Source organism: Dryas octopetala, chromosome 6, assembly GCF_963921425.1.
Source record: "Dryas octopetala chromosome 6, drDryOcto1.1, whole genome shotgun sequence".
Lineage (NCBI taxonomy): Eukaryota > Viridiplantae > Streptophyta > Magnoliopsida > Rosales > Rosaceae > Dryas > Dryas octopetala.
Window position 1 is genome coordinate 11,060,475 of NC_141371.1, and position 61,362 is coordinate 11,121,836.

Sequence of the window (61,362 nt, forward strand, 5' to 3'; positions counted from 1 at the left end):
CATGAATCTAGTCATTTAAAATAAAGGGTTTATTTCATATTTAGTACCTAAACTTTGACTCTTGTCTTAATGTGGTACCTAAACTTTTATTTGTCCCAATTGAGTACATAAACTTTTATTTTGTGTCTAATAGGTACCAAAATGAATTACTATTAAAATTGTCGATAAAAATTAGGGGCAATATAGTCAAAGTATATTTTAATTATTTTCTTTATATGTTTAAAATTATTAAAAAAAAAACACACAACAAACAAAAAAAATTAAAAAATAAATTTTTTGAAATGACTATATTGCCCCTAACTTTTGTTGACAATTTTAACAGAAATTCATTTTAGTACCTATTAGACACAAAATAAAAATTTAGGTACCACATTAAAATAATGATCAAAATTTAGGTACTAAATATAAAAAAAAATCCTAAAATAAATGTCACAAGAATAATGTACATGTTCTGTGTTCACTTGGTGAAGCTCCATGTAGTGGAGGGCTACGTGAGATTTAGAGAGGTGGAAAAGGAATTGAGTTACTTTTTAAAGTGCTCAGTCATCAGTCATCACCATTTGCCGCCAGGATCCAGCACACAAAAGATACCAGATAAAGAGAGAGCCCTCAGTTTTGACTTGTTCAAAATTGAGTCCTTGTGACAAAATGTTATGCGGCGATCTGAGGCCTATTCACTTCGATTTCCCAAATCCCAATCATGTTTTTTGTCGCCTTCCCATTATTACATGATTACAACCTAAAATTTTGGTATAGTCTCTTCATTCAGGCATAAAGTGAAGGCCTTAAACTAACAAATGTCTTACATGTTTGACTGGATTACGGAGTGCAAAGCATTAAAGCATGTTACTCTTTTTTGATATCCATTATCCATAATAAGGCATTTCTCAGCTGTCCAAAGCTTCGGTCATTATATACACCATTGACTTTGACTAATCAGCACATGCAATACCTATAAATCTGATACTTCCTTGAATGATATTTCAAATCCAAAACCCAAAACAACATGGACCTCAAGCTTTCCACCATCCTCTGCTTCACACTATTCTTCTCCACCATCCTAAACCCAAGTCTCTCTGAGCTCTGCAACCCCAATGACAAGAAAGTCCTCCTACAAATCAAGCAAGCCCTCAACAACCCCTACATCTTGGCCTCGTGGAACCCAGACAATGACTGCTGTGACTGGTACTGTGTCACCTGTGACTCCACCACAAACCGCATCAACTCCCTCACCATCTTTGCCGGCAAGCTCTCAGGCCAAATCCCCGCCCAGGTCGGCGACTTACCTTATCTTCAAACCCTGGAGTTCCACAAGCTCTCCAACCTCTCTGGCCCAATCCAACCCTCCATTGCAAAGCTCAAAAGCTTCAAGTTCCTCCGCCTCAGCAATACCAACATCTCTGGCTCTGTCCCTGACTTCATCAGCCAGCTCAAGAACCTCACTTTCATCGACCTCTCCTTCAACAACCTCACAGGCTCCATCCCAAGCTCGCTTTCTCAGCTACCAAATCTGAACTCACTTCGTCTAGACCGCAACAAGCTCACAGGTCACATCCCATACTCGTTCGGACAATTCATTGGTATTGTTCCAGACATCAACCTCTCCCACAACCAGCTCTCAGGAAAAATACCAACCTCATTAGCCAAAATGGACTTCAGCCGCCTATACTTGTCAAGGAACAAGCTCGAAGGCGACGCATCTGTGCTATTCGGGTTGAACAAGACGACCGAGATTGTGGACCTTTCGAGGAACTTGCTGGAATTTGATCTGTCAAAGGTGGAGTTTCCGAAAAGCTTGCTTACCTTGGACATCAACCATAACAGCATCAAAGGGAGTATTCCAATGGAAATCACTCACCTACAGCATTTGCAGTTCCTGAATGTGAGTTACAACAGGTTGTGCGGTCAGATTCCAGTGGGTGGGAAGCTGCAGAGCTTCGACTACACAACGTATTTCCATAACCGGTGCTTGTGTGGTGCTCCACTCGACAGCTGCAAGTAATGCCCGCTGGTATAGGAGATTTAGCCAGCAGTTTAAATAGTTGGCATTTGTTATAGAGATGTTTGAAAAAATAGGGGCAGCATCCAAACAAACATCCAGTGCTGAAGGCTACAGTTTTGTGTATCGCAGAAAGAAATTAATAAGACCTGTTTAAGCATTTTGGCACTATTTATTGAACAAAAATAGCAAGTCAATACACTTCGGCTAGCCTTGAGTACGTTCCCTCTGGCGCAACACGGAAATTGCACCTATCAAAGCAACTAAAATAATTATTTTTGAAAAGTGAACAGAATAAACTTGCCACTAATTGTTTAGGTACATCCCAAATTAGAGTACAAAGGGAGATAGATGATATGAGAGTAGATCAGGAAACAGATATTTCACAAAACATCCCCCCGTTTCCCATCTTTTGTGGGGGTGTTCCATATTGTCATCTATATCCAGTTCTTTACATGTTCAGTGAGAATTAAAGGTGAAGACTACCAAATGAGAATAAGTGCAAGTTCTTCAGATGTGTTGCCATGTCATAATGGAGACTCCTTCCATTGTAATCTGTCAAGTCCATCAACAATGGCCCTGCGGAATTCACCATTGTGTAGAAGGAAAGATGAGACGTGCCCGCCAGTGACCCATCTTACTTCTGAACCTGGCCAAGCTTTTTGAAGCTCCAGCACAGAGTGTTTTGGGATGTACCCATCATCCTGAAAAATGGGTGCAGTAAAAAACCAAGAAACAAAAATATCTGTGAAACTGTTGCACACAATGTAAAAACCTTAATAATGCAGATGATATGGGGACATTTTACTACAGTTTTTTTATTATGTTAATTTGTGATTTCCTATTTTACTTTAATGTCGGGATTTTGATATTACATAGAGTTTGAGGGTTTATTTTCTTATTACCATCAGAGTTTTCTTATTGGGTTTAGATTCTATATATAAATAGGCCTTAATGTAATGCAGGAATTAGATTCATTTTGAAATAATTTGAGAATATTGAAATCCTAAACCCTCCCTCTTCTCTTCTATATTGAAACCCTAAACTACGAAACAAAGTGAACTAGAAGCCTATTAAGTGAGCAATACAGAACCCTTACATTTTCACAAATGACTTACATGGAGGACAAAAGAGAAAGAGGAGAAAAATATTTGCTTATAAATGGTATTTTTCTTTAATTAGGAGTAGCGTGTATTAGTCAACTTATCATCAAAAGGGGAATCCTTCCTAACAAGAAATGGGAAATGCCATCAGAACCATAAAACTGGGTTAATAAAAAATGGACAAAAAATCAACCGCCAACTCCTTTATTTTAATTCCTATAACACACATTCATAAGGTAATACTGAGATCTGATGAAAGCTTACAGTTGCAGAAACAAATATTACAGCATTAGGATTTTTCGGAATTGGAAAGCGTGTGACATCTGTGAGAGAGAGAACATTGCGCATCCGTTCCCTCACCTCCTCAAGAGTCATTGCAGCCTTCTGCACTGCAAGATCCTCTCTCAGTGCCTCCCATGCAGTGGCATGCTTTAATATTCCCTCACAGAATGCCACAACAGCAGAGTGTGGAGAGAGAAAAGGAAGGGTTGCAACAGGTGTAGGGTGCAGCGATCCAACCATTGCAGCATGTACTCCTCCTAGATTCCGCAGAAGCATTATATTGTGGGCAAAAGACGATTAATTAACTGAAGGGAGTATTCCACTTCCATGGACAATTTCATTTGATTTTTTCAAAACTCTGAACTATTATGTCAGTTTATAGCAAGTAGCAACTTCAAATTTTGAAAGAAACAAATATTTAGCCCAGAGATACTTACAACCTTAGCTAATAGGAACCAGTTGTTCAAACACTTACAAGGGATCCAGTTGAGTCTTACCCATACTAAGTCCACAAACACCCATCTTGCCAAACCCTGCCTCAAAGTCTAACCAATGCAAGAGACTGCGAGCTTCTTCAATGGTTGCCTTTCCTAATAAAAGCAAGTCACTGACACACAAGAGTTTTGCACCACGCTGCATTATAGGACGTCTTTGTCCATAGAAAGGGCTGCAATAACATATATACCTTAATCAAAAGGCTGGAAATTACACATAGTAGTTATGGAGAACTCTGACAATGCAGAATTATTCATACCTCTCAAGCACCATAGTTGCAATGTTTTCCTTCAGCAATGGTCCACCAAGACGCAATCTTCGTTCAAATGTATGATCCCCTGTTCCTGCAAGAAAAAGATTACAAATTGTAATCCAAAAAGAAATGTCAGTAATTCCATTAAGTGTTAATGGAAAGAAAATCCATTAGAAGTTGGAATATATAATCATCCAATATTTAACATTAAGAGGTTTGAAATAGTTTGTTTTTCCAAAGCTTCTCTATTAGGTGGATCACAGAAGGACTAGCCCCATCCAGAAAGTAATATGTCATTAGTCATCACAAATTAATCTGGAGATATTTGAATGATGCAACTAGCCAACCCTGTACAAAGGGAAGGTTTATGATGATATGATGGTGATTATTGTGATGATTATTATGGTGATTTGAGATGATGCAACAGTTTGTAATTTTTTTCCTAAAAACAAATCAGAACCTATTCGCAATAGAAAAACCCATGAACGTACTTTTTTGGTGGTAGCAGTTGCATACTCTTAAGAGAAAGAAACCAAGTATAACACAGTTATAGTGATCAATCTTTCAATCAAAAGAAGAAAAGTTTCAAATATGGTTTCCTAAAACCAGCAATCACTATATACTTGATATTAGACTCTTCAAGAAAAATACACAAGTAGAACCCAAAGTCCCATTTGAATTGTACCCCCAAAAATATTGGAGATGGAAATTTGAAAATAAATAAATGGTATCAGAAGCTCAATTCTCTAGAAATTAATTTCCAATGCTCAACACATAAAACAGCGTGCCAAGTTACCTTCTCGAGTCAAATCTTTTGCTACAATAATCAAAAGGCACAAGCCAGATTCAAATTCTCTTTTGGAATAACTCATCAATAAGCAAGGCTCAGAGTTCATATTTCTAAAGATAAGAAGATAAACCAATTAATGTAAAGCCCAGCTCTCCATAGTTAAAGCAAATGATTTGCTATGCTAACTGGGGACAATGACCAAAACAGAAACAATGAAATGACACAATGAATTCTGTATTGAAAAATGAAATAAGCAAACATAAATTACAAAATACCAATCTTAACTATAGCACATCTGAAAAGATATAACATGATAATACCTGCAAGATGAATCACACAGGCCATCTTCTGAGGGGGCACAGATTTTGGGACAAGAAAGGCAACTCTTGCATTGTGACTCTCAGGAGGCAATGCACTAAGAAGCTGCTCATCACAAGGTGTCCTGAAAACCCCTTCTCTAAGACAAGCTGTCCTGCTCTCCCAAACTGTTTTCCAAACGGGCTGGACCACAGCGGGAGGCCAATTCTGGCCTGCGGCTTCTGGGAACACCTGCTTGATCATTAACTCAAGCATTTCAAGCTTTGTACCACCCCACCCTCTTGAAAAAAATTGTGGGCTTATCTTTGTTCTGTGCATGAATGCACCATACACATGGTCCAATACATAGTGGAGCATTCCAAGATTCACTGTCACCATATTTGAGAGAACCCCACAAATCCAAAACACCAGAAGTGCAAATTTTACCCAGAAATTATGAAATATTAATCAATTTGAAAGAAACCCAGATGGTAATATTTGCAAATTCACTCTCTAAACCTCAAAATCTTATAAACGGACAAGAATCCTCAAAATATTAATCCAAAGTGTCAAGAAAAACTAAAAATTGGGATTTTTCTCATCTAAAAATCATGATGTGGGGAGTGGGGAGGAAGAGACCCAAAAAATGGATTTGAATTTTATAAAAAGCACAAAACCAATGTCGAATAGTCCAAAATCAAGCGGCATCGATGACCAAGAAATAAAGGAGTGATTGTGAAGATAAAATTTGGTGAAAGCAAAGAGAGTCGAGGACGAGGAGATCCAAAATACGAAAGCGAAAGGGAAAGGCTGAGAGGATCCACCTAAAATAAACTTTACGGCCAAAAACTGTTGGCTGAGAATAACGTCGATGGCCCATTGACACGGTGGATTAGGCCCCACGTGCCAACTCAGGCTATATCCACTCTTGTTATTTTATTGTTATTTTGTTCTGCCTTCCTGTCATTTGTAAAAGCCAGAAAGAAACAATGGGGATAGGGTGTGCAATTATATTGACAATAAAAAAAAAAAGGTCTGCAATTATTGTTTTAAAGGTTGCACCAACCACAAAAACTAAGTAAAAATTATTGAAACAAATTACAATCACTTTTTTGTTTTATTAAATAATTCTGAATGTTAGCTCAAATGGTAAAGCTGAGTAAGATAATGAGTTAGAATTAAAATAAGTTTAGGAATCAATTCTCTCAAATGTAACAACAAATAAAAAACGAATTGAGAATTTAAGACCCTTCTTTTTCTTTTTATGCAGTTATCGCTAAGTAGAGGTTAGTGTTCGATAAGTACAATTTATTAGAAAATAATCCCTAACTATCCTTCAAAAGAAAGAAAGCCCTAGTTACTAGTATAGGGTCATATATGACTACCTCTCTTTCCATCTAAACAACTTTCTCATTGTAACTCAAAACAAATTTGGCCAAATTTGGAACAGATTTCTACTCATCCCCTCCATTGCCTGCTCTGAGTGCAAAAAGTAGTGGCATATGAGAATTGGTCTTGCAGTATTAGGGAATTCAACTTTGCTGTTGACAAATGACAATCTTGCTCACTTGGGCCACTCGTCTGTTTTGGGCTACCATAGACTTGTGCAGCGGGCCTGACTTCTTAATGGGCTTCTTAGATGAAGACAGGAAAGGCCTTTCTAGGCCGAAGTTAGCCCCATAGAAAAAGAACAAGCTGTAAATTTTGGCTAGACATTTAGAATAAAAAAATCCAATCAACCTTAGTGCTACCACCAGTATCCCTTTTGTAGGAAGGGGTAACGAGTTCAAATTTTATGGATGAGAGTTGCTGATAATTAAAAAAAAATTGTGCCTTGTTAATGGTGCATGAGAAAGTTTCAATAAAATGGCTCACTCTTAGCATACATATGATTGAAATAGACAGATGACAAAAAAAATTAAAAAAAATTAAAATTTAGTTTTTTCCATTGAAAATGAGATTCAACTCGAAACATCTTCTATCATAAAAAAATAAAAAACTTGAAACATCTTAGCAAAGTAGAGAAAAATATTTTCATTAAGAAAAAAAGTATCGCTAAACTAATAGCTAATCGGTAAAATAGACTTATACAATGTCATACAAGACTCAATAGTTAGTCGGCACAGATGCCTTAACTTTGTGATGTATATATCTAAGGGTTTATGTAATTTCACTCCCACTCAAAAAGTGCTACAAATTCATTTTATCTTTTGCTTCATACTTTTCAATGATAAAAACATGACTAATATTAAAAGTCAAGAGAAAAAACAAGCAGATGATTCGAATCATAGCTTGATACATTGTTCTTTATGTTTATCAAAAAGATGGAAAGGGATTGAGCCTAACCACTGGAACACACACCAATGGATGAGCCCTTGGAAGTGTCAATCCAAGTCCCTCTTCCATGTCAACAACAGTAGTACCATTCTTAAATATCCCTCCCTCAACTTTCAAGTCAAAGCACTGAATCATAGCTGCTAGGGTTGTCTGCACAACCTGCATTGCAAGTGAGGTTCCAGGACACCCTCTTCTTCCACTCCCAAATGGCAACAGATGAAAATGCTGACCCCTCACATCCAATTGGCTCTTCCCACTTTCCTCTTCACGCACGAACCTCTCCGGCTCAAACTCCAGTGGCTTCTCCCAGTGATTGGGGTCCCTGTTGACAGCCCAAACATTAACAAACAACCTGGTTTTTGCTGGAATCTCGTAGCCGCCAATTGTGCAGGATTCGGATGACTCTCTCACGATTAATGGGCCAGTTGGGTGAAGCCTTAGAGTTTCTTTCACTATTGCTTGTAGGTAGGGAAGGTTGGCAATGTCTGATTCTTGTACAAGTCTGTTCTTGCCAACTATGGAGTCAATTTCTTGTCTTGCTTTCTTCACCACTTCTGGATGGTTGATCAGCTCTGCTAGTGCCCATTCTGTTGTGATTGCAGATGTGTCTGTCCCAGCAGCAAATATATCCTGTGAATATATATGCCAATGCTTATAATTAAACAAGAATTGCTTGATTTTTCCTCATAGAATTAAAATTACTCTCATTTTAGCAATATGGAAAAGTTTTAAAAATTACTCTCATTTTAGCTTATAGAACATTCTTTCTCACAACATGCATGTGACATCCATTGCATAACAGCGAGACCCATCGTCATATTATGAGAGAGAGCTTATATATAACCCGCTCATTGAGGCTACCAAAACAACCCTCCCAGTCAAATTAAGAATATTAATTAGGGAATTAGTTATGCTACCTGTAGCGTTATTTTCAGGAGCAAGGGTTCTTTTAGGGTTTCAGGCAAAAAATAAAAGGGTTTCTTTTAATATTTGACGGTTTCATCTAAAGAAAATTGAATTATTCAACTCAAAATCAATTAGCAATAAATGGAGATCGACGTGCAATACCTTATAAACTACTATGCAAAGATTTACTTATCCAATGTAGGATATATACTCTCAACATCATCTATAGATTGGTATTACATTAATTTGATGACTAACAATTTTGTCAATCGCTAGCTAGGATATAATTATTGCAATGACCTCAGAGTTTTAGTACTAAATTAAGTTGTCATTTTACAAATGCTAGATATATAATGAATGAATTAATTAATGCTTCATTGTTAGAGGCATTACTTATCAATGAATCATGAGCAACAAATATTTTAGGCAATGAAATTAAGTTTTGTGCTAAGGTTCAAGAATAAGAGTTTTGTACCAGGATGAAGGCCTTTATGTTCTCTCTAGTCAATCTGATCTCTGCGGTCTCATCTTCAGATATGTCCAGTAAAATGTCAAGTAAATCCTTCATTGCATCATCACTTTCACTCCCTTCCTCCCTCTTCTTCTTCCTTGCTTCTTGGTGGTCCTTTATAGTCCTCTCCATCATAGTGTCAAACTGATCACGCACTTCCTTAAGTCTTTTCCCAAATCCCTGCAAGTCCAAATTCTTACAAAACCAAATGAAATCTGACAGATTAAACTTCCCTGTAAGCTCTGCAACAGCCTTCACCAACTTCCGAATCTCATCAGCCTCTCTTTCATTTGCAGAGCAGCTCTGCCCCATTGTCATTCTCGATATGATATTGTTCGTTATCGTCATGAGCTCTGCCCCGACGTCTACTGCCTCATTTGCTTTTGCCTTCTTTAGCATCAATTGAATAAAACTTGTCAGCTCTTCACGCCTGACGGGAAGGAGCTGGTCGAGTGTTCGTCCACCAAGAAGCTCAGACATGCAGAGTTTCTTCATGAATTTCCAGTAGGGTCCATAAGGAGCAAATGAAAAATCAGCTGAGCCGTATGTGAGATAGTCAACAGCAGCCATATGGGGTCTGTTGGAGAAAGAAACTTCATGAGTTTTGAGGAATTCTTTCGCCATTTCTGGGGAAGAAGCAACTACACAAGGGACGGAACCAAAAAAGAGGTGAATCAAGGGACCATGGCGGTTCGATAGCTTGTGAAGAGCTTGGTGAGGTATTGGGGCAAGGAGGTGGAGGTGTCCAATGATTGGTAAGGCCACTGGACTTGGCGGAAGGCGGGCTTTGGCCCCGATTTTGCCGAATAGGGTTCGGACTATGACTGTGGAGACTAGCCATACAAGGAGAAGTGTGATGTAGCCTTGGAAATCTGCTTCCATGGTTGATTAATCTTTGTGTTAATCTTGGAAAAAGATGAAGATTTGCAGGGTGGTTATATAAGGATCAGAGACAGTACGTACTGTTTTTGTTTTGTTTGCAGAAGTTTAGTTCTTATTTCTTAAGGAATTAAACTGCCAATGATTTGGGAATGAATTTGCTCATTCTGTTGAAGACATGTACTATAAAAATAATAACACTAAAGTTTAATTCTGAATTAAGATGATGTCCATTAGATTAAGACAATCTATTTATTTATTACATTTTAAAATGGTTTCTGTTTGTAAATGGACTAATAATTAATTATAAATTGCTTGATGTACGTAATGTAATCAGGCTGAAGAGCAGAGACTGGGTCAGCAGCCGTTGTTGGCGAGTTTAAATAACTACGGGTGTGTGTTTATTGTATAGTTTATGTATTGACCACATCTTATATATAATTCTCAACGTTACTTCTTGTCCTAACTTCTTTGTACGTTCCAATATATTAATCAGAATAAACTTCTTTGTTTCAATTGGTTAGAGCTAGCCGGCAATCTTTTTTAATTTTCGGATTCCATTCATACATCATATTCCAGATTTTAAAAGGAGGCATTTCATGGTCGATCATTCGATCTTGTTAATTATCATCTGCAGCTGATAGGGTCAATTGGTCAAAGACCTGCACCAATTGTTTTTTGTTGTTGTTTTCTTGTCCTTATATTTTTTTGGTTGGTTATATGTTGTAAAGTTTGACAAATTATAATCCATAATTGATTTATGATTTTATGGCATTATGATTTGATTATGATATTCTGAATTAATTAGCCTTGAATTATGTAATTAGGCACAAATTATAGAATTAGATTATTTTCCTAGTTAACTAACTAACCATTGTATCTCTATTATATATAAGTTCCACCAAGATGGAGAAAAATAAAATAACTCAGAATAAGGTATTTGCACAGATTGAAAACCCTATTAATTGAATAGATGCCCAAGTTGATCTGAACTGGATCTGTAGATGAACATTAAAGATTTCTCTCTGACATTGCTAATTCATATCTGATCGAGGTACTTACTAGTGTCTGATCTTTCTAAAGTTTGTTTAAATCTCATTGGTGATGTCTTGTAGATCTATATGATTAAGGTAATTAAGGGTGAGAGGGGGCATGTGTCCCCCGGGGGTTTGTTGTGGCTCCACCAGTGCTGCATGCCATGGCTACCAGCAACAGCTTTTATTTTTTCTCCTATTTTTTTTATTTTATTTTTTTAAGTTGATGTTGTCATGAAATGTAATATTGCATGGAGAAAGATTTGTAAAAAATAATTATGAAAAAAGGGGTGGGTAACTAGGAATGGCAATGACAATCACGTCACTCCGATTTTTTTTATTTTATTTTTCAATAGCTTGAGGCCAAGTGATATTTAAATGAGAGTTTTCCATTACAACTTTAGGATATATATATGGTATATGTATATGCAGGCTCCTTCTGTTGAGGTATACCTTAACTTATTTATGTTGAGGTATGACCTTGTTTGGGCTCACACGAGTCGTTTTGTGTCGATCCGAATCGTTCGCAAGAATCATCTTCATTGATAGATCATCCTTGCAAAAAATTAGCCAAATCGGAAATCATTTGCCTATCTAACTTTGATAAAACAAATGGACGGTTTCATCGAAAATATTTGGTTCGTCCATTTATTTGATCAAAGTTAGATAGGCAAATGATTTCCGATTTGGCTAATTTTTTGCAAGGATGATCTATCTATGGAGATGTAAAAATTGAACGGTTCGGATCGACACAAAACTACTCGTGTGGGCCCCAACAAGGTATACCTCAACAAAATAAATTGAGGTATACTTTAACAGAAGGAGCCTGTATATATATATATATATATATAAGAAGGGATCAAGCAATCTCATACGTCTTTTCTTGTTTCAATTTTAATCGTATAATACAAGTCAGTGTAAAAATAGATTTATCTTTATTCACATAAAGTGTTACGAGTCTATTTCATTTAAATTCTCTCATAAATGCATATGTGTGCTTGAGATTACCACTATCTAACGAGGGCATGCAATTCTCTCATTCACACCTGGTCCGGATCAGATCCTATTAGAAAATTTTTATACCAGTCTTATACAAGAAGCTTTTCCTGCTTAAAGAATTCCCGTATATGATCTTGGATTCTATATAGGATCCTCGTCTAGACAAGCTTTTCGTATAGAATTTTCATTAAGAATTCATGTATATATAAATACTGGTCTGGATCAGGTGTAGAAGACCCGGGTGGAGATGCAAGAATTCCTCATCTGACCAGCCAATGGTAATTTTATCTACCCATGTGGTGAGACAATATATGAGCATATACATAAATATCTAACAAGTGAACAAATAATAAATATCAGTGTGTAGGACTATTGTTGTAATTTTCATAATGACCGACTAACGACCAACGACCAACGACCAACGACCAACGACCAACGGTTTTGTGAACAAGTAATACTTTTTTCTTCTTAAGTTGAGTTTAACATAATATTATAATATATATAAAGAGAATATCGACGAAGATAAGCGTTACTATATATTACTTTTTCTTTTTGAAAAATATCATAATCCTAAACCATTCTTCCTTAAATGAAAATAATAGTTATAGAAATAAAATAATTACTTTGCCATGTTTATTTCGATATGAAGTTTTCATGCATTGTATATTATAATTTGCCACTTTATATAGAAATTGTTAGGTGAAATTTTTCGTTCAATGGATATGGACACTGCCAGTGTGGTATGCCAACATAGCGCGGTACTCATTACAACATTATAAATAGGGACATAAGACTACCGTCCTTGTCGTCCTTCATAGAAACCTTACATAGATCCTATTAATGTCTTTGTGTTATTCTCTTTTCTCCTTACTTTTGTAATAGGGTTGTCTTGACCATTATCATTTTTTATTTCAATCTCTCTTTTTTCTGCTTGATTGAATTCAATATTATAAGGGTAGAAAGTGTGTCAAAATATAATGGAGGAAAACACATCAATCCTTCAATTTTCGAATAGAAAAAGAGTCAAAAAACAACTGTTGACACAAAGTTTTTTGAAGTTTCATCGGATCAATGATTTACCAGAACAAATCATTGTGTCCCACCCCACAAAGTATTTTTTCTTTCTCTGCTCTCTATTGTTTGTATGATTTTTGGCTGATTTCATCTGAACAATGAGATTGATTTGTCATTCTTTAATTTTAGTTTGATATGTATACATATTGATATGAATTTTTCCCACTAGTGTGATATGTATGATCGTCTGACTGAGTGAATCTCTATATGCAGATCATATAATTTTGGGACACAATTTGGGCCAAGAATGGGACCGAACTGGATTGGCATGGGAAATCAGATGTGGTACTTTTTCGAATAAAATTCATCATTAATTATATATAGCTCTCTGAATTTCACATATGTTTATCTATGACCAGCAAGCTAATGTATTTTATTTATTTATTTATTTATTTTTCTTATAGATGATTTGAAGCCAATCTGGTTGCGTTTCCAGAAGGATGGGTGTAACCAGCAGGATGGATGTGGGGTTTATTTCGAGACTTCACACCGTCTTTTTTACTTGCTTCACTGTGTTGTGTGAGTTTCAAGATGGTGACGTGGTAGAAGCTTGTTTGGACTCTGGAGGGCTGCAAACTCATTCATTCGGGAATCACTTTCAGTTTTTTCCTTATTTATTTATTGTTTTTTCTTGTCGAAGGTTATGTGTAATAGTTTTGAAACTTTAAGAGTGTATGTGTAATTTTTGAAACTCCAGAGACTATATATAAAAATAACACAATAAACTTCAGAGAGTATAAATGTAAATAACTCTATTAATATATATATGTATATATATATATGCATATTCACGACAAGAATTATATATATACATCTAATTTCCATTGTATTAATAATTATTATTTTTTCTTTATTAATTTATCCTCTCAAGTATTTTGTTACTCATTGATGTTTAGCACTTAGATGCCACAAGTGCCAAGTGCATGCGAATTTCTTATAGTTGAAGTCATTTTCCACTAAAATTTCATATTTTGTCAATTTATGAACGGTCTAGCTAGTAAATTAACAGACTAATAGTACAATTATTAACAAAATAAATAAATTAAAATATAGTTGCAATCAAGGCCAAATAGAGATTTTCGTCAAATTACCTCAAGGAGTGCGAGACTTCGAGTGTAGGGCTATTTCAGTCTTACACATGCATATATAGTGCTTTATGCCAACACAAAACATTAAAATACCCTTGCATAAATAACGGTCGACTAACGATCCATCAATGGTTTTGTGAACTAATAATACTTGTTCAAAATATCGTTGGTCTACCAACGGTATTCAACCAACGGTATTTGAACAAGTATTACTTTTCGCCTTTATAACTTGAGTTGTTCAACATGATATAAAAAGAGAATATTGATGAAGCTAGCTACACGATATAATATATATTGCTTTACGTTTCTTTCGAAAAAGTCAAAATCTTGAAATATTTTTCCTTAAAATAAAATCATAGTTATAGCAATTACGTACTTAATTATTTTTCTAAATGAGTTTCATGGATTATATACCTACTCACCATATAAACTTCAACTTTATATGGAAATTATAAGGTAAAATTCGTTGGTCAATAGGATATATATGGACAATGGAAATATGGTATGCCAACTCAGGGTTGCTCATCACAACGTTATAAATAGGGACGCAAGACTACAATCCTTGTAGGTCCTCCATAGAAACCCTATAATAGAGTGATCTTGCAAATTATGGAGCAAAACATGCACCTCTATATCCTTAGGTTTTGAAATAGAAAGAGAACCAAAGACCAATTGGTTCGAAAACCAATTAGATCTCATCGGATCAATGATGTATCAGAACAAAACATTGTGCCCCTCACTCAATGAATATGCTCTTTCTTTATTGTTGTGTGTTTTTTTCGAACTCTTTTCTTAATTCCGATTTGAGTGCGCGCTTTCAAAAATTAGGATATATTCTGTATGGTTGGTTTTATTTTTACAACGTTAATTGTTCTTCTGCTCGATCATGTACCCTTCAGCAGAAGATGGGGAAGGACTGCAAGGAGCACAAATGGAGTAAAGAAAAGATCGTGCTTGCATTGATGCTTTGGTTTCACTTCTACTCGGACTCCTATTACATACAACATACACTACAAGAAAAGTGGACATAGACCATAGGTGATTTTCCCACTGCATAAACTCTGTGGTAATTAATAGGTCATAACCCACAGCTCTGTGGTAATTAGTAGGTCATAACCCACAGCAAAGATGATTCATAGGTTATTATTTTATAACCCACAGTTTATCTATGGGGTTTAAAGTATTAACCACAGATCCCATGGTTAATTACTCAGCCTGTGGAGCATTGGGAATATGGCCAACACTTTTGCCACAGTGCTTGTAACATATGAAACTTAAATAATCGTTTGACTTGACAATACACTTGAGTATTCTTATTTTTTATTATTTTATTTAGCCATTGTTATAATGCCAGTGTATTAAGGCCCACTATTGTATTATTTTTTTATTTTGCTCATTAGGAGCTTCAATGTTCGCAAGTTGCTGAATATTGAGAATAGCTTACATGGTACGCGACCCACCACATATAAGCCCCATCGTTCCCACCAAGCCAATACGACATAGCGTCTCTCAAAAATCATCAAATAAATCGCTGATCCATCATCGTTGGCTCACTGGCTCTCCTATTGTACGGCTAAGATGAGATATCACAGGAGCATACTGTGCACCCTGGTCCACCCAATCTATTCCATCCTCGGCAATCCCGCGCGATTTGAAACACATTATGCTTTTGAGCTTTTGAATTCTGCCTCATATATCTCAAAAAATTCAAGAACGCAGAGAGAGAGAGAGAGAGAGAGAGAGAGTGGATTTGGGGAAAAGCTGAAGCAACAAGAAGAAGAAGACGAAGACGAAGTATAGGAGGGAAATGAAGGGAGCGCTAGCGAGGCTTCAGCTAGGGGAAACCCACCAATCATCCTTTGCCACCTCATCGTCCAACCCCTCTCGCTTCCAGAAACTTCTAGACTTCGGAGCCGCCGACGCCGACCTTCCCTCGTCATCGTCTCTATGTACCGACCTCGACCCCAATTTCGATGACAGAGATTTCATTCTCAGTCAAGAATTCTTCTGGTAAAATCTTCCGGATACTTAATTTAGATTATAAGTTCTGTTAATTTTTTAGTATTTAAATTCTAAAGATCGGTGAAAAATTGGATTTTTTTTTTTTTGATGTGGTTATTGCAGCACTCCTGATTATATCACTCCGGATAATCAACATTTATTGAACGGTCTGGATTGCACCAAGGTACTATGGGTTGGATTTTACACTTGTTGTAATTTGAGCTATGTTTTTTAATCAGTATTATTTTAATCTCTTTGTTTCTACATTGAACAGGAGAATATCCCTTGCCCCAAATCGCCGCAGAAGTTAAATACGGTCAAAATCAAGAGACGTCGACAGAGTCAGTGTAAGAATACAAGCAATTTCTAGTTTGATTTTCATTTTTCTTTTATTATTGATGGTAGCTTTACTAGCTTACAGTAATGATTGGGTTTAAGCAATTGGGTTTTGCAATTGAAACTCTGTACGTAGTTTCTGCAGATGACATCTCATCAGATCCCCTCAGTCCCACATTGTTTGGAAACCAGCAGATAGTGGAACTTGGAAAAGATAATTTTGGTGTAGATGAAGTGAAGATGGACAGAGATAGAAATTGGATTAGTCCCTGGAATTTGCATGACCACAGCCATGGGTGTGTTGCCTATCAGCAATTTTGGGTATTATGTGAAATTTGGAAATTTGTAATTATAATTAAAAAACAATAAAGAGAAATATACCACAGGGCAAGGGTGTGGCATTTTAAGTTGCTGACAAGACAAACATGCATAAACAAAAACCACAGAAGCCTATCCAGTGGCAGTAGACTTTTCGATACACCCGCAACGGCCACTGATACCCTTCCTGTGACAATAGCTGTGGTGTATACTCAAATACCACAGAGGGACAGTGGTATTTGTAAGCATATGCCACTGCTGGTGAGGTGTGGTGTATGTCCAGTTTTCTTGTAGTGATAGTACTACTCAACCCAGAAATGAAGATTAGAGAACGGTACAAGCCAGAAATGAAGATTAGAGCAATTATAATTTCACTTACATGGGTTGATCTTGTTTACAAAGTTACAGTAGTTTAAATTCTGTTCATCTTAAGAATGTCGATGTTTTATGTACAAAAACTTGAGTTGCTTTATGGAGAGAATGTTCAATCTCTTGATCTATGGTTAATTTAGGCATTCATCTAAAAGCCGATTGACAATAGAAGGAATAGCCTAAAAACCTTATAATTTTTCAATATAGAACAACACTTCACATTCTCACATATACATTGTCAAAGCTATGTGTTGGCTTAGCTTGCTGGTGCTGTCGATCAAACCAAAAGAAATTACTGTCTACCCCACGAGTTTGGGCCATACTAGTCATTTTAATTCATCAATAGGGCTATCTAGGCCACATCCTATATATATCGAATCTGGTAATTACCCCTCGTCGAATCGGGCTACATCTTTTCTTGTTCACAATGTCTCTTCCTTCGAGATCTTGATCTTCTTCTCCTTTTCATTCTGATACCAAGGGGAGAAATCACAAGCATCTTTACCCCATGAGGTTTGTACGGAGGTGGAAAAATGACACCATTGTGAATTAGAGTAGTCCACCTCACCTGCCCATCAGTAGAGCTGGGTAGTACTGTTGTCGACTTTGAACCCCTTCCCCGCCAAGGGCTTCAGCGCTGCACCAGCTGGATGCTTCCTGATGCATGGAGATGAGAGAGAGTAAGTGGCTGAGAAGGTGAAAGGTTTTGTAATTAAGAAACTTAAATTCAAAGAATATTAAGGGGTACTGGTGGTTCAAGCCAAGGTGAAAAATGGAATGATGGCTCGCCAATTTCAGAGGCCTCCACCTCCTTCCTTTCCCAAAGATTGAACAAAATGGCATCCCATGTTTTGTTTATCTTTATATGGAAATGGCAATGTTTATCTATGGAACCCAATTTGTTTTATAACAGGCCACAGTTAAAAGTAAAGCCAGAAAGCAAACAGTCAAGAAAAAACATGAAATTCCCTCTGCTTTCTCAGGGACCAAACAAAAGGATTAAATAATTATATCACAAGTAATGAGTTTTTCTTTTCTTCAGCAACTCTGAATACGTTAAAATTAAATCAACAAAAACAATCATAATTTGTGAAGCATAAATATGTCAATATTAAGAAAAAGAAAACAAAACAAAACTAGAAACCACATAGCAGTATGTTAAAGAGAGTTGAGTAAGAACATACATTATTCTGGTAAATCATTGATCCGATAAAATTTCGATAAGTTTTGAGCCAACAATTGTTCTTTCACTCTCTTTCTATTTGAAAAACTGATGATTGAGGTGTTTTCCTCCATTATTTTCTAACACAGTACGTATTCTTTAATTACACCCTTGTAATATAAAATTGGGGAGAAGAGAGAGCCCTAGAAATAAAAAAAGATAATTAATTTGCACAATGATCCCTATCACAGGAGAAAGGAGAAAAAACCATAGTAAAAGAATGATCTACTTTAAGATCATGAAAGGATTTCTATGAAGGATGACAAGGGTTGTCGCCCTAGGTCCCTATTTATAACATTTGTGATGAATGCCATTGTGTAATTGGCACAGCATACTAGCATTATTGCCCGTACCATAGCAGCAGACAGATTTTACCTACTAGTTTCCATGTAGAGTTGAATTTAAATGGTAAGAAATCCAAAATGTATGAAATCGATCATATGAATATTTATTTAGAAAAATAGTTAAGTTATTGCCTTAGCTATACATATGTATTATTATTTTTTTAAATCAAGCAATATAATAACGTCTAGATTTATCAATATTTTGTTAAATTTTCAAAAAACTGTAGATTGTTACCGAACACTGTTGTTGGCGCGCGCACACTATTAGGTTACAAAACTGTTGATAATATTATTTCAACAAACCAGTTTGTCGTTATACCGTTAATTATTATTAATCAATCTCACTACGCGTGTATAGTTCATTTACAATATTGTTGGTTATATATATTTGTATTATTATTTTAGCATTCTCTAACTAGATGTCTATTTCTACAACAATTGTCAGAGCCAAAGGGGATGGTAGTGAGATCTTAATTCGGACCTTCGATCATTTTACTTCAATGACTGCTACAAAGAGAGTGAGTGAGAGAGATCGAGGACACAAAATTAAGGCACTCTAACATTGTCCTATGGACGTGAACATGCATGAAAACAAGTAGTAACTTTTTTTAATATTTAAATAAATATTGGATGAAAAGTGATAATTGGATGAGAGTTTTTCATTTATTACAACTATACAAATGGGAGCACCCTCATACATTCACTTGCAAGCATTCATTGAAAATGATGAATTACAAGTTAGTTTTCCTTTGGTCAAAATGTCAAATTACAATTTTGATTTTTCTAGTTTCGATCATTTTTTACTTTTATTTTGTAGCGTCAATTTTCTCAATTATAACCATGCTACAATTAATTAAGGCCAAATAAGGATTTCTGCCAAATTATTTCACGTAATGTCAACGTGCATGCATGGCGTCCACGTACGTCTTTAGCTATTTTGGTCCTGCATTGAGCAGAACGGATGGCGGAGAAGTTTATGCAACAGCTTGATCGTCGCAAACCCAAGAAATTGGGGAAATTATTTCTACTAGTCAGAGGGTTTGGCTCTGAAAGTGGTACCAATGCATATCGTTTCGAAGGGAATCGCGAGACGAATCAAACTCATAGCTATGCCATGATGTATGGGCTTTTTCGGCCATCCGAGATCGTTTAGGGCCTCAAAACTGCATTCTAAACTTTTAGACATTTTATTTATTTTCGTTTATATTTTATTTGGGTTTGTAATTGTCCGTGGGCCTTAATTATATGGTTGTTTGCGCCCTAGGGTTTCGTTAAGCGTACTTAAGCAATTTTTACAATTACTAGCGGATTATTCTATTATTATTTTTATCAAACTAATTGTTGAGGTTTTCTCTCAATTTCCTGGTGGATTCCAGGCTTCTTGTTCTTCTAGGTTCACGTTTGTAAACCTTTGGCTGATTGTACTGCATCATGCATGTAAATATGTAGTTGGCTTATATGTTTTACGTATCTATCTTTGATATCATGTTTATTATTTGTCACGTAATATGAGGTAGTTTAATTTTTAGAGTACTACCGCGACATACTGAAATGTATATCCTCCCACCTACGTCATGTGCTCGATCATTTCATCAAGTAATTATTTGTGTTTTTTTTTTTTTTGAAAAGAATCAAGTAATTATTTGTTTAAGATTTAGGAATGCTTAATATGTACCTTCTATGTCAATCAACCATTTTAATATAATACTGAGTTAGCACCCTTGTTATTATCAAAAAAGTTAATCAGCACTACACCAAACGTAAATTTAAAATTATTTAATAGTCAGTACGTCCAGCGGTGCACCAAACGTCATAAGACTATCCAACCTCTTAGTCAACACAATATCAAATATAGGACATCACTAGATTTATGGGGTGTCCCCAACTCAGATTTTAGTGGATTTTAAAATTCATAGAATCCATCAAAATCCAAGGAAAATAGCTGGAATTCTCATGAAATCTGTTATGTGTAAAAAATCTATCCAAATCCATTAAAATCCACCACTTAATGAAATCCAATAGTTTTTTAGAATACATGAATTTCTAAAGAATCCATTAAAATCCGAGCTTGAGATACCTAGATTTCTATAGAATCCATTAAGATTCTAATTGAGAACATCTAGATTTCGTTGGACTTTTAAAATCCATTAAACTCTAAGTTGGAAACACCCCTTCCTAGTCCTTTTAAATCCAGCATAGTCTAAAAAATATATTCTTTTCCAATCCAATCCGGTGTAACAAATAGACCTTATTCCTTTATAAGTTGAGTTGACACTAAATTAACGAGGCATTGAGAAACTAGACATTATTATACTTATTAACAATCTAAAATCTTATATATAACCAACAATTTTCTGATTAAAATTATAACAACAGTTTTATAAACGAAGAGTGCATGTGGGCAAGAGTACTATAATAAATCATAATGGAGGAGTAACGACCAACGATTATTGATGAAACTACAATTACTTTTGTAGTTGTTGGAATAGCTCAGTTGGGAGAGTGCCCTTCACCCATATTCAATTCCATGCCTTGAAATAAAAAAAAATTAAGAAAAAATATTATATCCTAAATGATTTTTTTCTTAAAAGAAAATCATAATTATAGTAAAAAATTAATTGTTTTTCTCTATAAGTTTCGATATAAAATTTTCATATATACATTGTGTGGTTGTAACTTTTCATTTAAACTCAATTATATATGGAAATAGTTAGGTAACATTTGTTCTCGGTGAATATGGACAATGCCAATCTGGCATGCCTACACAAGGGCCCTCATTAAAATGTTATAAATAAGGATCCAAGACTATAGTCCTAGTCGTCCTTCATCGAAACACTAGTAAAATTCTATAGCAGCTAGGTCTTCTTTTTTTAGGGTTTTTTGATCTCCTTTCTCCCGTAATAAGGTCACCCTTCTTTTCTAGGTCCCTACTTTTTCTTGGGGATAATAAAAGTTAATAATGGAGGAAAACACCTCCATCCTTAGATTTTCGAATAGAAAGAGAATTAAACTAGGTGGTTGTTTCAAAAAAATTTCATATCTTATTGGATCAATGATTTACCAGAACATCAACACATTCCATGAGTTGCTTACACATATGGATCTGCAATGTACGTATATTCTCTTTCACTTCTCTTTTTCCCTACTGTCGTATGCTTTCTAATAATTTTGTCGTATGCTTTCTAATAATTTTCTAATTTTTTTTATTATTCGTTGCAGTCGGAATCAGTCTCCAGCATGTCGCTGATATAGTAGAGGGTGCCCTTAATGTCTTGGTGTTAGAGGACTACAAGGAGCACGCATGGAGTAGAAAAGGTCGTGACCGTTCCATCCGTTGAAATTTTTGAAGGACGACCCACTTTTGAAGGATCAAATTACTCTTGTACTTCTTTGTTGACTCTGATGAACTCCAGTTGCTTAAGCGAGCGGAAATCTTTTGTATGATATGAAAAGGGAGACGATTAAGTATGTCAAATGTGTATAGCTCGAGAAGGAACTTATTGGTTAATTTCCATAAGCCAAGCCTGTTGAGTCTCAGACGAATGAGAACAGAGAAGGGTACAACCCAAAAATTAAGATTAAATTAAAATTCACTTATATGGGTTAATCTTGTTTACAAAGTTACAGTTTAATTTATGTTCGTCATAATTAAGAACGTTGTTGTACTACTCTGTAAAGAGAAGTTTAAACCTTGTATTTGAATGTTGTTGTACCACATTGCATCTTTATGTGCAGAAACTTGAGTTGCTTTATTACATATGACATAGCTATTGGCTTGCTGTACGTACCACATAATTTCAATTTTTTTCCTTGCTTTTTCCATCTGGGCAGTTAATTAGCTCTAATACTGCCTGTTCTCTTGTTACCAAGGATTTAAATTTCGAAAATTTCGGCGATATTTTTCGATTTTTTGAGGTATGGAAATTTTAACCCTAAACCAACAAAATTTCGTTTCAATTTCGATGATTTCGCCGAAATTTCGAGAATTTCGCCGAAATTATCGAAATTTTGCTGAAATTTTCGACTGGGTGGATTTCTGGGTTTTGGGAAGCTGGGTTTTGGGGAGGTTGGGTTTTGGGAGGAGCTGAAGCTGTGGAGGAAGAGAGGAGGGGCTGGGTTTTGGTGGGTTTCGGTGGCGGGGGGCGGCGACAGAGGGCGAGAGCAGGGAGAAAGAGAGGAGGGAGAAAGAGATGAGAGTGGGCTAGTGGCCGGCGCCGGTGAGGGGATGGAGATGCCGAGAGAGAGAGAGAGAGAGAGAGAGAGAGAGAGAGAGAGAGAGAGAGAGAGAGAGAGAGAAAGGGATGGGGATGGAGCACGAACTGCACTTACTGATGGAGGATATCAGATATGAAAGAAAGAAGAAGAACAGAAAAAAGAAAGAGAAAAGAGAAGAAAAGAAAGAGAAAATAGGGAGGAGAGAGAAGAGATATAATTATAGTAGTGGGTTGCGTGAATGATGAAATGAGGAAAGAGAATGAGAGTAGACTAGTAGAGTGGATTGCGTGAATGATGTAATGAGGAGAGAGAAATTAACATAAAAAATTTAATTTTGAGTTTTTAAAACTCATGTTTATAAATTTACAAAAATATCCCTCGTTTCAAATGCTCATATCTCTTAAATTATAGCTTCAATTGATGCACAATTTGCACTTATGTGTTTGTCTGTTCGAGACCTTTCCAACTAGCCACAAATCGAAGTCAAAAGTCCAATAGTTCGAAAAGTCAAAAAACGAGTCAAACTAATTTAAAACAAAAATTATAAAATTAACTCAAAATATTTTATTTCTCAAATAAATTTTTAAAATAAAACTTGAAAAAATACGGGGTCTCACAATCTATCCCTCTTATAAGAATTTCGTCCTTAAAATTCCCAAAGAAAGTAATAATTGAACAACTTCAAACAAGCACAACAACAATAATCCAAAGCTCTGAAAAGTTCTTTTCATTTATAAAAAACTGGAAAAAAATTACACAACCTCTGAGGTGTTTGTTCAATCAAATTTATATAATTATTAATTAGTGAATTATTTTTTTAACAGTATTTGCCTGCAGCGCACATTATATTTATCTTATATTACATGAAACCTACTATATAATTTGGTTTCTTCAATGTTTTTTATCAATGTAGTAGATAATATGTTAAATAAACATATGGTAAAGCTTCATTCAAAATTTCCGTATTTTAATAGCAATTTCCGTCGTTTCCGTCTAATTTCTGTCGAAATATAAAAATCTTCGAAATTTCCGTCGAAATTTCCATCGAAATTTCCTCGAAACTCGAAATTTTATTCGTTGCTTGTTACTGATGATGTGTCAGTGGCAACACCAAACGAATTCTACAAATTTAGTTACAAGTTTTCTATTTTGTAAAGAAAGCCCTGACTCTACATTTTATTCAAATTATAACAATAGTCCTCAAATTTTACCTTTAGTATGACTTTGGTCTACGAACTTGTAATTTGAATTCTATAGTCTGCGAACTTTCACCCGTGTATTACTTAAGTCCATTTTGTCAATTTGATCCATCCATTTTTTTCATCATTTTTAGTCATGTGACTCCCTTTTGAAAAGTAAAAATAGTAACACACCTCCTCTTAATTTCTTCCCCCAACGTGATATACGTAATTAACATTGATGAAAAAATATTGATAGAATAGACTAAAGTGATACACAAGTGAAAGTTTGTGTACACTATATATATATATAATTCAAAAAATGACCAAAGTGATACTCGAGTTAAAGTTTGAAGACCATTACTATAATATGGAATTGACCAAAGTGATACTATATATATGGAATTGACCAAAATGATACTCGAGTTAAAGTTCGAAGACCATTACTATAATTCTCTCTGTTATTAAAACGAAAAGAAAATACAATGATGAAAAAATCTTAGCAGTTTCACAAATGAGAAGCAAACAACAAAATTACCCTTAATGAACATAGACAGATTGACAAAAGCTCTTGATCCAAGTAAAATTAACCACCTCTTACTACAATCACAGTAATGAAAGATTATGTGTTGAGAGAAAGATCCCACATTGAAAATGTAAGACCTTGCATAGTAGTTCATAAGGCTCTTAGGCTACTCCTCCTATTATCAATTAGTTTTGGGATAGATGCTTAGATTCCTTTATAGTATCAGAGCAAACTATCTACGTGTTGGACTCAACAGCCACACGTACTATCACGTCACCAAAATATGAATCGTCCACATGTTAGGCTTGAGTGATGGCACACGTGTCACGTATAGTAGCGTGTTGAGAGAAAGATTGATCCCACATTGAAAAGCTAGGGTTTTGAGCTACTCCCTATTACCAATGGATATCTAGATTCCTTACGTACCTTCCCAAGATTTCATTAAAAATGCTAAATTACAAGTTAGTTTTCCTTTGGTCAAATTATAATTTTGGTTTTTCTAGTTTCAGTCATTTTCACTTTAATTTCATAATTTCAATTTTTTCAATTATAACGCCTTTGAAATATTAATTAAGGCCAAATAAGGATTCTGCCAAATTAATTATTTCACATAATGTCAACGTGCATGGCGTCCACGTCTAGAGCTATTTTGGTCTTGCATGTAGATATGCAGTTGGCCTCTATATTTTACGTATTGTCACGTAATATGAGAGAGATAAATACTTTAGACAAGACCCATTCCATAAAAAAAAAATTTCGTAGTTTTAACTTTTAGACTACTGCAGAAATAGTTAGTATTGCAAATAAATTTTAATTTTAAAACATTTAATAGTCTAGTCCAGTACTGCACCAAACATAGGATAGTGTTATATAAGACTATTCGACCTTTTAGTCGGCACTATTTCAAACATATATAGGACGTTACTATATTTAGTCCATTTAAATCCAGCACACTCCATAGAAAATATTCTTTTCCAATCCAATTCGGTGCAGTGTAACAAATATTATTCCCTTATAAGTTAAGTTGGCACGACATTAACGAAGCATGGAGAAACTAGACATTTTTATACATATTAACAATCTAATAACTAACAATTTTAATTGGGATCAAAATAATAACGAGCAAGTTTTTTAAACGAGGAGTACATGTGGCCGGACAAGAGTACTATAATAAATTATGATGGAGGAGTTAACGACTAACGACCAACAATTATCGATGAAACTACAATTACTGATTTTGCCCCTGCACCCATATATGTTTGATCCCATGCCTTCAAATAAAGAAGAATTAAGAAAAAAAATAGGTCCATTGACTTTAGGTACCAAATTATAATGTTTTTTCATTTCAACTACTAAAACATTTATGTTATTTCACTTTAGGTACTAAATTTCAGTTTAGGTACCAACTTTAAAAAACATGGTTATATCGAACTGTGATTGTCTAACAGTCATAACTTTTTTTATTGATTTATTGTTTTTTCAATATTTGAAAGGCTTAAACTTTAATATTTAGTCTTTGGGTTATAGGACTTCATCCCCCAAACCTAAATCAAAAGTATGAAACCCTTAAAAATTTTGATTTTTTATAAATTTTAGTCTTCGACAATTACAATTGTAACTGTTCGACAGTCATAACTGTATAACAAACTGATTTGTGACCTAATCCAAAATGTTTTACTCTATGTTAGTACCTAAACTAAAAAAAATTAGTGTCTTGCTGCTTTATTAAAAAACTATTGATATTTGGTATTTAATCCTAATTTTCTAAAAAAAAATCTTATATCCTAAATGATTTTTTTCTTAAAAGAAAATCATAATTATGGTAAAAAATTAATTGTTTTTCTCTATAAGTTTCAATATAAAATTTTCATATATACATTGTGTAGTTGTAACTTTCCATTTAAACTCAATTATATATGGAAATAGTTAGGTAACATTTGTCCGCGGTGAATATGGACAATACCAATCTGGCATGCCTACACAAGGGCCCTCATTAAAATGTTATAAATAGGTACCCATGACTATAGATCTAGTCGTCCTTCATAGAAACACTAGTAAAATTCTATAGTAGATCTTCTTTTTCTAGGGTTTTTTGATCTCCTTTCTGTTGTAATAGGGTTACCCTTCTTTAGATTCTCGAATAATGGAGGAAAACATCTCCATCATTATATTTTCGATTAGTTTGAGTATTAAATTAGGTGGTTGTCTCAAAAAAATTTCATATCTTATCGGATCAATGATTTACCAGAACATCAACACATGTCATGGCTTGCATACACACTTAGATCTGCAATGTACGTATATTCTATTTCTCTTCTCTTTTTCCCTACTGTTGTATGCTTTCCAATAATTTTTTTTGTCTAGATTAACAAGCTTAATTATATATTCACAAATTATATGATTCTATTGGCTCGTTTAATATATATTAACGTGTACTGAGTCTGTTTGTTTAATTTCTGGCTTTATTTTCTGTTGCAGCCTTTACTGCTTGTATCAATAAAAATGTCAGGAGAGGAGTGGCCAGATCCATGTGTACGTTTTGCACACACACTTGGATCTCGGCAAAGATTCTACTGGTAACCAGCTGAGAATCTAGCTCAATGATACACAATATCATAGGTAAGCTTTGGTAGTATAGATCCAAAAGTATCGATCTTGAATGTTTATGAATATATATTTATCTAATATTGGAAATATCAAATTTTGCTTCTAGGCACCGTGTTTGAAGAATGTATGCCGTTCTATCCACCAAGCATCACAAAATTGTGGAGTTTGTACACACTCACTCATTCGCTTTGGTTACAGAGACATCAAACTGAAAGTCGCAATACATTACAAGTCCGCGATCGATATACACAGAATGGAAGACAATTTTTTGTTTTGTTTTTGTTTTTTACTTTGTAGATTAGGGAAATTAATATACATACCAGCTGACTTATTGTTATAAGCCTTTCAAAGTTCATTAAATCTTTGTGTATAGATATCTACATGGTTGTAAACACTGGTGTACTTGTTGATTACCAAGAGACTTTTCAATCTAATATTTTTAGAAGAATGCTTATATTCACACCCCATGTTTTATTTTCTCATGACCCTCTTTTTAATGAAAATGATATTGATAAATTTATGCTTTGGAAAATGACTTTTAAGTATTAAGTAAAAAAAAAAAAAAGGAATAATCCTACTCAACCCACCGACCTTTATACTAACCCACCCTCCTACGACAAAAACTCCATAAACTTTATAATCATCTTCTCTCCATTTCTCATATATTATTAATCTTTTTTATTATATTATTTTTGAGTGATGGACAATTAATCAAATGAATGTTGAGTGTAAGGCAAAAAAATTTCGGTCTCACGTAGCCAGATGTAAATCTTGAAGCGTTGGATCTTTGCTGGCCCAAACATTCACAAAGAGCCTGGTCTTTGCTGGAATATCATAGCCATTGATGGTGTGACAATCTTCAGTACTCTCCCTCACAATCAATGGGCCGGGCCAGTGGGGTGAAGCCTCAGTGTTTTCTTTAGTTACGTTGGAGACATCGAATTGAAAGTTGCAATACCCGTCACATACGCAAAATGGAAAGACAATTTTTTGTTTTTAACTTTATAAATTAGTTAGGGAAATTAATTACATACCATGTTAATTATAAGTCTTTTAAAGTTCAATTATAGAAGTACATTAAATCTTTGTTTATAGATACAGGGTTGTAAACAATGATTTACTGCTTGATTACTGAGAGACATTTCAATCTAAAATTATTAGAATTTTTTCACTTTGGGCACTAGATTAATATTAATGCTTGGATTTTGATGAGACCATGGGTGTAATTAACAACTCCATTTTAATTTATTTATACGTACACTTGTTACTACGATCATATGTAGTAATTATTGAAAGTAATACATAGAAATCAAGTAGGATTGTCGATCGATTCTATCTTACACATTTCAGAGTGCTTAATTTGCCCAAATTATGTGATACTCAGAGTGATGGAAATGGGCTAAGCCTGGCCACAGGGACACAAACCAAGGGATGAGCCCTTGGAAGTGATACCCCAGGTGCCTCTTCCATGTCCACAGTACCATTAATCTCTCCACCCCCAACCTTCCAATCAAAGCACTGAATTATAGCAGCCAGTGTTGTCTGCACAACCCTAAGAGCCAAACTAGTTCCAGGGCAACTTCTTCTTCCACTCCCAAATGGCAGAAACTCATAATGCTGCCCCCTCACATCCATTGAGCTCTTACCACTACCCTCCTCAGCAACAAACCTCTCTGGCTGGAACTCAAGGGGGTTGTCCCAGTGCTTTGGGTCCCTATTAATGGCCCATACATTCACAAAGAGCCTTGTCTTTGCTGGAATATCATAGCCATTGATGGTGCAATCTTCAGTACTCTCCCTTACAATTAATGGGCCACCGGGGTGAAGCCTCAGTATTTCCTTTACTATGGCCTGGAGGTAGGGAAGGCTGGCAATATCAGATTCTCCTACCAATCTGCTCTTTCCCACTACAGAATCAATTTCTTTCTTTGCTTTTTCCATCACATATGGATGGTTGATTAGCTCGGATAGTCCCCATTCTATTGTTGTTGATGATGTGTCTGTACCAGCACCAAACATATTCTGCAAAATTCATAAGTTACATTTTAGTTTTCCTTTGTCAAAGTATTTTGATTTTTATATATAGTTTTGTTTATCTTCCACTTTAATTTCGGAGTTTTGGTTTTGTCAACTATAACACTATAGTAATTAAATTAATAGTACTATTGCAATTAGAAAATAATAATAAAATTATACGTGGTGTTACTATATATTTCACTCAAATTATAATATATGTACAATTTTTAGGATATTATTTGGAGTTTAGGGTTTTAAATATTAATGATTGTACACGTGTTATAATTTAAATGGATTGGTAATATCATGTCAACATGTCACGTTGTATTACAGCCATACACAATAATTTCTCATTAATCATATGAGTGAGTCTTAACTTTATTAGAGAGTTGTTATAGGTACCACATAGTCAGTTAAAATGTTCCAACTCAAAAAAGAATCCAAGATTTTCGTGAAATTACTTTGTAAAATACCTGTGTGGCGTGCCTTGCACCTGCATATGTCGTGCTTTAGGCTAGCACAAAAGACTAATGTAGACCCGCACATGCACTTCATCTGGGCATTCCATTAACTAATTTGACAAAATTCTAATCGATCTAGCCACAATTGTGTATTTATATATACTGATATAACTGATAAAATTGAAAATATAAAGACCAAAATGAAAAATGACCTAAACCTTGAACAAATTATTTTGAACTACCATGATAGATTATGTGTATCTATATGTGCATATATGCATGTAAATTAAGAATGTTTACCATGATAAAGGCATTTATGTTTTCTCTGGTCAATTTGATCTCTGAGCCTTCATCTTCAAAAATATCAAGCAGAATATCAAGTAAATTCCCCCTTTCATCATCACCATCCCTTTCCTTCTTCCTCAACCTCCTTGCCTCTTCATGCTCCTCCAGAATCTTTCCCATCATATTGTCGTATCGATCACGCACATCTTTAAGCCTTTTTCCATATCCTTGCAAGTCCAAATTCTTACAAAACCAAAACAAATCAGAAAAATTCATCCCCCCAGCAAGCTGACACATCTCTCCCACCACCTCCCTCACCTCGTGGGCTGCATCGTCATTGTCCGAACACCGCCGTTTTAGTGCCATCCACGATATGATATTATTGGTTAGCCGTACAAGCTGTGCCCCAACATCTACCTCTTCCCCATTATGAGCTTTGTTTAGCATGAACTGTACAAATCGCTTGATCTCTTCATGCCTAATTTGTAGGTGCTGGTCTAGTATTCGACCCCCAAGGAGTTCAGTGATACAGAGTTTCTTCATGAATTTCCAATAGGGTCCATAAGGTGCCAGGGCAAAGTCGGCTGAGCCATAAGTGAGGTAGTCTATGTTGGCCATCTTTGGGCGGTTCAAGAAAGATATTTCATGCGTTTTGAGGCATTCTCGAGCCATTTCTGGTGAGGAGACTACCACACAAAGTTTGGAGCCGAAGAAGAGATGAATTAGTGGTCCATAGCGGTTTGAAAGCTTGTGAAGTCCTTGGTGAGGGATTCGGCCAAGGAGGTGGAGGTGTCCGATGATCGGTAGGGCTTGTGGACTTGGAGGCAGACGACGATTGATTCGAGTTTTGGCGAAGATGGTTCGGAACAAGATGTAAGAGACTAGCAATATGAGGAGAAGAGCAAGGTATTCGTGCAAATTAGCCATGCTAGTACTTGAATGTAGGACTATTGACAATATATGACTATTTAAGAGGCAATTTCATTAGAAATTATATATATATATATGGAGATCCTATGTAGTGTGTCTATATAGTGTTTATTTTGCAAAAACACCTATAATTAGCTATATAGGTACTTCCTCATAAAAGCGCTTCTAAAGTTTTTCGTATATAGCATTTAACAAAATAGATGATATCATAGAAAACTAGTACAGAGATATCAACTCAAAATGGTACGATACAATTCCATTATCATCCAAAATTAAGGTTTGGAAGTCTGTCTTAAGAAATGAATAACAGGGCCTGCGTCTAATTATGTAGTAGCTAGAAAGTCAGGAGATCAAGGTGAATAAGAAATTGTTAGATTCGCATCATGTTAATTTATTCGTCAATACAAAGATTATGTGACCAACCATGTCATATTGGATTTGACCAAAAAAAAAAAAACTATGTCATATTGGAAAAATAAATTAAATTTTCGGGGTCACTTTCTCTTGTCATCATCTACTTCCCTCAATTATTTCTAGTCTCAAACAAATTATGCGTAAGCTTATGTACCATAAATCTATATATTAGCCAATTTACCTTATAATAATACATAAGAGGTGAAAGTTGCATATTAGAGTACCCCATACTTTAATTAGTTTAATTGTGGTCCTTTTTTTTTGGTCACTTTTAGTTTGTGGTCCTTAAATGACTATACGTACCTTATAAGTTTAAAATCACAACATTGTCTTCCATGCACGTCATCAGGTCCGTATTCAATTATTTAATCTCCCATGAAACAAAAGATGCGTAAGCTTAGTTGTTACATATTATCCAATTTCCCATATAATTACAACATTTTAAAATCTACATAGTATAAAATCACCAGATTTTTACGTGTGGTCCTTAAATCACTTAATTGTCAACAATATGACGATTATAAAAATGAAATTATTACGCATATATATGGACCAGATGACTGGGATGGGCAAGGATTAATTAATCCCATGCCATTATAATTAGATTTTATCGTAAATTTATAATTTGTTTTAGGTGGTATTTGGGTTTGTGGGAGGGATTTGCATCTATTTTAGTTTAAATTAGAGTTTTTCATACAATATTTTCTCATTTTACTTTTAAATTGAGCATTTGAACAATCACGTAATTAATTTTTAGTCGGTAAAACAAAAAATAAAAAAACCTTTGAGACTTTACAATGATCAAAAAAATTATGTTTTAAATTTCTTTTTTTTCTACTTCAGTTTTAAGTTGAGCATTCAAACGCTCATGTAATTATTAGTCAGAGACATGGTGTTAGTGAGTAAAATAATTAATTAGATAATGGTGTTAGTGAGTAAAATAGTCAGATAATCACAAATCAACAATGGACATTATGAGATAAAGCGTTGCAATGCTTGCAATGAGCAAAGAGCACACTTGACAAAAAGCAAAGAGCAATGAGCAACGAGCAAAGAGCTAGCTAGCACACTTAAAATAGAACGTACGTATAACTGGATTGTTCAAGTTTTGCAAACCTAAATTATTTTAGGCATAATCTCTCTCATTGTACTACTTGGCAACAAACAGACAATTATAAAAACATTCCACTAAGACTCCTACTGGAAACCAAGCTCAGTTGTTCTCAAACCTTTGATCAAGCTAAAATGCAAAAACAGATAAAATTAGCTTAGCTCCAAAAATATGATTAACCAACTTAAATAGATATATGCAAAAGCCCAAAAAGCATCTACACTATAAAATATGTTTTTTTTCTTATCTTTTAACTATTGAGCTTTTTGACAAAAAAATAATAATAATAATAATATATAAAGAACTTTTCAACCAAAAAAAAAACTATTGAACTTAAACATATATGCATATATAGAAGACCTCTTATTTTATTGAGCCTTATGTGGGTGCACACTCCCAAGACCGTCCCTGATTAAAATGTTATTTTTTTCCTTTAATATTTATGGTTTTTCAAAATATGCCATCATGAATTCATTAATTTTTTTTTTTGGTTCAAATACCCTTAGGTTTATAATACATAATTAAGATTAAAAATCAAGAAAAACAAGTAAATCAACTAATCATCTAGAATATATATCCTTGCAATTGTTTTCATTATTTGTCACTACGCATAATTAATGGGATCTCTTTCCAATTTTAATAGAAAATATAAACTACAAAAATTAAAATACAGTTACTATGCCAATTCAGAAACTTAGAACCTAGTCAACCCACCACATGTACTGCACAAAGATCACAAAGACTAGTGTAATGAGCAAACGAGCTAGGCTAGCTAGCTTTGCCCCCATTTATACGCCTGTATACAAACTAAACTTCGTTTTATCTGAAATGTTATGGTGACTTAATAAGGATTGAGATGTATGCTAGCGTATAACACAAGTGATTTTGCCATTTCTGCTGCAAACCCTAACCTTAGTTTCAAATCAATCTTCTGTCCATCCTTGACTTTCCAATCAAAGCACTGGACCAAGGCTGCAATCGTCTGGTGCATCACCAAAATAGCAAGATTTGATCGAGTACTATGTCATATTGGAAAAATAAATTAAATTTTGGGGGTCACTTTCTCTTGTCATCATCTACTTCCCTCAATTATTTCTAGTCTCAAACAAATAATGCGTAAGCTTATGTACCATAAATCTATATATTAGCCAATTTACCTTATAATAATACATAAGAGGTGAAAGTTGCATATTAGAGGACCCCATACTTTAATTAGTTTAATTGTGGTCCTTTTTTTTTTGCCACTTTTAGTTTGTGGTCCTTAAATGACTATAAGTACCTTATAAGTTTAAAATCACAACATTGTCTTCCATGCACGTCATCAGGTCCTTATTCAATTATTTAATGGGAGAAACAAAATATGCGTAAGCTTATTTAGTTGTTACATATTATCCAATTTCCCATATAATTACAACATTTTAAAATCTGCATAGTATAAAATTACCAGATTTTTACGTTTGGTCCTTAAATCACTTAATTGTCAACAGTATAACGATAATAAAAATGAAATTTTTACGCATATATATGGACCAGATGAGGATTAATTAATCCCATGCCAGTATAATTAGATTTTATCTTAAATTTATAATTTATTTTAGGTGGTATTTGAATCTATTTTAGTTTAAATTAGAGTTTTTCATACAACTTTTTCTCACTTTACTTTTAAATTGAGCATTAATTTGAACAATCATGTAATTAATTTTTAGTCGGTAAATGATGTTGAAAAACAAAAAATAAAAAAACCTTTGAGACTTAATTTACAATGATAAAAAAAAAATTATATTTTGAATTTCTTTTTTTCTATTCCAGTTTTAAGCTAGTTGAGCACCGAACGCTCGTGTAATTATTAGTCAGAGACATGGTGTTAGTGAGTACAATGGTTAATTAGATAATGGTGCATGTTTGTGAGTAAAATAGTCAGATAATCACAAATCAACAATGAAAATTATGACATAAAGCGTTGCAATGCTTGCAATGAGTAATTAAAGAGCACACTTGACAAAAAGCAAAGAGCAATGAACAAAGAGCAAAGAGAACTGGATTGTTCAAGTTTTGCAAACCTAAATTATTTTAGCCATAATCTCTCTATTGTAGTTGGCAACAAACAGACAATTATAAAATCATTCCACTAAGACTCCTACTGGAAACCAAGCTCATGCAGTTGTACGTTCTCAAACCTTTTGTTTTTGGCCAAAGTACGTTCTCAAACCTTTGATCAAGCTCAAAATGCAAAAACAGATCGATAAAATTAGCTTAACTCAAAAAATATGATCAACCAACTTAAATAGATATATGCAAAAGCCCAAAAAGCATCTACACTATAAAATATGTTTTTTTTCTTATCTTTTTAACTATTGAGCTTTTTTACAAAAAGAAAATAATAATAATAATATATAAAGAACTTTTCAACAACAACAAAAAACTATTGAACTTAAACATTCATATATATATATATATATATATATATATATATATATATAAGAGACCTCTTATTTTATTGAGCCTTATGTGGGTGCACACTCCCAAGACCGTCCCTGGTTAAAATGTTGTTTTTTTTTATTTAATATTTATGGTTTTTCAAAATGTGCCATCATGAATTCATTAACTTTTTTTATTGGTTTAAATTAGGGCTGCCCATTGGTCGGTTCGGATCGGTATTGAGACTTACCAAACCAAAACCAAAAAATTCGGTATTTTTCGATTTCGGTATTTTTCGGTTTCGGTATTTTTTAGTTCGGTAATTTTTGGTAAATTTCAGTTTTCGGTTCGATTTCGGTAATTTTGGTATCAGATATTTTCGGTTCATTTTCGATTTACTTCGGTATATCTTCGATTCATTTTCAGTTTATTTCGGTATATCTTCGGTTCATTTTTCAGTTTAATTATAATAATACTAATTATTATATACCAATATAAATTAAAATTTAATCAAATATGATGCATAAAATATAATGCTTGATGAATATATATTTGCACGAGTAGTATTGGTAGTTTAGTATAATACTAGTATTTTACCCTAGTAATAATATATACTAGTATAATTAGTTTAATAATATGTATTAGTACATATCCTATTAATTTAGTATGTATATATACCGATAAATATGAGTGTATATATATAGAGGAATGCTCTAGAGCTAACCAGTTAGTAAGATAATATAACGTTAACTATCATTTTGAGCCCACTAGACAATGTAATTTCATGATCTGAACCGTTCATTTTATAGGCTCTCATTTAAAGATCATCCTAAAAAAAAAGTAACAAAATCAGAAATCATTTAGCCAACTATTAGTAAGCTAATTGTGCTCATGTAAATGGACGAACACAAGTTTTTCAATAAAACATAAAATGATTGTAATGATAATCGAATGGCTAAATGATTTCTGATTTGGTTGATTTTTTGCAAGGTTAATCTTTGAATAGAGACCTAAAATATGAACGGTTTCGATTATAAGATTACATTGTATAGTGGGCCCAAAATGATGGTTAGTATTGTATTATCTTACAAACTAGTTAACTTTAGAGCATTTTTGTATATTATATATATATGCATTACTTAACTAAAGATAAGATTTTTATTTTCATAAAAATAATAACATTTACTTTATTAGAGAATGACTCTATATCTTAACTCACACTTTTGATAATATTAATATGATAACATTATACAATTATATTTTTTTATAGTTGTTTAAGATATTAATAGTTTAATATTTATTGTATCACTAACATAATAGTATTATATAAGCATATATAACTAAATTTCGGTAATTGTTTCAGTTTTTTTGGTATATATTTTAGTTTTTTCAATAATAATCGATTCGGTTTCTTTCGGTAATCGGTCGGTTTACCAACTTTTTTCGGTTTTTACCAAAACCAAACCAACTTTTTTTGGATATTTTCGGTTTCGGATTTCTGATTTTAGAATTGTGAAAATCGGTATACCAAACCAAAAAAATTCGATCGGTAGTCGGTCGGTCGGTTCGGTAAAAACCAAACCAAAGGGCAGCCCTAGTTCAAATAACTTTAGTTTTATAATACATAAATAAGATTAAAAATCAAGAAAAACGTTATTTTCATTATTTGACAAATAAATCAACTAATGATCTAGATCCTTGCAATTGTTTTCATTATTTGTTAGTACCAAGAAATAAAATTTCGGGTTTCGAGGAAATTTCGATCGAAATTTCTAAGATTTTTAAATTTCGACAAAAATTAGACGAAAACGACAGAAATTGCTATTAAAATACGGAAATTTTGAATGAAACTTTAGCATATGTTTATTTAACATATTATCTACTACATTGATAAAAAAAACATTGAAAAAACCAAATTATGTAGTAGGTTTCATATAATATGTGATGAATATAATGCGTGTTGTAGACAATAGTGTTAAAATAATACTTCACTAATTAATAATTATATAATGAAATTACACGAATAAATCACCAATGTGGCAACGTACGGGAAGTAGCAAGCTTACTCAAAGGGACTTGGAAATGGTCTTTGATAGTTAAATTGAGCCGAATTGGGTTAAAATAGAACCAACCCGATGACAGCAGTGGCGACAGCGGTTTATCTAAAATTTCAATTTCACAAATTCTCGATCTCGAAATTGGAAAACCAAACATTAAGGGAATGAAACTTCATGATGAGGGGATAAATTTCTTTTTCATAATTTATGTTTACAATTAAACGAAACACCAAAATGGCCTAATCAAACCCCAAATAAAATTTCAAATCTTTTTTTTTCTTTCCAATTGCCTAAAGACTCCAAATCTCAATCGACCCTAAATTTTTTTTTCTTTCCTTTTCTTTTCTTTTTTTTTCTTTTCCTTTCTTTTCTCTTCTTTTTTTTTCTTTCCTTTTCCTCTTCTTCCCCGTGTCTTCCAGTGGTCTTCGTCTTCTTCAAGCAAGTGGTCTTCCTCTTTTTTTTTTTCTCCAGTTTTTCTTTTTTTCTCCAGTTTTTCTTTTCTTCTCCCTTCACTTCCAGTTTTTCTCCTCTTTTCTAATCTTTCTCTTCCCTCTCCCTCCCCCGATCTCATTCTCTTCCTCTTCTCCTTCCCCGGATTTCTTCTCTCCTTCCGATGACGGCGCGCCTCTGCAACTCCCTTTCCGATCTCTTCTCTCCCTCCGGCGACGGTGCTCTGCCTCCCCTCTCTCTCCGGTCTCTACATCGAAAATTTCGGCGAAATTTCGAGGATTTCGAAAAATTTCACCGAAATTTTTCGAAATTAATTTGGTATGGTATTAAAATTTTCATACCCCTAAAAAATGAAATTTTACTCCTTGGTTAGTACGCATAATTAATGGGATCTCTTTCCAATTTTAATAGAAAATATAAAGTACAAAATAAAAATACAGTTACTGTGCCAATTTCGAAACTTAGAACCCACCACATGTACACCTGCACAAAGATCACAAAGACTAGTGTAATGAGCAACCGAGCTAGGCTAGCTAGCTTTGCCCCCATTTATACCATCCCCTTATACATAACTCGGTTTTATCTGAAATGTTATGGTGACTTAATAAGGATTGAGATGTACGCTAGGGTATAACACAAGTGATTTTGCCATTTCTGCTGCAAACCCTAACCCTAGTTTCAAATCAATCTTCTCTCCATCCTTGACTTTCCAATCAAAGCACTGGACCAAGGCTGCAATCGTCTGGTGCATCACCAAAATAGCAAGATTTGCACCGGGACAACCTCTCCGCCCGCTTCCGAACGGAACGTATCGGAAATTCTGGCCCTTCAACTCCATTTGATGTTCTCCAATTTTTTCCTCCGAGCTATCCAAAAACCTCTCAGGTATGAACCGGTCTGGATCCGTCCACATCTCCGGGTCACGCATGATGGCATAAGCATTGATTAGGACGCGTGCCCTGGCCTTAATAATAGAGCCATACACCTTGCAATCATGATCACCACATTGTCTAATAATTAAGGGCCCGGAAGGGTGAAGTCTTAGGGTTTCTTTGATGACTGCTCGGAGATAAGGAAGATTTGGGATGTCTGATTCTCGGACCCGCCGTTTAGCCCCTACAACTGTGTTGATCTCCTCCCTAAGCTTGTTGAAAGCTTGTGGATGATTGAGGAGCTCCCCCATGGCCCATTGCATGGCTGCTGATGATGTATCGGTCCCAGCCATGAATATGTCCTAATTAATTAAGAACATCGATCCAAAATTATTGAGCAATTCAGTTAGCTAGTAACAAATAAATATTGTCTAACCTATATTAATTGTTACAATCTTAATTATAGATTCACAATCTTGACATATGTTATATATATAGAGAATTAAAGAGAGAGATATATAATTAAACATCTCACGAGCAAGAAGGACTTAATGTCAGTCCTTGATATCTTGACTTGAGAAGCAGGGTCTCTATATATCTCCAGCAATATATCCATCAAGTCCCCCTTTCCTTCACGACCCTCTTCATGTTCCTTCATGATTCCTTCCACAAGCCCATCGAACCGCCGCAGTGCCGATGCAAGCTTGTTCGCAGTCCCCGAAAAATCAAACATCTTGAGAGGCCCCAACACATCACCCACACTCAACTTCGCTCCCAGCTTCATGCACTCCTCAATCAGCTCCTTGATCTCCTCGGCCTGGTTCTCACTTCCCGAGCACCTCGAGCTCATCGCCATCCTGCATATCGTGTTGTTCGTCAGCGTTGTCAGCTCACTGCTCAAATCGCACGTTTTCCCCTCCCTCGCGCTCTCCGTTACCCTCTCCATGAGCTTCTCCACCTCCTCCTCGCGGATGTCAATTGATTTGTTCAGCTGCGGGGTGGCCAGAAGCTTGTTCATGCAAAGCTTCTTCATGAACCGCCAGTACTCGCCATACTCGGCCAACAGAAACCGAGACCCTCTGTAAATGAAGTGCTCGGAGGAGCCGAATTCGGGCCTGTTGGAGAAATTGAGGTCGTGTGTTTTGAATATTTCATTTGCAACGGCCGCGTTGGAGACCACAATGCATGTGGAAGCTCCGAGGCGGAGCTGCAGGAGAGGGCCGTAGCGGCGAGCTAGAGTTTGGAAGGACTGGGGTATGATGGAGCCGATGAGATGGAGGTGCCCGATGATGGGTAGGGCTGGTGGGCTCGGTGGGCCTTCAAGTACTGCAGCCTTGGGTTTCAGGTAGGTTTTGACGAACAAGTGGAGGAACAAGGCAGCAATGAAGCAAATCAAGATTAATGAAAAGTAATGATACACCATCTCACTTGGATTAGTGGCCATGGATTTGATTAATAATAGAGCAATATTGGATTAATGTAAGGGATGGGATTCACAACTCTAAACTTTATAGTGATAATACAGCAATAATGCTAAACTTTTTCTAATTATTAAAAATAGACCAATAATGATATGGCATGTAACATGATATAGCATTTTAATTATTAAAAATAAATAGGTTCAAAGAGATTTGTTTTAGTGTGTCTCTAACATCACTCCTACCTAAGAGGTATGAATGAACCATATAATTAACAACCGTCAACCAGTGATCGATTTGGGATTGAGATTGGATTACTAGGAATTGAGAGGAATCTTATTTTCCAATTTTGCTCCATGCAAAAGACAGAAAATAGAGGGTCCTTTCTCAAATTTTGAATTCGGGTTTATCATTTTGATCGTGATCATAGGAATTATAATCAAATAAGTAATTAAAAACAAAGAAATGATATCACTGTGGATCGATAATAAAATCTGAAAGTGATGTCTTTGTTAGCTTTTATTGGTATTATTATGTGCATATAATTGAGGGGTACTGTATATATAAAAACTTGTGGTCCTTGTACCGATGGTGTGGTCCTGGAGCATTGTTTAAAACTGGGTCACCGTCACTACTCACTAGCTATGTGGTGTCTCATTCTTTCGAACCATATATAATGAAATATATATATATATATATGAACACCATGTAGATGTATTATACATTTTTTAGATTGAATATGTGACATCAGATACGGAAGTGTATAATTGTATATCTAGAACTCTGTATGTATTGCTATTGAACTTCAAAATGAACAAGGATTTAAAACTTAGGTAGGCTGGAGTTTCAAACTATTTTATATATTAATAAAAACTCGAAATTAATAAGGCTAAAGAGTAAATGGGCTATGTAAGGCTAAGTAGTAAATGGATTATGTAAGCCTAAGGAATAAATGGGCTGTGTGGGGGAATAGATGTGGAGCTGGGTGGGCTGCATATAGGGCCTATTTAAACCCAGACACAGGAATGGCCAAGCATGAGCACGAACCATTAGGGTCGTTTAGCTTTATCTTTTATGAAAGCAAAAACGAAAAAAAAAAAGAAGCTATCTGAATATTGAATAATGCTCATATGATGGACATTTTCAATAGGACTCAAAATAAAATAAAAAATGTCCATCCTCTATATAATTTGGTGACTGCTTGCAGAGATGTTGTCGGTCGTGATTGGGAATGTTCCTTATCTCACATTTATAGAGAACAAAATCAAGCAGCTGACTCTCTTGCCCATCTTTGTTTGGAGCTTGCCTTGGGTTTCCATGTGTTTGACTCCCCTCCTTCTGTGCTGGACGTTTTGGTCTCTGATGCTGCTAGTGTAGCTGTTTCTAGGACTATTCTTGTTTAGTCTTTTCTTTTTCCAGGCCTAAGGCCCGCCTTTATACCAAAAAAATAATAATAATGCTCATATGATAGTTGCGATACAACAGGCATAAATAATCGTTTCAAGTGTAACCCTGCTAACTATAAGTAACAAATCACTGATTATGTTACTTAAAAGGATAAGTATTGTTGACTTTACCTTCTGGCCAAGACAAAAAACACCACCAATCGATTGAAGCTCCTGATTCCAACTGCAATTGCAGCTGCAATTAACTACTGCAACTGTAATTGCAATTTTAACAGCAGTATTATTCTTCATATTGGGGAGCTGATGGCATTTTTCTTGAAGATGCTAGCTAGAAGCCTTATGGTTCAGTTCCGCTAGTGCGCTTGTCATTGGCAGAAAAGGAGTGGTAACAAAGTGACCCATTCCATTCTAAGCATGCTTTACGTTGTTCTGATTTTTTGGTTAATTTGGATATTAGAGGAGGCTTGGTGGTTCTCTAATCTATATGAGTGTATCCATGAATTCGTGCGAGAGTGCAACTAAGCAACACATGTACATATGCAGTATGAATTAAGTTAATGTAAACCCAAATTTCTTGGATTACACAATTTACCAACAATGATATTTCCTGATGATTTTGAGAAGTCAGCTTCTATCTTCAATCGTCGTCTACGAGAGCGGAGGGGGGTGTACCTGCTAAAAATACTTCGATGTCCAAATGAGAATTTCCTCAAGTAGTAACTCAGTCAAGTGGTATCCATTGCTTACCTTGGTTGTTCATAATATAGGTATTTATAGGCTTGTTGTGCCTTAATTTCTCTATCTCCACCCATCCCTCACCTCCCCTCTCTACTTCCCTTACCCTTTAATCATGGCATTAGTGGAGATTCTGGTGGGATCAAGCCATTGTAGTAGAATTTTCACGTTCTATCCTCATCAGCAAATAATCATATGTCAATATGAGTGGTTTTTGGTCTCGGGCTTGACTAACCTCATCCCTTGTCAAGCCCAACTGGTTCAGCATAGCTTTTTCTGGCTAAAAAATGGTTTATCCTAATTTACATTGGCTTACTTTATTATGTTTTGTCTATGTGATTATTTTGAATCCCACAACTACTAACTAGGATTGTGATCCATTCAGACCAAGCTAGTCTGAAACCAGATTTTTGTTTGTCTTATTATATCATTCAGTTCTGGGACAATTTCGGGTTCACCGACCTTTTTGGCTAGATAAGAAGTATTTCTTCAAAATTCAATTTGATAAGATCTAACGGTAGCATAGATAATTCTATGCTTAAAAGATGAAGGAAACTAATAATATATATTTTATATATGCACAACACTAGCTATAATAGAAGATTGATCTGTGTAGCAAAATACATACAAGTGTGATATTAAATGTAGTTTATACATACATACTATCCTTGCTTGATTATAAATGTATACATATCACATATGATAATATTAAGAAAGTTTTTTAACAATTTACCCACTTGAATTTTAAAACGTTCTTTATTTCATTATTTAATAAATTTTTTAACTCGATATAGCACCTTAATTTTAAAAAGATTTCAAAATCAAACCTATGTTATATTATGTTAATATTTTCTGTTAAAAGTAAAGGCATGTTTGTCTTTTTCCTGTTAGTTTTCTACTATCAATCAGAAAATAAACTGAAACAACCCACATGACTTGAACCAATAAAAAATTTACACATGTCTTTTTATTTTAAAAAAACTTTATAACATTCCTAAATTGTATGTAATTATAATATATATATATCTATTATTATTTTTGAAAGACAAAAAACAAAAATAAACCTCCACCACCACCCAGCCCACCCACCCAACGGCCACCACCTCCACCCTCTACTCCACCACCCAAACCCAACAACTTAATCTCCACCAAAACCCCATCTTCCATTCACAAAGTTCTAACTTTTTTTTTTGGCCATCTCATTTTTAAACCTCTCTTAGACCCTCTTTCCGATTTCTTTATCACCCACAGATTTCCACTCAAAAGCAATTGGGTATGAAGCAGCTCTCCTGGACATTGCTCAATGCAACCATTCCCTTGGCTCGGTCTCTCTCTCTCTCTCTCTCTTGGTCTTTAGCTTCCCCAGTCCACTCCCCTCAATCATTTTCAGATTTCATACTAAAGATGATGACGAAATTAAAGTCAATTTTCCTAAAACCCAAAAATATTTCCTTCCATCAGTTTCTTTCTTTGTCTCTCTTTCTTTCTTTGTTGCTGGGCAGATCAAGATTAAGATGGTGATCATGATTATACTTTCCTTTTATAGGTTTTTTGCAGAAAAGATAAAATAAGAGGTGGATTTTCAGGGGGCTGGTCGGGAGGAGGGCAGGGGGAATGAGGTGGTCGGAGCGAGGACCCTCGGTGGTAGTGGAGGGAGGGGCTGTGGTGTTCTTTTTTTTTTTTTTAAACAATTTGACTTTTGGGTAAAATTAGAAATTATTAGGTGTGGAAAGTATATTTTGAAGGTATGAATAGAAGAATCTTAAAAAAATTTCGTTGGGTACCCAAAAAGATTAAAATGTCTTTTAAAAAGGGGTTATGTGAGTCGTCGCATGTGATTATTTTTTGACAAAAAATTTAACAAAATGTAACGGTAAGTTTGATATTAAAATTTTTTAAAAACTAAAGTGTCATATCGAGTTAAAACATTTATTAAATAATAAAATAAAAAATGAATCAAAATTTAAGTGAATAAAATAATAAAAAGCCTGTTAAGAAAAAAATAATAATGAGTGTAAAATCTTACTTATCACATTAATTAATTAATTACTAAAAGATAAAAATATAGACCAAATAAGCAACAGCAAGTGGTCATAGTGTCATACTTCAACCAGAGAATCCAAAGTCGAACACGTCTCTGCTTTACCTTTTAATAAAGAACCGACAGACTCTAGTTAGCTAGCTGCCATTATTGCATGCCTTTAGAATATGGGTAGTGATTGATTTGGTTGTTCATCCATGGCGTTAGTGAGAGCAGCTCAGCAAACCTCCTCTTCTAGTAGTACTTGTCCTTCACAACATCATCATCATCATCATCATCATCATCATGGATGCATTTACGACGTGTTCTTGAGTTTCAGAGGTGAAGACACTCGCAAGAACTTTACTGACCACCTCTATACGGCCTTTGTGGACCACGGCTTTCGCACCTTCCGAGATGACGATGAAATTGAGAGAGGAGGACATCTTAATCCCGAACTACAGAAAGCCATCCAACACTCACGATCTTCTGTTATTGTGTTCTCCAAAGATTACGCGTCTTCCAAATGGTGCCTTGATGAGGTTCTCATGATCCTTCAACGCAAGAGTACCTCCAACAACGACCATGTCGTTTTGCCAGTTTTCTATGACGTAGATCCAACCCATGTGAGAAAGCAGACAGGAAGTTTTGCAAAAGCTTTTTCTAGACACCAAAAAACTCAATCCAAGGAGAAGATCAAAGATTGGAGGGCGGCACTTACTCAAGTTGCAGATCTTGCAGGGATGGTCTTACAAAACGAAGTCGATGGGTAATTAATTAATTCATTCCTACTACTCATTTTTCTAATTCTCTATTAATTATATCTCGTTCTAGAGTCAACATTAAGTCCACACTAGTACTCCACATATACAAAATAGTCTTATTATTGTTGATCGAGTTATAATTGTAAATTGTTTGTGACTTATGCTATAATTAGCATGTGACATGGTGTTAAAAATTTCTCCAAAACTTTACATTTAGAAAACTAAAAAGACAAATCTGCCTCTCCTACCCTCTCTCCGTCTCTTTTCTCCCTTCGCCAACATGAAACAGAGACACCACCGAATAGAGAAGAGCAGAGGAGAGGACCATGACTCCTCTTTTGAACACAGAGGAGAGGTAGTCGTCATTTGTTTAATAATAGCGAACTAGCCATTTCATTTTCATATTTAAAAAAAACAATGTAGTACACTATTTGGTTAAATTTTTATATATTTTGTGCTACTACTCTTTCTTTCAAGCTGTCAGCATGGTTTGAACTATATAAATGCATGTAATTCTTTCGGCATTCATCCCAATATTGTTGGTACCTTCATTTTACATTTTTCCTGTTACATGAGACTTTATGTTGCAATTATATTAAGGTATGATATATATGTTTGAATATTTATCTTTTATTTTGAATATTTTTAGGTACGAGGCAAAGTTTGTTAAAAAGATTATCAAAGTCATTCAAGGCAAACTAAGTCGTACACCCTTAAGTGTCGTCCCAAAAATGTTTGGAATCCATTCTCAAGCCAAAAACATAAATTTATGGTTACAAGATAGATCAAGTACTAATGTTGGCATACTTGTAATTTATGGGATGCCTGGAATAGGGAAGACAACTCTTGCAAAATTTCTTTACGATTCAAACTTGAGAGAATATGAAGCAATGAGTTTCCTTGCGAATATTAGAGATACTTCAGAACAACCTAATGGATTAGTTCAAATACAAGAACAACTTCTTTCTAATATTTTGAATAGGGGGAAAATAAAAATACAGAGTGTTAGTGAGGGAATGAGAAGGATTGGTGATGCCATAAGCTCTAAAAGGGTTCTTGTGGTTCTAGATGATGTGGATAATATGGAACAATTAGATGCAGTACTTAGAATGCAACACCAGTTTTATCCAGGAAGTAAAATCATAATAACAACTAGGCGGGCAAGGTTGTCAAAGGCTCCCCAAGTTACTAAGGTGCATGAGGTTAAAATCTTGAATTACAATGAATCATTGGAGCTCTTCTGTTGGCATGCTTTTGGAAAGGACCATCCGATTGACGGTTACAAGGACCTTTCAGAAAAGGTAGTTCACCACATTGGAGGACTTCCACTAGCCCTTCAACTTCTTGGTTCTTCTCTAATGGGGGAGAGTATAGAAGCATGGCAAAGTGCTTTAAAGAGACTGGAAGCTATTCAAGACAGTCAAATCATGAATAAACTTAGAATAAGCTATGACTCTTTACAAGATGAGCACGACAAAAAATTATTCCTCCACATTGCGTGTTTCTTCGTTGGAAAAGACAAAGATTACATTGTTAGGATACTAGATGGGTGTGATTTGTTTACAATTATTGGTATTCAAAATCTCATTGATAGATGTTTAGTGAGAATTGATGCACATGGAAAGATGGAGATGCATGACATGATTCGCGACATGGGAAGAGGTATTGTTTGCCTAGAATCAGAGGAGCTTGGAGAACGTAGTAGATTATGGAATCATAAGGATTCTTTCAAAGTATTGAAAGAAAAAAATGTAAGAAACATGCTTTGTATGTTTATATATATGTATGTTTTGATCTTTCTGTGAAACTTATCCGTATGTTTTTTTCATTAGGGTACCGAAAAAGTTGAAGGTCTTGTCCTGAACACGCGCGTGCTTATATACCTTGCAGACATCCGAATAAATTCAAATGATATCGTCTTGGAAACCAATGCATTTTCCAGGATGCGCAAACTAAGACTACTCCAACTTAGTCACGTACAGCTCAATGGATGTTATTCAGAATTTCCTTCAGGATTAAGATGGTTATGTTGGTTGGAATTTCCTCTGGATTCTATACCTATTGATTTTCCTTTGGAAAGCCTAGTTTTTCTTGAAATGCAATATAGCAAGCTGAAGCAAGTCTGGCAAGGAACAAAAGTATGTTACTTTGCCTTTTTCTATTTATTTTAAGGTTTACATTTGAATTAATTCGATCCCCATATATATTGTTTCTTTTTTCCACGCAGTTTCTTCCATCATTGAAGATCCTTGATCTTAGCAATTCTGATGAGCTTACCAAAACCGGTGACTTCTCACTTTGCCCCAATCTAGAGAAACTGATTCTTGTATATTGTACAAGCCTGATTGATGTCCATGAATCTATTGGAAAACTAAATAGGCTTGTCTACTTGAATATGGAAAATTGCAGAAATCTTAGAATGCTTCCAAAGAATATGGTTTTGCTAAAATCACTTGAAACACTTATCATATCTGGTTGCTCAAATCTTCATGAGTTTCCAATGGAGATGATGAAGAACATGGAATCTCTAAAAGCGTTTGAAGCCGATGGAATTCCATTGAATCAATTGCTCAGTACCAGTGTGGAGATGAACTCATTGCCAGGAAGAAGTTTATGTCTTTCATGGACTTCTTTACCATGCTCTTTAATATCTCTGAGTCTTAAAGGGTGCAATCTTATGGATGATGCTTTTTCTGTGGATTTTGGTTACCTATCCTCATTGCAGAGATTAAATCTAAGTGAGAATCCAATTTGTAGCCTACCAGATTCCATCAAAGGTATAGCAAGCCTCCGCCAACTCACTTTGGTGCATTGTACAAGGCTCAAGTCCCTTGAAGAGCTACCAGAAATACACGACTTGAATGTTCATGGTTGCAAATCATTGGAAAAAATAACCTTTCAATCAATTTCGACCGAATCAATGGCCGAAACCATATTTTGGGAAAGCCCCAACCTAGTTGAGTTTGGACACCGATTCAAGTATGAACCCATTGGAAAAGTTGATGTAGAATTGATGAACTTGTTGGGCTTGTGCAACTTGGAATCCTTGTCAACCATGCAACTACAGTGGGGTATGAATTGGGCTGAGAAAAAAAGTCCACGACCCATCCAGGTACATTTCCCTCCCTCTCTCAATTAACCATATAAACATACAATATGAAAGAGTTGATAAGTATTATGATTTCCATGGCCTATTATTATATAGGGACTGTATGAATATGGCATATTCAGCACATTCCTTCCTGGAGATGAAGTTCCAGGTCGATTCAGCCATAAAAGTAGAGAGTCGACCTCCATATCTTTTGTTGTGCCTAATCGCAAAATCCGAGGCTTGAATGTCTTCGTTGTCTCTGCAAACTCTTGCAGTGAATTGGGGTTGTTAGAGCTTGAATCTCCCATACTGATTAAAGTAAAAAATAAGAGCAAGGGTGTGAAGTGGATCTATGGCCCAATATGCTACGGTGTTCCAGATGTAGGAGAAGACATGTTATGGTTAAGCCATTGGAACTTGGAAAATCAATTGGAAGGTGGAGATGAGGTGGTTGTTTCTGTATTTATGCCAGCTGATTGGCTTAAGCTGAAGGAGTGGGGCATCGAGTTAATCGTGCGCGCGCAAGAAGACAATAATACCACGGAGGATCTTTGTAATCCATTTGTCATTGGTGGAGATTTGTCAGCATATGAGGTGATGCCAAAAACATTCTTGCTCTGGTGGACACCTGTGAAAGTGGACAATATTGGGATGCTGACAAGTCCATTCGGTGTATTCATTAGGGATTCTGATCAAGAAACAGGTGTGTTGTTTGGTAACGCATGGCTAAAACTTATCTTTTCTTTTGTTGTATACAATATGTGAAACACACACATGGTCATGTGATTATTATATGACTATGTTTGTATCTTAGTCATATGAATATGTGTGAATCTCATTTGTTGTGTAAATAAGGGATAGGTAAGTTTCTCTCGTAAGGCATTAAATTTGATGTCATAGAACCCTTAAACATTCATTTTGTCAAGATATATGACTGCTTTTTAGGATGAGTCAACCTATCCTTAAAAGCCCATAAGAGCTGTAACAAACATAATGTCAGAGCCCATGTTTTATTCCTGGGTATTTAACCCGACAACTTGTTTGTTGGGTGGTGAGAAACGTACAACTTCATATCCATCCACATTAATTCATGTCCTTAATTTTGCAGTTCCTCTAGTTAAAGAAGAAGAGAAAGTAGAGGATGATCGCACGCTTGCAGCAGCAACGAGAGGCGGCGACAGCAACAAGTGCGGTATTAGAGGGTGGAAGGTGCTCATCATGGCCGCGGGGTTCTTTCTCTCTCTTTGCCTCTTCTTTCTCTCCTTTTCTCAGCAAAACAAGGAACAACAACAACACTTCTTAAAACCTACATGAATTTGTTGTATTGAATATTGATTCACTACTCCCTTCATATTTAGCATAAAAGTTCTGTTTTGCATGTATCAGGTGTCCTCTTCCTAACACTAGCTAATTGCGTAGCATCACATACATCTTTTTATATCAATTTTTGTTCTTCATTTACAAAGTTAAATAATTAATAACAAGTGCTCAAGAGAACCAAATTAAGCTCGGCCTCTCATTAATATATATATATATATATTGTTTTTTATTTTATCATTTTAACAGATACCCTGGAGTATGTGGTGGTTAAATTGATGTTTCCTGAATTAAAAGGGTATATAGTTCAAGTCATTGTGTCAAAATTTACTGAATCTTAAGCCATATTGGAGTCGTTTAAATTTCGCACCTATTGGGCTGGTTTGAATTTCTATTGGGCCATCACAAGTTAGCACAAACTGAGTCCAAAGCATTATGAGCCCAAATTTAGGTCTTGATCCTTAATTTACATTTGGGGGGCCAAATCCATCGCACAGTAGTCAGTGCTAACTAACATAATCTGACCAATTAAGTATGCATTATATTAGGCTCCTTTGGGATTGCGGTGGAGGATCCAAAAGCTGCTATGGATGACAATTCTGAATCACCTACAACAATTTTGGTGTTTGGTAAAAAAATAAAAAACTATTTTTCCCCACAATTCTCAATTTCCACAGCAAAAACAGAAAACAGGTTTTTAGGTGCTTTTGAAAGTTGCAGTGACTCACAGCAATAATGAATATTTTATTTTACCCATAATACCCTCATTGATTTATATAATTTTTATTTGTTTATTTTAAATTAAAAAATATGTTCATTGTTAGTCATATTTTATATTGTGATAATTAATTATGATATTTTATTTATACAATTAAAATTATAATATACCTAAAAATATAATAGGCATACTTATTTAATAATGTTGTTCTTAGAAAAATTAATGCTAATAAAAACTTGTAGTCAAAAATTTCAAAAACAAGTAAAAAAAAATATTTTATTTTTACCAAACAAATAAGTGAAATGCACTTTCAGCATCATGTCTATTTTAGTAATTATACACAGTCACAGCATTTTTAGATTAACATTTACCAAATACTTTGATACTGTTTTTGCACTCACATCATATTTGAAAATATAGTTTACCAAACACTCAACTGCTTTACTTTACAGCTGACTTTATTTCACAGTTGTTTTACTTCATAGCTGTTTTTTCTCACAGCAATACCAAACTGACCCTTAAAAACTTCAAAAACAGAAAACACAATACAACAACCCATTTATATACTGGCAATTCTTATCATGAGGCTTGAATAGCTTCATTGTCTACACAATGTCTTGCAAGTGATCCTAGATCCTACTGTTAAGTCAATTGGTGTTGTAAATTAGGGGCCCAATTTAGAAAATATAAATATATAATTTTATCATATTAATATTATCAAAAGTGTGAGTTAAGATATAGAGTCAAGTCTCTAATAAAGTAATTAAAGGTTATTATTTTAGGAAAATAAGAACCTCATCTCATATTTAAGTAAGTAATGCATATATATATAGAGGAATGTTCTAAAACTAGATGGTTAACAAGTTAATATAAAACTAACCATGCCTTTGGGCCCACTACATAACTAATCTCATAATCCGAACCGTCCATTTTTTAGGTCCTACTTTAAAGATCATCATTGCAAAAAATCAACTAAATCAGAAATCATTTAGTCATCTCATTGTGATAAAATAAATAGACGATCACTGTTTTTTATAAAAGCATATAAATAATTGTTATTATAATCAAATGGCTAAATGACTTCCGATTTTGAAGATTTTTTACAAAGATGATTTTTGAAGTAGAGCCTAAAAAATGGACGGTTCAGCTTTGAGATCATATTGTGTGATGGGCCTAATAGAGTGGTTAGCTTTATATTAACTTGCTAACCAGTTAGCTTTAGAGCATTTTTGTATATGTATATATACTCATATTTATTGGTATATATACATACTAAATTAATAGGATATGTACCAATATATATTATTAAACTAAGTACTTTTAATAGAATATATTACTAATATTAATATTAGTACTATACAAAACTACCTACACGAGTAATATGATACCAAAATTACCGGAATAGAACCGAAAATCGAAGTCTACAAAAATTACTGAACCGAAAAATATCAAAACTGAAAAATATCAAAATTTTTAGTTTTAATTTTGGTAAGCCCCGATATTAAACCAAACTGATCGGTGAACAGCCTAATAAAAACATTCCTTCAGAGGTCAATTGACCCCTTAATCATATATGTGAGAAGTAGGAGCGGTGGCCAGCGCCTCCTCCACCTTAGTTTTTTATTTTCAAGTTTTAAGTTACTTTTGAATAGATTTGTAAATGTTCTTGAGTGCTTTGAGGAAATTTTATAATTTAAAAATTTAACCATAGTTGTCCAGAAACAATTTTTGGATGTCTGTATAAATTTTTCTTTTTGTTTTTTGTATTACCATTCGGCTTTTGTCCATTGGGTTTGGTTTTGGGGTTTGAAACACGTGACAATTATTTTATGGGATTTGGTTCGAAGTCCTTATCCTGGAATTTCGATTTGTTCATTATTTTGTCAATTTGTAAGATGAATAGTTCTCGTCTGAGATAAAGACAAACACTTTCCTTTTTTTTATAAAGATATGAATCATTTGAAAGTGATTGTAAAATTATTTCATATAATGATTAATAAATCTACTTTACAGTGCTTAATGAAAAATTATTTCATGTAAAATATACAATATTAAAAACATCCACTTTATGCACTACGCGTTTGCCGTGTCTTGATCCCTTCCCGACAAGGTAGGTTGTATTTTGTAGGGTGTAGATTTGTGCTCACCCAAAACTTCAAACATACACTTTGAGCCGTAAGCAATACAACAATTCCAATAGACGTATCCTAGGTTAATTGGTGTACATATACTAATCGATTGTTTGGTAAGCTTGAGAATATTGTCAAATTTTATTGTTATTGTCTCGCGAAATTATTATCACTTTTGAAAAGTAACTATGTATTATTACCGTTAAAACGTATATAGATATGACACTCTGACTCCATAAGATGTAGTAAAACAAACATATATTAAATATTTGCATTGGTAATTTGGTATATAAGCCAAAAATTGGCATGATTCACGAGTTTCACGCCCCACTAAAACTAGTAAGAGGTGTCCCGGCCAGACACAATCTCCATACATTATTATATAATGAACCAAGATGGAATAGATCGAAGCAATTGAGTCCAAAGTAGGAAGAGTTGATGGCCACCATTGCCAACCCCAACAGCCACCACCACTACTACTACTACTTGTTCTTCCTTTGGTTTGTTTCTTATCTTTTCTTAATGGTGAGTTTCCATACCAAAATACTCCAAACAGCTTTGTTACTTGTGCAATCTTCACATGAATGGGTAATGCCAAACTTACAGTGCTCTCCAGACTTAATCTCCTCCATTATTCCATTACTCACTCACTGTTTATTGGATCAAACAATTCCCATTCCCACGTTTCCATTTTTCTACTTGGCTATATAAGAAACCCCTACAAAAACTGCAAGACTCACAGTCTCACTAGAGATCATTGATGTGGAAGCACAGCTCCAGTAGCAGCTAGTAGGTGCACTACTCTAATTAATTCCCGGCCAGCACTAATTAGCTAGCTTTCCTTCTTCTATGTGCTAGTGAAGCATTCTCTTTTTCTATTCTTCTTCTTTTTGTATTTTTATTTATTTCACTCAGTCCAATGTTCTCAATTCTCATTTCATCAACTTGTTACTTTTTTAGTTGAATGTCAAATTATTGTATCTCTAAGCTGTTTCGCCTGGTAATGGTGACCAAATAATAACAAAATAATATGAGATAATTATTATAGATTGGGCCCAACTGCCCAACTCAGGTCTGTCTTTAGCTAATTATTGGGGAAGAAAGAGAAAGTAAATTCCCTTTTTTTTTTGAGTATCCTCCAAATCCTGTTTTTTTTTTTTTGGCCATGGTATCCTCCAAATCTTTAATTTGCCGAGACACTCACACAGCTGCTATTTTTCCTGTTTTGGATAGTGTTGTATCCTTGTGCCTTGCAAAGAAAATTGAAAAAGTAATTTTTATACGTACTTTCACTCCCCATTGTCATTTTCTTTTTTCCTAAGCTTTTATGTTATATATATTTTCGTTTAAAAGAAATGATGAAACCAACATTGAGTCGTCCTAATGGATTCCCAAGAGCATCATCAACGCCAATAAATGAACCCAAGCATTACCATATCCACCACTATGCATTTCAAGCGTTCCAAGCATTATGCTACTTCATTCACTCCATCGCAAACGCTGAAACGATTCATGTCGTAGGGACCTGCATCTTGCCAAGCTAAATCAGATTTTTTTTCCCACAACACAAAAAGAGATAATTAAATAGGAAGATGAGAGACTTTCACAACAAGCAAAAACCTTTTCAAAAACCGTAGGCAAAGAAATCTTGCCTATAGGCTACATACAAACAGAAATCTTGCCATACAAGCAAATAACATATAGGGTGCTGCAAAACCTTCTAGGGCACCTCTCCTCTTTCTTCAACTGTTCACCCTGTGACAACGAAAAAAGCAATTCTAGTTATTTTTCATGAGCCATACTCTGCTCCAAATCCACAACCAATCGGTCCAATCAGTACTCACACAGTCAACCAAGTAAATATACATTAACTGCCGTTGAATTAAGGCCGCAGGCCTTGCTTCAAAACAAATTAAACATAACGATCACAAGTCATCAAGGCAAGGAGTAAAGGATTGTCATGAGATCCTCCAAGAACCTGTTCAATTCCAAGAAAATACAGGGAATTTCAAGGATATTTACCAGTCCAGAACAACCCATAAACATTCTCTTCCTAGTCACTGATTACTGTCTTTAGAGCCTTAAGTAGATGTCATTACACATGCAGTTTTATTTCTTCTGTTACCATGTGGCATGTTCTATCCAAGGCAACACGGGTTCAAGCAAATCAAGCAAAAAAACAACATCAAACCAGGTAATTCAAGCAAGACCATTAATCAGTAGGCCAAGCTTTTCATACCAAGCAAAGAAATCCAAAAATAAAAAATCAACTGACAAGCTACGCCGTGACATGCAAAATCATAGCTGTGATAGAATAGGCCTACGGACATATGTAACAGAGCCAGTAAAAGCAGTCAAACAAGCCAAGCAAAGCAATCAAGTGTAGGAGCATGCAAGGAATCAAACAAATTAACTGGATTAACATGCCACTACCCTAACATTTCAAAAATCAAGCCAACCAAAAAGACAATTAATTGTGTACAGGATCACATCATACAGTTGGCTAGCATTGGCTGTAGCCGGGCTGGCCCAATCAGTATATTTTACATCCCAATCAGTATCAAGCTTTTTCCTTCTTCTCAAGCCTATGCTTTTTCAATTCCTTGACCAAAAACAATTACATGTTTATTTGTTGTTGTCTTTTTTGTCTTTGTTTGTTTTTTTTAATGTATAACTCTGCATTTCAGGTGTAAGGCTTTACGCCCGTCCCCTGACTACTACGTATATCTTTTGTTTGTTTATTAATAAAATTCACTTGTATCATCAAGTTTAAAGAAACGGGTTTAAAAGTTCACACCCAAAAAAAGTTTTAAATACTGGTTATGATGAAACCAGTACAAGTGATTAAGCTGAACACAACAATATCTAAGCAAAAGCAAGGCAAAGGCAACCTAAGCCCTTACCAAGCAAAACCCGTCAATAAATCAACCCAACAGGAGCAGGACGAGCGAACCACTGGACCTTCAAGAGTCGTAAAGGTTGTGACTTGTGACGCACGCCAGGAAAAAATACCCAGGTGGGTTTGTGACTTTGTGGTGCTGGAAAGAATACAGAGAGGGCAGCAAAAAAGAAAACATGGCTGCTGGAATTCCCTCAAACAAATAAACAATAACGAAACCCTGAAAAAGAGAAGGAGAGGAATGGAAGAAAATGAGGAAGAGCACAAGTCCAACTTACTCTAACGACAGAATCTTGCTTCATTTTGGTTATAAGAACTGAGAAACGGCAGCAATTAGAGTACGTGTGAAGTCTTTACTCTTTAGGTTCCTTCACATCCTTTCTTTGGGTAAGAGAAACGACAGCAATTTAGAGCAGGTGTGAAGTCTTTGGTAGGAGGAGAAGCGTAATGTGTGCCAAATTGTACCAATCCGGATCTCAAATTGTGTGCCAGAATTTTTATTTACTCATAGCCTTCCAGATTTCCAAATTTATCCGGAGTGTTTTAAAGAAATTATTGTAGATTCAATCTATTACCATATTATTAATTTAGCTCGTAGGGCAAGTTAAGCAGTGACACATTAATTGTAAAGAATGCCATGCTAGAGTAAAATTGTTTTGGCCTTTTTTTATGATATGACAAATGGAGAGATTTTTCGGTCTAACCGATACACTACCACGTGGTGTAATCAGTATATGTGTAATATGGATGAATATTATTAATATTATACCCTAGAAGAGATAAATATGTTGTCCAACAATACACTTACACATTAGATTGATTACATCATATAGCGGTGCATCGGTTACACATAAAAAATTCTCTAACAAATGACTGTCAATTACCGTATTTAACTGTTATTTTTTTTCATAGAACTCTCAACAAATACTTCTCTAAGTGCTTAATTTAGCTTTTAAGAAAAGTGGTGCCTATTAGAGCAGTAGTTAATTATAGATACTCGATTGATAATCCTCCAGTACATATGTACGTATATGTACAACCTCTTTTTCACATTTATGTCATGCGATCAGTGTGTGTGAGCATTGCCGTCTGCCAAGTTAGTTATGAGAAAGGATTATATACAACTGTTGCAACTAATATATTTTTTGATTGAAATACATGGTACTAAATTTTAATCATTTTCAAAGTAAATATCACACATAATAAAACATTGCTATCATGATCAAAGATATATATTGGCCTGGCCTTTTTCACTTCTTAACCATTATGAACTTTCAAAATTTTTTACTTTTTTTCTTTCCACATAAGTTGGATAAATTTGGTGCGAATATTAAATACAAATCTTTGCGTACGTAAATCATAATTTATATATATATATATATATATGCTAGGTACTTACACAACCAAAAGAAACAAGAGAATTGAATAAAATTATAAGAAAATATAACAATAATTCATTATAAAAATAAGAAATTGAAACATGAATCAATTAACACGATGAGGCAAAATGATTGAAAGAAAAATAACCAATCAAACAACAACTTAAAGGAGCAAATTAAAGGGTGTTTGTCAAGTTTTGCTAACATCATAGGGAAGCCCAACATCTCACTTCCACCACTTGTACCTTCAAATAGCCCACTCATCACTTTCACCGTTGTTTCCTCCAAAAAAATTTAGGAGGCAGCCTTATATCACTTCCTCGATCCCCTATGATGTCATGTTTATGTGGAAGATTCTCTAGTCCATCTTCATAACAGGACCAGCACTCTTGCCTCCAACTGCCCCTCCAGTATTTCCATTGTAAGGCATCATATTACGCTCCAAGTCATTTCCCATATGAAAGATGTTGTCTTCCATATTCCCATACCGAGCCAGCCCCATATCATTGTAAGCATTAAAAGAACTGCCAAAATGTGAACATGGAGGCTGCAACTCCATATCAGTCCTAATACTGCTGCTAGGACCAACATTGTTGTTTAGATCAATTTGCTTCAGCTGCCCCAAATGATCACTTCCAGCATAGTTGTGAAGGAAGCCCTCATGAGGATTAGGCAAAGAACCTTGCTCCAAAAAGTCCACCCTTTTCTTCATCTCTTTCATCCTTTCAGCCAAAAACAAAACCAAAGTAGTAAGTTCATTAACTTCAAATGAATCAAATGGCTTACCTTTTTCTATTTGGTGCATCCTTTCACTCAATTCCATTTCATAGTTCTTTTTCTGATGCTTCATGATTTTCCCTTCCATTTTAGCTACCATCTCCTTCAAGTAGGTCTCTGTGTTCATCATTTTCTTGCACCGTTGAGTTTCTGGTATGTTCTGGAACCTCGAGATAATTTCTTCCACCATCGGTCTGTCTGGCCACACAGCCGGCTCGTTGCTATCAGGAGCATACATAATAATAAAGCCATTCACATTGCACAAGATGGTAAACTCTTCCATTTTCTCCAACAAGCTTCCCCTCCTTTTTTTCAAGGTATTCTTCCTCGCACTATTATTTTCTATCCATGCCAGTTTGATCTTCCCCCTAGCCATATATGGTTGATGCTATTTTCTGGATGCTAGCGCTATTGCTCTCGATCTCTATTAATCACTACCTCTCTAGAGTTGTTGCTCTACACTCCACCAACCCAAGGATATATATATATATATATATATATATATATTTATAGTTTTATAGGACAACAGCTATATATACAACCATATATACATAGACTCTAATGTTGCTCTAAACTCCACCAACTATACATATATAGACTCTATCTGTAGAAATTAAAGATTAGCCACATAAAGAAAAATATACAACAATACATAGAAACTGATTAAAACACTTTAATTTTTTAAATCCTTTTAGGTGGAAAATAGATATAGCTTTTAAGTTATTACTATTTTAGTTATTGGGCCCACATTCCCTGAGGTCATACTCATATTCATGTCATGTATAGCCTGGTAATAAACCATATATGTAATTTTTTTGTAACATAGAACATGTGTTTGGCCCAACATTGGACCTAACATATAAATTGTACGCTCTAGCACCACGTAAAAGAGGTGAATGACCTTATATATATTGTTGGCTTTTTTACTTAAATAACATCTGAATTATAGAGGGTGTGCTCAAATATCACCCAAACTTTTTTTTTTTGTTAATTTACCACCTGAACTTTCACATATTGGCCAATCTACCACCTACTGTCATTTTAGTTAAATTTTCTGTTTATTTCAAGGGTATTTTCGTCAATTTATATGATAAAAGCATTTTAAATATTATTAAAAAAAATCTAAGTAAACCCCCTAAAAAAAAGGTATTTCCATTTTCTATTTTTTACTTTTTAAGTTTTTTTATAATTATATTTTTTAAAAAGTTTTTAAAATATTATTATTTTTTTATTGTATTCAAGGACAAAATGGGAAGTTTAAGAAATTTTTTGATGATTTAACAAAAAAATGGATGTTAGGTGGTAAATTAGCACATATTGATAATTTCAAGTGGTAAATTGACAAGAAAAAAAGTTTGGGTGGTATGAAAGCATACCCCCTATAGTTCAGGTGGTATTTGAGTAAAAAAGCCAATATTGTTACGCAAAGGTTAGAATTTTTGAAGTACATGGGATTCTATACTCTCAACGGCTTTTTCTCGAAAAGAATTGGCCGGGATAATATTAACACAGACCTTAAGAAAGTTTACCATACTTCCACTTCCACCAGGCCGCAGTTTGGAATACTTACTACCCAGATGTTAATTAGTGATATAGACTATATAGTGATCATTAGCACATTGAACTATTCTTAATTCATAGAACCCTCAACTAAAACTTCTAAGTGCATACTTTTAGCCTTGAAGAGAAGTGGTACGTGCCTATTAGACCAGATGTACGTTAATTATGGCTATTAATTAAAGGGAAAATCTTCCACATAATATAAAACCTCTTTTTCACTTTACATCACGTGATGAGTGTGTGAGCGCCGCCGACTGCCCAAGTTAGTTATGAGAAAGAGATTATACACAATTGTTGCAACATATATTTTTGGAGGGAGATATGCGTGTTATTAAATTGTAATCATTTTCAAATTAAATGTTATATAAATAATAAACATTAATTGTGATCATAATCAAAGATCGATAGGGGGCTTTTTCACTTCTTAACCATTATGAAGTACTTTTAAGATTTTTCACTTTTTATTTTTTCCGTGCAAGTTGATGGATAAATTTGGCGCGAATATTAAATCTAAATATATACGTGAGTCTTATTTTCTATAAATATATATATATGCTACGTACGAATCAAAAGGAGCTCAACTCAATAAAAGATTTTGTTAAATTTAGAGAGTATCCAATTCAAAATCAATCGAAAATAAATGAAAATGTTCAAAACTTTAATTTATATATTTTCATACAAGACTTGGAATTCCCGAAGTGAGATTCTATACTCTCAACCCCTCACACGCGCGTGGTGGAAATTTAATTAAACAAGTGAACTACTTATGTTCGATAACACAGAGCACTCTGGCATTATGTAAGAGAATTGAAAGACCTTATGTTGTTACGAAAGGTTATAATTTTTGAAGTGGGATTCTATACTCTCAACGACTTTTTACCTGAGAAGAATTGGGAGAATAATAACACATAACTTTTCGACCAAAAAAAAAAAGTTAATATATAACACAGAACCAAAAGGTCTAGAAGTGATCCATATTCCATACTTCCATTTCCAACGGGTTTGGAATTCTTACTTCCCAGATGTTAGTGATATGAGAGGCATACGGTGGGGTCTCTAGAAAGGACAAAGAAGATAAATTAGATCACACAGAGAACAAGAGTAATCTCAAATAAAGAGAAAAAGAGCTCTCACTTAAATATTAATTCGCAGAGAGTTGAAGAGGAAGCTTTCGGTGCATGACGGCAAATGGAAAATTTTCAAAGAAGTTGGGAGGTATTACATGTTGGTCTGGCTTCTAATTGTACCCAAAACCCCAAATGCACCCAATGAACTCACTCACTCACAAGAATAAGAGAAAGAAAATAAGAGAAGAAATCTCTTTGCAATAGTTGCAAATCACACCTCACACAAGCCAGCAATGGCTTTTCTTTCTTTATCTCTAGGTGCGGTGCCACTCTCCAAACCCTCTCTTTTCCTCTTTGTTTTTCTGCTCTTCAGTACATTAACCAAAAGCTTCTATTGGAAGCTTGTATTTTCGGGTGGAACTTACTCCAATAGGTGATAGTGGCACCAGGAAAGCCACTCAAACAAATGTGGGCTGAAACGGATGTGGGTCAGATCATACTAATGGTATTTGCAACTATTATCTGTGGGCTGAATTTCGATTGCGAATTAATAAACATATCATAAATGCATCATTTAGGCTTTAAGAGAAGTGGTACGTGCCGCATGTGCTATTAGAACAAATGTTAATTATGAGAGGGAAAATCTTCCGCATATGTACAAAACCATTTTTATGTCATGTGATCAGTATGTGAGACAGCCAATTATCTAAATGAGTTATGAGAAAAAGATTATATACAACTGTAATCATTTTCAAATTAAATGTCATACTCATACATAATAAAACATTGCGATCATATAAAAGATATTGGTGTTTTACTTCTTAACCATTATGAACATGATAGGCAAAATGATGGAAGAAAAATAACCAAAAGAAAACCAAATGGTCCAAATCAAACAACACTGTAGAAGTACATCAATTCAAGGAAAGAAATGTTTAGCTTTCATCATTGGAAAGCCCAAAATTACTAGGAAAGCCCGACGTCATTTCCACCACTGCTGACAGAAGGCAGCCCAGCATCCTTTCTACCATTGTTGCCTCCAACAGAAGTAGCACTGTTGCCTTCAATACCCCCTCGAGTATTTCCATTATAAGGCATCAAATTAGGCCCCATCTTGGTTCGACCAACAATGGCTCCATAGTTAACCTGAGACTGCCCCATCTCACTTCCAGCAGTAATGCCTCCATAGTTCACCTGAGACTTCCCCATCTCTCTTCGACCAGTAATGCCTTGATAGTTTAATTGAGGATGCCGCATCTCATGACTTCCACAAGAAATGCCTCCATGGTACATCACTTGAGGCAACATCATCTCATTTCCAGTAGTGATGCCTCCATAATTCACTTGAGGCAGCCCTATATCATTTTCATTACCAATTACTCCCAAATTCCCATACCATTTCCAGATGGGCTGTCATGCTCAAAATAGTCCATCTTTCTCTTGATCTCTTTCATTTTTTCCTCCAAATTCAAAACCAAAGTAGTAAGTTGATAAGTTTCAAATGAATCAAATGTCTTACCTTTTTCTATTTGGTGCATCTTTTCGCTCATTTCCATTTCGTGGTTCTTTTTCTTGTGCTTCATGATTTTCTTTTCCATTTTCGCTACCATCTCGTTCAAGTAAGTCTCTTGGTTCATCATTTTCTTGCGCCGTGTAACTTCTGGTATGTTCTGGTATTATTCTCTATCCATGCAAGTTTGATCTTTTTCCCAGCCATGGTTGATGCTATTGCTCTCTCTATTCACTACTTCGATCTCTAGACTTGAACTCTAATGTTGCTCTACACTCCACCAACCCAAGGGTACGTATATATAGAATTATAGATAGACTCTATTGTTGCTCTACACTCCACCAACTATACATAGAATCTAACCGTAGAAATTAAAGATTAGCCACATAAAG

At 34.9% G+C, this 61,362-nt stretch overlaps 8 protein-coding genes across 9 annotated transcripts; 3 read left to right on the plus strand and 5 right to left on the minus strand.

The window, feature by feature from the left end:
* The first annotated feature begins 812 nt into the window (after nucleotides 1-812).
* LOC147282340 (polygalacturonase inhibitor-like) lies at nucleotides 813-2,152 on the plus strand. The gene has a single exon (XM_086246093.1). It carries the CDS (start codon nucleotides 1,007-1,009, stop codon nucleotides 2,000-2,002), a length of 996 nt encoding a protein of 331 aa, XP_086102219.1. The 5' UTR covers nucleotides 813-1,006; the 3' UTR covers nucleotides 2,003-2,152.
* A 103-nt stretch (nucleotides 2,153-2,255) lies between these two features.
* On the minus strand, nucleotides 2,256-6,003 carry LOC147282341 (alpha/beta hydrolase family protein). Of its 2 annotated transcripts, none has more exons than XM_086246092.1 (5): nucleotides 5,243-6,003; nucleotides 4,139-4,223; nucleotides 3,882-4,051; nucleotides 3,463-3,641; nucleotides 2,256-2,703 (listed from the first exon to the last, which is right to left on the minus strand). In XM_086246092.1, exons 1-5 carry the CDS (start codon nucleotides 5,616-5,618, stop codon nucleotides 2,527-2,529), a joined length of 987 nt encoding a protein of 328 aa, XP_086102218.1. In that variant the 5' UTR covers nucleotides 5,619-6,003; the 3' UTR covers nucleotides 2,256-2,526. The 2 variants fall into 2 exon arrangements, with proteins under 2 accessions (XP_086102218.1, XP_086102216.1); XM_086246090.1 differs by having other exon boundaries at nucleotides 3,367-3,641.
* Nucleotides 6,004-7,535: 1,532 nt separating this feature from the next.
* On the minus strand, nucleotides 7,536-9,885 carry LOC147282342 (3,9-dihydroxypterocarpan 6A-monooxygenase-like). Its single transcript, XM_086246094.1, has 2 exons — nucleotides 8,938-9,885; nucleotides 7,536-8,186 (listed from the first exon to the last, which is right to left on the minus strand). The coding sequence occupies exons 1-2, from the start codon at nucleotides 9,853-9,855 to the stop codon at nucleotides 7,536-7,538; spliced, it is 1,569 nt and encodes a 522-aa protein (XP_086102220.1). The 5' UTR covers nucleotides 9,856-9,885.
* Nucleotides 9,886-15,854: 5,969 nt separating this feature from the next.
* On the plus strand, nucleotides 15,855-21,978 carry LOC147282343 (wee1-like protein kinase). Its single transcript, XM_086248198.1, has 4 exons — nucleotides 15,855-16,057; nucleotides 16,172-16,232; nucleotides 16,323-16,395; nucleotides 21,860-21,978. Exons 1-4 carry the CDS (start codon nucleotides 15,855-15,857, stop codon nucleotides 21,976-21,978), a joined length of 456 nt encoding a protein of 151 aa, XP_086104324.1.
* A 6,557-nt stretch (nucleotides 21,979-28,535) lies between these two features.
* On the minus strand, nucleotides 28,536-30,855 carry LOC147282344 (3,9-dihydroxypterocarpan 6A-monooxygenase-like). Its single transcript, XM_086248581.1, has 2 exons — nucleotides 29,944-30,855; nucleotides 28,536-29,188 (listed from the first exon to the last, which is right to left on the minus strand). The coding sequence occupies exons 1-2, from the start codon at nucleotides 30,853-30,855 to the stop codon at nucleotides 28,547-28,549; spliced, it is 1,554 nt and encodes a 517-aa protein (XP_086104707.1). The 3' UTR covers nucleotides 28,536-28,546.
* Nucleotides 30,856-37,884: 7,029 nt separating this feature from the next.
* On the minus strand, nucleotides 37,885-39,624 carry CYP712A1 (cytochrome P450, family 712, subfamily A, polypeptide 1). The gene is made up of 2 exons (XM_086247030.1): nucleotides 38,716-39,624; nucleotides 37,885-38,542 (listed from the first exon to the last, which is right to left on the minus strand). The coding sequence occupies exons 1-2, from the start codon at nucleotides 39,622-39,624 to the stop codon at nucleotides 37,910-37,912; spliced, it is 1,542 nt and encodes a 513-aa protein (XP_086103156.1). The 3' UTR covers nucleotides 37,885-37,909.
* Nucleotides 39,625-43,858: 4,234 nt separating this feature from the next.
* On the plus strand, nucleotides 43,859-48,992 carry LOC147282346 (TMV resistance protein N-like). Its single transcript, XM_086247028.1, has 6 exons — nucleotides 43,859-44,528; nucleotides 45,173-46,274; nucleotides 46,356-46,661; nucleotides 46,751-47,635; nucleotides 47,729-48,317; nucleotides 48,723-48,992. The coding sequence occupies exons 1-6, from the start codon at nucleotides 43,978-43,980 to the stop codon at nucleotides 48,926-48,928; spliced, it is 3,639 nt and encodes a 1,212-aa protein (XP_086103154.1). The 5' UTR covers nucleotides 43,859-43,977; the 3' UTR covers nucleotides 48,929-48,992.
* Nucleotides 48,993-56,414: 7,422 nt separating this feature from the next.
* On the minus strand, nucleotides 56,415-57,116 carry LOC147282347 (agamous-like MADS-box protein AGL80). Its single transcript, XM_086248199.1, has one exon. The coding sequence runs from the start codon at nucleotides 57,114-57,116 to the stop codon at nucleotides 56,415-56,417; it is 702 nt and encodes a 233-aa protein (XP_086104325.1).
* Nucleotides 57,117-61,362: the final 4,246 nt, after the last annotated feature.

Coding starts and splice junctions, on each gene's coding strand:
- LOC147282340 (XM_086246093.1), top strand. CDS start 1,007: ATGGACCTCAAGCTTTCCACCATCCTCTGCTTCACACTATTCTTCTCC.
- LOC147282341 (XM_086246090.1), bottom strand. CDS start 5,618: ATGGTGACAGTGAATCTTGGAATGCTCCACTATGTATTGGACCATGTG. Junction 3,642..3,881: donor TGTTTGTGGACTTAGTATGG/GTAAGACTCAAC, acceptor TGCGGAATCTAG/GAGGAGTACATGCTGCAATG. Junction 2,704..3,366: donor TAATATTTGTTTCTGCAACT/GTAAGCTTTCAT, acceptor CCCATTTTTCAG/GATGATGGGTACATCCCAAA.
- LOC147282342 (XM_086246094.1), bottom strand. CDS start 9,855: ATGGAAGCAGATTTCCAAGGCTACATCACACTTCTCCTTGTATGGCTA. Junction 8,187..8,937: donor ACATAAAGGCCTTCATCCTG/GTACAAAACTCT, acceptor ATATATTCACAG/GATATATTTGCTGCTGGGAC.
- LOC147282343 (XM_086248198.1), top strand. CDS start 15,855: ATGAAGGGAGCGCTAGCGAGGCTTCAGCTAGGGGAAACCCACCAATCA. Junction 16,233..16,322: donor ACGGTCTGGATTGCACCAAG/GTACTATGGGTT, acceptor TACATTGAACAG/GAGAATATCCCTTGCCCCAA. Junction 16,396..21,859: donor GAGACGTCGACAGAGTCAGT/GTAAGAATACAA, acceptor TATTCGTTGCAG/TCGGAATCAGTCTCCAGCAT.
- LOC147282344 (XM_086248581.1), bottom strand. CDS start 30,855: ATGGCTAATTTGCACGAATACCTTGCTCTTCTCCTCATATTGCTAGTC. Junction 29,189..29,943: donor ACATAAATGCCTTTATCATG/GTAAACATTCTT, acceptor TGAATTTTGCAG/AATATGTTTGGTGCTGGTAC.
- CYP712A1 (XM_086247030.1), bottom strand. CDS start 39,624: ATGGCCACTAATCCAAGTGAGATGGTGTATCATTACTTTTCATTAATC. Junction 38,543..38,715: donor ACATTAAGTCCTTCTTGCTC/GTGAGATGTTTA, acceptor TTAATTAATTAG/GACATATTCATGGCTGGGAC.
- LOC147282346 (XM_086247028.1), top strand. CDS start 43,978: ATGGCGTTAGTGAGAGCAGCTCAGCAAACCTCCTCTTCTAGTAGTACT. Junction 44,529..45,172: donor TTACAAAACGAAGTCGATGG/GTAATTAATTAA, acceptor GAATATTTTTAG/GTACGAGGCAAAGTTTGTTA. Junction 46,662..46,750: donor AAGTCTGGCAAGGAACAAAA/GTATGTTACTTT, acceptor TTTTCCACGCAG/TTTCTTCCATCATTGAAGAT.
- LOC147282347 (XM_086248199.1), bottom strand. CDS start 57,116: ATGGAAGAGTTTACCATCTTGTGCAATGTGAATGGCTTTATTATTATG.